Below are 55,006 nucleotides of genomic sequence, written 5' to 3' on the forward strand. Positions count from 1 at the left end.
GCCACACTCTCCCTAAAATGAACAATCATGCAAAAGTGTCTTTACCCATTCATTACTATTCAATTTTTTAAACAATGAATACAAGACAATAATGTCATTCAACTTTAAAAAGCGGTAGTTTGTGATCAAATCAATTTCAACTCTTTTTTTTCCCTTAGGAGAAGTTAAGTCCAACATACTTAAAAAAACAAAATCTAAAAACATTTAACATAAATAACTCATATCTTATTATATCATTAAAAAAGCCAACTGAAATAAATTTAAAGTAGGAAGGGGTATGTCAAACCTTGTCCCTCTCATCATAAATTAATCAATCTAGCATATTCATAAAAAAACTTAGTTTTAAAAAAATTACCTATAACTTCTACTTTATTTATAAAATTCTTAATATGAACTTCATCTGTGAAGTAACAGTTAGGCCAAAAAAAGGATTAGGCCAGCCACAACCTTAGTTTAAGTATAAACTACAAGCTACTTAGTAATAAAAAAGAAAGTCAGATGCAAAACTGGGATTACAATAAATTTCAAGTCTCTTGGCCAAAGAGAGAAATGAAAGAAAAAGTAGATCTTCCAATGTTCTAAGCTTGATCTACATCCAAATCAGGTTCCTCATCCGTGTCTTGCTTCTTAATTTCGTATGAAAAGTCTTCATCAAGATTCTCCATAGTTCTTCCAAAAATAAATGACTTCGTTCCCATTGTTGTAAAGGGCATCAAGCCAAATGCTCGAGCAGTTTTTATCTCCCTGGCAACCTTTCTTTGAGCCTTTGCACTAATGCCGGTCTATTCAATGATCAAAAAGAAACAGTGTTAAGATCTCATAGTATATATTTTATGAATTCTTCATAAATACTTACAGAAGAAAAGATGAGAACTTTTTTCTTCCCGAAAATTAAAGTCAACTTATACACAAGTTAAAAAATTAGGTTTCGGGAAAACTAACATGAAATAACTTGTATAAATTGACTTACACATTAACTAATTGGAAAAAAAATATTTTTCCTTCATAATAATCCTCCATCATTCTTACAACATTACTGTCAATTTCAGAACTTACCTTGCTTCGCTTGATAATAATTCCTGCCTCTGTTATGAAATTTGCCAGGAATCTTACATTCTGCAACAAAACATAAATACTACTAAGCCATTTAAAAAATAGCATTAATATCTAATAGGAAGATAATTTGTCATAAAGGGAAATATGTTATCATAGTTTCACTAACAAGAATGAAGGAAAAGTACGGTGGCCAAACAGTGTCGCAACATATATTTACCTCGCCTTCACCTGCCTTCACTCAATCTAAAACTGACTAACCATAAATCGATTAAAACTTTAGCATAACAATAAGCTAGCGAAAATTTTAGGCTTGGATTGTAAGTGAAAACTTTACAAGAAATTTTCATACAACTTTATCAAAGTGGTTCTAAGAATGCAGACAATTTAGAGCCATGGATCAAAGCAAACTGGAAGGATAACTTTCTGCTTGTTCAAATGAATCTGTAATATATATTAGTCATCTTTTATGTTCATAGTTAACATAAAGACATCTAATTTAATATTAAGACACATGGGAGAGGTCATGACGGTATGGGTTAAGGTTCACTTATACACCATTCCGATAAATTCGGAAATGAATATATGGTGAGTAATGTCCACAAACAACCTGACAATCTACATAAGATAGTTTTAACAACAAAAATGTTTTTATTCTTTTCCAGTTTTTCTTTCACCAAGACAATGCAACAAGCACACACGGATTAACAAAACATGTAATGAGATGTGAAAGTGTCTCTTGCCATGAGAACATGCAAGTCGTGAAGTTAGTTTTACTTTATCACAATAGTAATATACAAAAACAGAATATTCATGGAAGTGATAGTTTTCACTGCAGCATAGCAATCAGAAGTATAAAGGAACTACTCTGACACAAGTGCTAACCCTGAAATCTGCTTGACTAAGAACTTCTTTGGTGGTTACACTGAATTCATCCCTTATGGGAGGCTTGCGTACACCAGGCTTGGTAAGATCCAGCGCCTGTATGAAGAAAGACACTATGCAAATTAAAAAACTAATATGTACACATAATACAAAATAAACATTAACAGAGTAAAGATTGGGATATCATGCAGTGAATGGGATATTGTAGCCATGGTTGTTTATAGCAGACAAAATAAGATTGGTGATAGGATCAAAAGCCTTTAACATTATTGGTTAATCATACATACCATTGAATATGAACAATCAGATGTGTACATCTTAATTCATCTAATTTAAAACCCTTAAATGCAATTGACTGAAATTATATGTCAAATTAAAAAGGATAAATAAACAAGAGACGGACAAACAGACAGAGTATCAGTAATTCTGTCAACGACCTTCTAAAAGCAACACATTTTGTTTCATGAGGAGCAATAAAAAGGGTTGGATTTGAGGGTTATAATATTTGTTGATCACGCAAGATGAGAACACCCATTCAAAATTTCCCAAATGCGTATTCTTGCAAAAAAGATGTATTCCCTCCACTTTTGATTGATACAATCAATAAAGATACCTGCAACACACAAGACATCAAGAAATTCAAAACATCTTTCATTACAATCCAACCATACTCACATGTCTTTATCTCACCCACCCAAACGAGCTCAGCTAATGGATTGCTAATCCCAACCATTCCCAACATTTTCTGACACCTACACAATGATTACTGATGACACACTGCCTAGACTGTCCCACATCGACTAGAGATAAGGCCAAATTAAAGTATATAAGTGGGTGCAGACCTCACCTTACAAGCCGGTTTTGTGGGGATGAGTTAGGCCTCAAGTCCACTTCTAACATGGTATCAGAGCCCATGGTTCGGGTCTGGTGACCGGGCTCAGACGAGTACGCCCCCCCCATGATCAGGTGAGCCTGGCAGGAGGCCAGTGACGGATCACCGGATGAATCTTGAGAGGCGGGGAGAGCAAGAGAAATGCTCATGTTGTGACCATGGATCGTGAAAGAGGGCAAAAGAGAAATGCTCCGTGTTGACCATGGTGTACTCAAGGAGGAAAAAAAAAAGACTTCCGCAGCGGGGGAGGAAAGACCACAGTCCTTTGTTTGAGGGAGGATGTTGGAGTGCAAACAAAGTCCCACATTGAGTGAAATAAGGACTGGTCAAGGGTTTATATACACATAGATATCTCCAATGATGAGAGGCCTTTTGGAGTGGTACCAAAAGCAAACCCGTGAGGGCTTGGCCCAAAGCGGACAATATCTTATCATGTGTGGAGTTCTATGTGTGTGTCGAACCTCCCCCCAACAGTGGTATCAGAGCACTTTGAATTTTTAGGGTTTCTCCCTCTCCATGGCTGCCCAACTTGATGATCGGAGTCAGTCTCGCCAATCAGGTAAAGGACGTCCAAAATGTGACCACTGTGGCAAGCTAGGCCACAAAATTGATAGATGTTATGCGCTTCATGGACATCCTCCTCGACCTATAGCAATGGCTAATTCTGATCCACCTCTCCCATCACCGTCTGCAGACCATCCTACATCAAATCCCATAAATAACCCTTTACTCTTTCAGGAATTTCTCAGATGGTATGAGGACCGTCAGCACTCTAGTTCCACTACATCTGCTTCTATTACACGCACAGGTACTCCTTTTGTTGGTCTGACTCACTCTCTCGGATCTTGGGTCCTTGACTCAGGCGCCACCGATCATATCACTGGTAACAAGTCCTTGTTTTCTTCCTTGTCATGTCCGGTTAATTTACCCTCGGTAACGATGGCTGATGGGTCTAGAGTCTCATCTCGTGGTATTGGTACTGTTCATATTTTTCCATCCATATCCATTGATAATGTACTTTATGTCCCTGGGTCTCCGTTTAACTTATTGTCCGTAAGTCGTCTAACTCGTTCCCTTAATTGTGTTATTTCTTTTACCAAAGATTCTGTTTGGTTGCAGGACCGGAGTTCGAAACACATGATTGGCACAGGATGTGAGTCTCATGGCCTATATCATCTCAGCCCTTCTCCACATGCTGGCGTAATCATGGAGTCACCATCCCTTCTTCATGCTCAGTTAGGTCATCCCAGTCTTGCCAAACTGCAGCAACTTGTTCCGAGTCTGTCCAAATTATCAAGTTTGTCGTGTGAGTCTTGTCAGTTAGGTAAACATACTCGTAGTTCCTTTCCTCGTAGTGTTTCACAACGAGCGTCATCCCCCTTTTCATTGGTTCATTCTGATATTTGGGGACCTAGTCGTGCTAAGTCAACTTTAGACTCTCATTCACCTGTTACTGTTGATATTCCTCTTATCTGTGATCCTCCTGGTGATACTCCACCCATTTTGTCTTCTCCTTCTTTAGACTCTCATTCACCACAGGATCATCCTTCACCTCCACCCCTTCAGGTTTATAGTCGCCGTAATTGTCTCCCTCATGACTCACTTCCGGTGCCACCTCATGTGTCTCCTCCGGCTCCAGCAACTGAGTCTGACTTGCCTATTGCCCTCCGTAAAGGTATACGCTCTACCCGTAACCCTTCCCCCCATTATACTGTTCTTAATTACCACAGATTATCTCCATCTTTTTATACTTGTCTCTCATCCATTTCTTCTGTGTCAATTCCCAAATCTGTGGGTGATGCCTTAACTCATCCTGGTTGGCGTCAAGCTATGATGGATGAATTAAGTGCTTTACAGGAAAGTGGAACTTGGGAGCTTGTCCAATTACCATCTGGAAAGTCTGTTGTTGGTTGCAGGTGGGTGTATGCTATCAAGGTTGGTCCTGATGGCACCATTGATCGTCTGAAAGCTCGACTGGTTGCCAAAGGCTACACACAGATTTTTGGTTTGGATTATGGTGATACTTTTTCTCCAGTGGCAAAAATGACCTCTGTTCGCCTGTTCATTGCCATGGCCGCTCTTCGACAATGGCCTCTTTACCAACTTGATGTCAAAAATGCTTTTCTCAATGGTGATTTGCAGGAAGAAATTTATATGGAGCAACCGCCTGGCTTTGTTGCTCAGGGGGAGTCATCTGGATTGGTATGTCGTCTTCGCAAATCCTTATATGGCCTAAAACAGTCTCCTCGGGCCTGGTTTGGTAAATTCAGTTGTGTTGTTCAACAATTTGGTATGTCTCGCAGTGAAGCGGATCATTCAGTGTTCTATCGCCACTCGAGTGTTGGATGTATCTATTTAATAGTGTATGTCGATGATATTGTTCTCACAGGAAGCGACTATCTTGGCATCTCTCAGATGAAACAACACCTTTGTCATCATTTTCAAACCAAAGATCTTGGCAAACTCCGGTACTTTTTGGGTATTGAAGTAGCACAATCCAATGATGGTATTGTCATATCTCAGAGGAAGTATGCGTTAGACATCTTGGAGGAAACAGGGTTAATGAATTGTAAATCTGTTGAGACACCTATGGACCCTAACATCAAACTCCTACCAAATCAGGGGGAGCCTTTCTCAAATCCTGAACGGTACAGAAGACTAGTTGGTAAATTAAACTATCTAACTGTTACGCGTCCTGACATTTCCTTCGCAGTTAGTGTGGTGAGTCAATTTCTAAACTCCCCATGTGAAGACCATTGGGATGCAGTTGTTCGTATACTGAAGTATATTAAAAGATCACCTGGAAAAGGTTTGCTATATGGCCCTAACAACGATACAAAGATCGTTTGCTATTCAGATGCTGATTGGGCTGGTTCCCCTTCTGATAGGAGGTCTACTTCTGGATATTGTGTCTCTATTGGTAGCAACTTGATATCTTGGAAAAGTAAAAAGCAAAGTGTTGTGGCAAGGTCGAGTGCAGAAGCAGAATATAGAGCTATGGCATCAGCTACTTGCGAGCTTGTGTGGCTTAAACAATTGCTTAGTGAATTGAAATTTGGAGATGTCACTCACATGATACTTATATGTGATAATCAAGCTGCTCTCCATATTAGCTCTAACCCTGTCTTTCATGAGAGAACCAAACACATTGAAGTTGATTGTCATTTCATTCGAGAAAAAATCATATCCGGAGATATCAAGACTGAGTTTGTTAACTCAAGCAACCAGTTGGCAGACATATTCACTAAGTCCTTACGAGGACCTAGAATTGATTATCTTTGTAACAAGCTTGGAACATATGATTTATATGCTCCAGCTTGAGGGGGAGTGTTAGATGTTAAGATGTGTGTCTTTGTTATTTGGGCTTAGTCTATTCTGTATTAAGGGCATTGGCCCATATCTTACAATATAAATAAACTACCCTATGTGTAGTCTATACACACAAGGGATATTTTCTCCCAATCTTCTTTATTTCTCACATGGTATCAGAGCTATGGTTAGAGCCTATCCTAACATTATTGGTTGTTTGTTGGGCATATTGTTCCACCCATTATCGGGCCGCTATTGGACCACCCATTAATGTCTAATCTCACGCTCGAGATGTATATACCTCGGCGTGAGGGGGTGTGTTGGAAGTCCCACATCGACTAGAGATAAGGCCAAATTAAAGTATATAAGTGGGTGCAGACCTCACCTTACAAGCCGGTTTTGTGGGGATGAGTTAGGCCTCAAGTCCACTTCTAACATAGACCATTACAACTCTTTTCCCACCCAGTCATAGTTTGCAAATGTTCTTTTTGTACACCCTTTATTCTGCGACTCAACCAACCAACACCCATTGTTCTTATCATATTTATAGTAGTAAGGAGCATATCCAACATAATCAAGATTATACATCTATTATTAGGAACGTTTTGTTTATTCTTGTACTATACCTTTATTATTTGAGGATATCAGATCTCCTCCATTTATTTATAGATTCATTTTTCTCAATACAAATAAAGCATCCACACTGTCTCAGAAGAATACAGTTTCAGCATAATACCTCCCTTTTTACTAGACCTCAACAGTTCTTTTTCTTCTAGAATAACCTGTGAATATCTCTTTAATGTTGTTTTTCTAGACGTATATAATATACATAGTGATTATTTTCATTAAAGATCTATAATCTGAACTTAATGCCCATCCCGCTATTCCATTATATAGCATTATCGGAGCCTGTCACTTTGTGCTGCTACGAGTATAGAAAAAATACCCTGCGAGACACTCTTCACCATATTTCATTCAGTACCTCTGACCAAACATGTGTATAATTTATCACTACATCAATCATCAATTTGGACAAAAAAACATGTAATGCCCACATGCATGACAGAACCAAGCACAAACATCTAAAACTAAAGATAAATATAAAACAATGATAGCCAAGGAAAATAGACATTGTTATTCAACTTACCTTTGTATCATATGTTGAACCAATTGGGAAATCGGCATCATATCGAAAAGCATAATCTTCTTTGTCAACTTCATCCTCATCAACTTCAAAGTATGTGGCAGCATTCTTCAGGTTTTCATCCATTCCATCAGATAATGAGTCATCCTTTTCTAGATAATCCGGCATATCATAACCAACACCATTTCCAAAACCAGATCCACGTCGAGCCATTCCCTTTTGGCTAATCTTTTCAAGAATGGAATCAAATTGGGAAAATCTACCACGATTTTCTCCAAACTTCCCAAACTCCTCAGGAGGTTCTGACTTGTTAGCCTGCTGATCACTGGTTTGATTATCTGCTCAAACATTGGGCAGGAAGATCATAAGGAATAATTTTAATTTCACAGTACAGTAATGAGAAAAGTTAGGTTCCTAAATTGGGAACCTACTTTCAAGACTCACTTCCTCCCCAAGAAACACAGAAAGAAAGAGAAGTCTGAATGTTATTCACAAGTATAGTATCTGTACAATCAAACGCAGAGGCATAACCCTCTTCCACAAGTATAAACCCGTAAGCAACTAAGCAATCAATAATATCCCCCAATCCCTTCTACTCAGCCTCTATTTATACAATCTTACAATCTCACCAAAACTGTCCTAAACTGTTAGTTTGTTATATTCATTTCCTCCTATTTCTCCTCTCATAAACTACCCATCCTTTCTTATTCTTATCCCTATCAATACCCTCCCCTTGATCATCAACCTTGTCCCCAAGGTTGAAATCGGGGTACTGTTCTCGGATGGTTATTTCATCTTCCCAGGTGGCCCCTTCTGGTCCTTCTTGTTGCCACTCCACTAGCAGTTGCGGCACGCTTCCTCCTTCTTCTGTCCGCTGCCTCCTTCCCAAAACATTCACGGGCCAAAACGAAGGCCCTTCTGCCTGCAGATCAGGCGGTAGGTCCTTCTCCACCCGGTGCTCTCCTACTGCCTTCTTCACCTGTGAAACATGAAACACTGGATGGATTCGAGCTGTCTCTAGCAACTGCAATTTGCAAGTTGTCTCCCCCACCTTCTGAATCACCCGAAAAGGTCCAAAATACCTTGCTGACAGCTTTGGGTGGAGTCTGGTTGGCATTGAGGTTTGTTTATGGGGTCGTATCTTCAAATACACCCAGTCCCCCACATTCACATTCGCGACCCGTCTCTTTTTATTAGCTTGTTGCACCATAAGATCCTGCGCGCGTTCCAAATGGAACCTCAACTGTTTCAGAGCTTCGTCTCTGGTTTGAAGTTCTTGATTCACGGCCTCCACCAGAGATTCACCAGGAATGAATCTATGCAAAGAAGGAGGCGCTCTCCCGTAGACAACCTCAAAAGGTGTGCACCTTATTGCTCATTGGTAACTCGTGTTATACCAAAACTCCGCCCATGATAGCACTGTCATCGAACCTCGAGGCTGCTCTGAACAGAAACACCTGAGATAACCTTCCAGAATACGGTTCACCACCTCCGTCTGCCCGTCCGTTTCTGGGTGATATGCGGTGCTCATTTTCAGCTACGTCCCCTGGCTTTTGAACAATTCATTCCAGAACATGCTCAAGAATAATGGGTCTCTGTCGGTCACGATGGATTTTGGGATCCCATGCAATCTTACTACTTCTCTCATGAAAATATCAGCCACCGTCCTTGCCGAATAAGGGTGTTTGAGCGGTATGAAATGGGCATACTTGCTCAAACGGTCCACCACCACCAAGATAGCGTCGTACCCCTAGGACTTAGGCAGCCGTACCACGAAGTCCATGCTAAGCTCTTCCCAAACTGCATTTGGAATTGGCAAGGGCTGTAGTAATCCTTGCGATGATGACGCTAAATACTTGTGTTGTTGACACACAAGACATTCAGCCACAAACTCTGTAATATCCTTCTTCATCCCGACCCAGAATAAGGACTGGGCTATCCTCCGGTATGTCCTGTAGACTCCCGAGTGGCCCCCCGTTTGAGTTTGGTGGAATTCTGCCATTAGCCTAGGTAACCACGAAGACTTTGCAGACAATACTAATAAAGCAACAAAGGTTCCTCTCGTTCCTCCCCCGAATCGGATACCCAGCGCCCTCTTCAACCCCTCCCAAGAAAGGTTCTTGGTTTTCTCTCGCCAGAATCAGAACCAACTTCCGGCGTAGCCATCCATGCTAATAAAGGCCAATTCCAACTTCTCCTCCTCCGCCACCTTCTGGACTTCGAAAAACTTCTCCGCTCGGGCCGATCCATACCCACGGTTCGCCCCCCCCAAACACGGGTAATTCGACTCGCTTCCTCCACTGGCTCATCCCTCCTTGGTTACCTTCTCCCCCATTTCCTCCTCCGCCATTCAGACCACCGCCATTATCGTTCACCGACGACTGACTCTCCCCCTGTCGCTGTCCTTGGTTAATGGGTATACGTTCTCCCATCGCTTTCAAGATCGCTTGGACGTCCTAGCGTATGGCTGCCGTATCAACCTTTGTCTCAGTGATTGCCACTTCCACCGCCTCTAAGTGCCCTTCGACCACCACCATTCTTCCCTCCATCTCCACGTGCGAAAACTCTCCGATATTGATCCGGCAGGTCGGACCAAAAGTTAGGTTCCTAAATTGGGAACCTACTTTCAAGACTCACTTCCTCCCCAAGAAACACAGAAAGAAAGAGAAGTCTGAATGTTATTCACAAGTGTATAGTATCTGTACAATCAAACGCAGAGGCATAACCCTCTTCCACAGGTATAAACCCGTAAGAAACTAAGCAATCAATAATATCCCCCAATCCCTTCTACTCAGCCTCTATTTATACAATCTTACAATCTCACCAAAACTGTCCTAAACTTTTAGTTTGTTATATTCATTTCCTCCTATTTCTCCTCTCATAAACTACCCATCCTTTCTTATTCTTATCCCTATCAGACAGATATAAATATAATTTTAAACAACCTTCAATTTTGGAAATTGTGATTCTAGCACAGACCACCATACTGTTGAAATTATATTTACATGAGTTGGATATAGTAATAAATGCTAAAAAAGTCCCAATTATGTTACATGCAATGTGCAGAAATCCATTACGCCTGTGACACAGAACACCTGAAACTCTCATCTGATTAAATCTTAAATCCATACAGGTTTACTATATAACAAAGATTATGCTAACCTTTCCTGTTTGAATATTCAACAGGAATATTTACTTCCTTTTGTCCTACTACATACATTGAAAAATAAAAATTCAGAAGTGTAGTTAACTCATCTCAGTACTGGAAAAAAATATACAAATACCTAAGAACATGAAGACAAACAATTACAGGACCCTACTTAACACGGAAACAAACAGAAGATGACAGATGATGGTGACTAATCAACTTTAAGAAACAGAAAAAAAATGCTACACAGTCAATGAGATTAAAAACCAACTCAAGTCAGGCCCGATCCTCCTTCTAAGCATTTCTCTTACACTCTAGGAGCCCACCTATTCCCCTCCCCTACCAGGTACTTGCATTTTCCTTGACAATTACAAACAAATCTCGATCCCAAGTGTAGGATTTTGGAAAAACGATGAATACTATCCAAAGTGATATGATCATAGATAGGGCAAGAATGAAGAGTTTAAAGAGTGACAGGAAGCATAAAAAAAATAGCATAGGTTTTTCTTACGCTTGTATTTTTCCTATTCCAGTTTCTAGTTTCTTTCTTAGTTTGGTTGTAAAGAAGCTTATATATTCTTCTTTTCTTTAAGGTGAAAGAAGAATATATAAGCTTCTTTACAACCAAACTAAGAGAAAGAAACTAGAAACTAGAATAGACAAAATAAGCCTAAGAAAAACCTATGCTATTCTTTTTATGCTTCTTGTCACTCTTTAAACTCTTCATTCTTGTCCTATCTATGATCATATCGCAAAGAATACATTTTTTCACATCATACTTGGAGAATCTTCAACTATAGGCAGTTCATTCTATATTTACCACAGCCTTGGTGACTCAGACTGGTAATTCCCTATTTTGCTTTTCTCAATATTTGGTTATTCAATCCTGGGGTTGGAATTTCATGCTTTTGATCATATTGTTGGTAAGTTGGTAACTTCTTTTATCATCCCAAATTCATCTCTCACAAAAATTACTTAACACCCTTGCAAACAGCCTAGAGATTAAAGCTACAGGCATTGGTCAAGAACCCTCTTCCATAGATACCTTTGGATTTAGTTCTTCTCTTCCTGATTGTCCATTAAATCTAGCTTCAGTGAACCAACTGACCCTTTTCCTTAACTGTTCACTAACCTTTTTCTCTAATTCCTTCAACATACGCAACCAGAGTATGGAAAGATTATTGGTGCATGTTTTTAATCATTCATGCCGACTAATCTCCTTCTGTTGTTAGTACTGACACTGAATACAAATCTCCAAATTATCTGACCCTAAATAAGTACTAAAGAAGGATTCTCAATCTCTCCCATTTATAGTCTTTTGAAATGTGGATCATGTCAGCTAAATAATCACAATAGTAAGTTTAAATTTCAACTCAGAAATGTTTATTCAGATGTTAGGGACCATCACAAGTTAGCTCTATCATGTGTCATATTATAACGAGTTAGTTTAGCCCAGTCAGCTTGCATGTGACAACTGGCTGTAACAGTTCGCAACTGTTTCTGTTCTTTGTAGAGCAAGCTATTTGTAGCTGTATAATCTTTGTTGTGACAGAATTCTAAATGTGATGAGAAATAAAATTTCAATTTTAACAATGGTAAGAGGCAGGCTGGCAAGTCTAGACCTTTTGGTTCACAAGAAAACTTTCAATCATAGAGGAGTGAGTAAAGCATAAAACATTCAAAAACTCAAACTTCACGGAAACCAAACACATACAACGAAATCATCAAAATCAATTACCAAAATATCAGCAACAAGGCTGACCATTGCTTACAAAGGAGACAATGCACAGACCAAGTACCTGTAAATCCCCAAGTGGAAAGGCTTCTGAACATATGAGTCTGATAAAACTGACGGGACAAATTGACACTTAGTGACCTAACTGCAACTGAAACAATCTTCATTTTGTTCCTGCTTCAATAAAACAATTGTTTAAACCCGTAAATTTATGAGCTCTGCACTAGACTTAACAGTAGCTAAAAATATAACACCACAAAATCAAAGAGATAAATTATCTCACTTCTGTTAACCTGAAATCTAAATTTCTAATTAAACCATAAGAGATGTCTCAAATATTTCCCTATCCAAAGAAATTATATCACAAAATTTCAAAAGAAAACAATAGCTTTCCGTTATATACCTTCATAATACACATACACAACATATATATGGATACGTTTAAGATAACACCTCTCACACTTCAAAATTTAGCAAGAGTATAGGGATACTGGCAATTTATTTTGAAAGTCAGAATTCAGAAGATGACAGTGCAATAAACTTAAATAAATGATATTATCCACACGAACATTAAGTTCTTATAAGCATGGTTATCAAACTAATCGTTAACTCAAACGATCCGATTTAAATCGGAAGCAAGCTCGATTTTAATGCAAATTCAGTAGAATCAGGTAGCATCGGTGAACTCGGCCAAACTCGCGATTTTGCAACCGATGGCGAGTTCCAAGAGAAGATTTTTTAAAACTCAAAACGACAGTGGTTTGGTGTGCAAGAGTGAAGAAAACTCACTGATTAGAAGAAAACTCAAAAAGCAATGAAGGGCTTACCTTGCCAGAAAAATGAGAAGTTGTGGGTCTCCAAATTTAAGGGTTCCGAGTAAGGGAAAGTGAGTGTTTATTGTTTGAAGAAGATGGTGGCGCGGCGGCAAGACACCCCTACGACGTCGCCTTACAGTGGTGGCTAGAGCAAGGGCTTCTCTGTGTCTGTCCGTCTGTCATAGGTAGAGCGTCGTCGTTTTGCTTTGGTCTTCTGAATAAACAAATGTTTATTAGTCCGGGTCACTGAAACTCGCCGGGTCAAGTCTGACTGGTTCGGGTCATAATGTTGCAAACACTTCCCAGCCCGTTTTCGTCATTAACATCAAGTTTCACTACGTTTCGCGTTTCAAGTCTGGGGATTGTGCCACCTCCAAGCTTTCATTCTATATATCCAATTTTTTTGTTAAAGTCTAAAATATCCTTTAGATAAGAATAAATATTTTTTTTCTTCTATAATTACTCAACTCACTTATATCCATTTTTTTTGTTAACATGCATCTCTCTTCATTCAAAATTTAATTTAAAAATTTAACGAATTTTGAAATTGAAGTTAAGAAATTGAATTTTGAATTAAGATTTATAAATTCAACAAACTTCAAAATTAAACAAATTTTAAAATTTGATTAAGAAACTCAACCATTACAAAATGGTATATTATATGATTAATTAATAATAATATTACAATAAAAATATAAAAAAATATATTTATAGCATCATATAATATTTAATTGTTATGTTATTTATGCATGTTTTGATATACGTAAATTATTGGCTTTTGACAACCTTAATGTAAAGTAAATGTCAGAATGTGAGTAAATTCAGAAGTGTATTTTATTTGAATGGAAAAATAAATCAATGTGAAGTTGTGGTTCTTTCTTTTCTCTTCATATTTTTCATTTGACGGTGAAACTTAAAAAGAATGATTTTTTTTTTAATCTAATATGTATTTATCTGTCTTCTAGGTTTCATTATTATTGAACATGATGTTTTTAAAGAATTATTAGATGAAATTTTTAAATGGAGGAAAATGACAATGTTTACTTTATAGTGCTTGATTTTTTGCGTTAGTTTTTACTCAATCACTAACAAGACGTCTCATTACCTGAATGAACCACATAAAAAAAACATTGAATATTAGAAATAAGAAGAAAAAAAATAGACCAGAAGAACAAAATAAACATTTATCAGAAAATAAAATTAAAAAAAATTATACTTCTTATTCTAATTTGTATGTGTCAGTCAACGAATAACTTATCATTTAACACAAACAAATGCATTACAAAAATTAAAACCGAAATATAATTTTTACAAAATACTAAAACAGAAGGAAAAAAAATCATAGGAAAAATTGCAAATTTATATTAAAATAAATTATTTAAGTCAACTTATTTTTTATACACATACACCATATATTTATAATTTACCTATGGCACACGCAATTATCAACTTGTCACTGTCGAAAAATGTCCATTTTGAGTTAGGAGAGTCCTATGTTGATATTTAACTGTATAGTTTGTCAATATTTTTGCCAAACACAATTCTTTAACACAAATTTAATCAATGTATGAAAGCTGCATACTTTTTCTTTATTTTTTTATGAAAATAAAACATTTGGTGTATTTTTGTAATTTTTGCAAAATAAAAAAAATGATAAAAAAAAATCCACTCATATGCTTTGGATTTAATTGCATGGGAAGAGTCATTTAATTGGAAGATCAAAAGGGAGCTAAAAAAATAAACTATGCAATATTGAGATCTGATATTTAATGGAGATTTTGACATACCTACATAGTTTAGACATGGACATATAATTGCAAAATTAACATGCTAAGAGTCAAACACATGATCTTAGAAAAGAGTAAGATGAACAACATAATCAATACACAACTTTACACATCTCTGACCGACAAAAAAGTAGTATTACATATATTACTAAGTATTTTAATGAACACATAAAAACAACTTTAATTAATTTCTTGATGGAAAATTGAGCTAAAGCACTTGTACACAAACTCAAAAGACGACAATAATATTCAATTAACTAATAGTAAGCAAAAATGAGTCATCAAATTTACAACATTTAACCAAGATGCAGACAAAAAGAGGCAGAGATGAACTTCACTATACAATGCATACGTATAACATAGGAAAAGAAACAGAAATATTGAATTCCATGTATAGACAAGCAAAAGCACAAGAAACATATCACTCAATGCTCTGATTTAACCCTCACTTCTCCATTTGGCAGTGTATTTTGAGCTTGTGTCTGAAGTTTCAACTCCTGTATGATGTAATAAGGCCAATATTTATGTAACGAACAAAAATACTTAATTCTTGAATTCACTAAACCTGTTCAGCTCTTTCAAAAAATTTAGCTATATAAATAGTCTCTTCATGCTTCTATTTACCATAGTCCTATTAAATTAACCATATAATATACAGCGCAAAATGTGCAGAAAAGCCAACCCCAATGTTCTTAGAATTTAGTGGGATTAGATAATTTTAAGAAACATAATTGAACAGAAAAGGATTAGATGAGAACAGTAAAAAAACATAATAGTTGGTTTCTTGGAGTAGAAAGCATTCAGAAATAATGTGTATTATTTTCTTCCTAAACTTAATAAATCTCTCCCAGCTTTATTATTTGTTACTGTTTGCAATACTTGACTTGAAGAAGGTGAGCATCAAGATTCAAAAGTAAACCTGTCCATCATGTAGAACAACAGCCACAAAAAGAAATAAAAGTTAAAATACAAAAAGCAATTCAAGGAAAGAAGATTAGTAAAGCTAAGGAAAAGACAAAACACATAACCTCATGTTAATATTACCTCTTCCCACAATATCAAGAGATTTTCATCTTCAAGATAAACCTTTCCAAACTTTCTAGAAACTAGTTAGATAATAGTTCTAAGAAAGGTGTAGTATGAAATGACTTATCTGAGTCCATAATCCATGAGTCAATGGAACTATCTAAATTACATAATAATGCATTTGCAATTTTCATCTGTTGTTGTTGCTGCATTTGCTGATTGATTATCATTTTGCTTCTTTTAGTTGTTGTTCTTCCTTGAAGCACGACATTGATTTTTAAAGTGACCATTTTTCTGACAATTCCAACAGGTGATATCATTTCGTACTTTTGTTTGTGATCTCCTTCTAGACTTTGATCTGCCTCGGCCTTGATTACAACCTTTCTGGCTATTTCTTCCTCTATTCTCAACACTCAATGCTGAACCAGAATTAGAACGGGAAGATTCCATTAAACTTCTCCTGTGAACATCTTCGCTTAAGATCAAGTCAAGGATGTTATCAAACTTCAACTTGCTATTGCTTGCAAAATTACTACCTATAGTAACAGTAGCACCCCAACTTTCCGGAAGAGACGATAATAAAAGTAATGCTTTTATTTCATCATCAAAAGTTATTTGCATTGATGCCAACTGTGCAATAATTGTATTAAATTTACTAATATGATGAGTAACAGAGTTACCTTCATCCATTTTAAGGTTGACAAGTCTGCGAATCAAATACACTTTATTGGCTAGAGAGGGCTTCTCATACATATTTGATAACGCTTGCATCAAATCTGCAGTTGTTTTCTTGTTCATGATGTTTAACGCAACATTCTTGGCTAATGTCAGCCGAATCACACCAAGGGCCTGCCGATCTAATAACTCCCAATCTGACTGTTCCATGTCATTTGGCTTCTCTCCTCTTAAGGGTAGATACAACTTCTTCTGATAAAGGTAGTCTTCTATCTGCATCTTCCAAAACCCAAAGTCACTCCCATCAAATTTCTCAATCTTCACCTTACCTTCTTCCAATGCCATTGCTCCCGCTACTTTTGAAGAAAACTCCCACAACTTCTCTAAACCAAGATTCCCAAGAAAAAAGAAAACCAAACCTTTTATGATGTGGAAGATCAGACAAAGCTGCAAACACAGAGCATACTAAGAAACTGACTCCTGATACATATGAAGACAAAAAAAAGGAAAGAGAGAAATAAATGACACAAGAATTTAACATGGTTCAACATACAAATACCTACGTTCATGATTACACTAATAAGTATATTTATATTTTTGGTCTATCTTTCAAGCTTTATAGAAAATTGCTTATATAGAGAACACTATCTATCATTATTGAGCAATGTGAGACTAAATTAAGCTCTACAATACTAATAATATAAGCTTTGCACAAGATGTTAGCTAAAAATATAACACCACACAAATCAAAGAGAGAAATTATCTCACTTCTGCTAACCTGAAATCTAAATTTCTAACTAAACCATAAGAGATGTCTCAAATATTTCCCTATCCAAGGAAATTATATCACAAAATTTCAAAATAAAACTTTAGTTTTCAGTTATATACCTTCATAATACGCATACACAACATATCTATGGATACATTTAAATAATACGTTTTGAAATATGAAAGTTTGTCCTTCAACACTACATGTTTTAACTTGGCTTGTACCCTTAAAAGAAATCTCCAGTTATTGGATCCAATTTAAAAGTCATTCTGATTCTGTTATTTTTAAATTTGCTTAAATTCTGCTTTAACGGCACGGAATTATTACGTTCCTAAACTTCTATCCTCATGGGGGGTTTTGGTGATCGCAAACACTGAAAATTTGAATTAAAAAACGAAAAATTATTACAATTTATTCATACTGTTCAATTTAAACACGAGAATTAACATTAATCGCCACTTAAACAGGGATATAGTTTGTTTGTTTGCTCGTGAAATCTAAAATATGACAAGAATGAGGTATGCAGAATATGAAAAAGCAACGGAGGGCTTACCTTACCTGAAAAATGAGAAGTTTTAGGTCTCCAAATTTAAGGGTTCCAAGTAAGGGAAAGTGAGTGTTTATAGTTTGAAGAAGATGGTGGCGCGGCGGCAAGACACCCCTACGACGTCGCCTTACAGTGGTGGCTAGAGCAAGGGCTTCCTTCTGTGTCTCTCTCTCACAGGTAGAGCGTCGTCGTTTTGCTTTGGTTTTCTGAGAAAACAAATCTATACTGGCCCGGGTCATTGAAACTCGCCGGGTCAAGTCTGACCGGTTCGGGTCATAAGGTTGCAAACATTTCCCAGCCCATTTTCATCACTGCAAGTTTCACTACGTTTTGCATTTCAAATTTTCCGTACTATTCCATTTTCTTTCTCTTGTCCGTTTCATACAAATTAGGTTGGATCATATTACGGTTTTAGTGTTTTTTACTCATATTTTCTTATCTTGTGTAAGGATCGAAAAATTTAGAGAGAGTGGAAACTAGGTGTATGCAGTTGATTGGACCGCACGGTTTTGGTGGTAGTATATAAGTAAAAGGTTCAAAATTTCGTTCATTCTCTAACTTCTTTTCAAATTTCTGAATTCTCTTTTCTCCTCCTTCTCTCTACAAATTCTTCTAGAAATTCTCACTTTTTCTTCATTTGATCATCAATTAGGTCGTGCCTGAGCTTTCTTGGTGTTAAGAGCTTCTCTTTTCACCGATTAAGTTGTTGTTTTGGAGTTGGTAAGTTCAATTCCTTCGTCCTTTGAGATTCCTGCATTTTCTGTTACTTGCAAGCACTGTTCAGCTTGTATGTGTTCATCAACTATTCCTCTGAATATGTTTTCTGTCTTTAATCCTCTGATTGGTTCCTTTTCACCGATTAGAATTTTGCAGGCTACTTTAGAAGTTACTTGCGGGTTAGGCAAGACTGTGGAAGTGTAGAATTTGTCTAGTTTATTCGAGATAAGGGAAGCTAGTAATTTAATTATATTTTTCTGTGTTAGGAAGTTCTGTTTGGACGTTTGCATGTATGAATAAGTGGATGTTTGATTGAATTGTGTTTGAAATTCTGTGTATGACTGAAACCTGTGAACTGATTGGGTTTTCTACCGAAAAGTGTTCGGTCTGTTCTATTTTTTTTAAAGAAGTGAATAGAGGAAAATGAGAGTTTGAGGTTAGGAGTGAAATTGGGTGGTAAGGTACGTCTGGGCAAGTTTATTTAGACTTGTTAGAATCTTTAAGATGTTTTAAAAATGTGTAAAAAGTAAGAAAATGGATTTTTGGTCAAAATTGGGCGTTACTCATAATTCTGCAAAACAGAACACCGAGCGGTTATTGTTGACTGTTCGACCTTGTTCTGTGCTCGGTCATTAACTAGGTTCGGTCTCCTTGGAGTCCTACTAATTCATGATCGTTCGGTCTTAGAAGGGTGGGTTTCTTAGTGTTAGCGTTCGGTCTTGTACTAGCAGTTATACTAGTGTTAGCGTTCGGTCTTATACTAGCAATTATGCTAGTGTTAGCGCTCGGTCTTATACTAGCAGTTATGCTAGTGTTAATGCTCGGTCTTATACTAGTAGTAATGCTAGTGTTAGCGTTCGGTTTTATACTAACAGATATATTAGTGTTAACGCTCGGTCTTATACTAGCATTTATGCTAGTGTTAGCATTTGGTCTCTTCTAGTGGTCGGTTTTTAATAGTGTTCAGTTACTTCTTTTGTTCTATCTATTATGGACCGTTCGGTCATATCATTTGGGTAGTGAGAAATCGTTCGGTCTCCAACGTTCACAGGGTTCTCGGTTTTATGAGTGAGGATATGATTGTTGAATGACATTATATGTTAAATGATGAGGATTATGTTTCAAGTACTGTGGAAGAGAATTCCAAGGCGGAATGTCTCGTGAATGGTTATTGAATTGTAAAGTATGAATGTGGATATCGTGCTAAGCTGGTGTTTATCCTGATATTCTGTGATTACTCATTCTCAAGTAGAGAGGAGTAACTCATGTGTGAGAATGGGAGGAGGTCCTTTAACCTCAGGGTATCGAGGTAATCTTCACTGGACTTACCTTGTGGGGTAGCTTGATAGGTGTCTTGTTGTTTCACCACCACAAGTGCAAAAACACCTGTAGGTACACATTCATACAATCCGGATGGTCAAGTCAGGTGTTTGGTCTATGCATGAATATAGTGTTCGGTCATAACTATTTGAGTGTTCAGTTTGTATATGCTTGCTTGTATTCAGTTTTGGTATGTAGTAGTGTTCGGTTTGACATTGTTTGAGCTTGAGTAAATTGTATGTATGTGTATGCAATTAAATTACATTAGCTTACCCTTATTTCCTGTTTTTGTCCATGTTCTGTTAGGTTATTCTCTTGCAATGATCACCTTTGGGTGTTAGCAGAGGTAGAGGAGTGCTCGGTGGAGCAAGCTTTGGAGGAAGAAGAAAGACCAGTCGTTTAATAGTAATTTACTATTTAATCTTGTTAATAGTGGTGTATAAACTGGTCAGTAGGTATATAGTTTTGGAATAGTGTAGGACTTTTGTAAAGTTTTAAATTTTATGGTTATTTTGTAATAATTGTAAGGTTAACTTTATTTCCAGTTACTGTTTTATTATGTTATTAAATGATGACTCCTGTATATAATTTTATGCTATATTTTTGGGATGTTACATCTTGGACTATTGAATCTCAAATAATATATAATATAATTAATAAAGAGGTAATAATATTCGAGAAATATAAAATATTTAAAAGAATAATATATTATATGATCAATTAATAATAATATTACAATAAAGATTATAAAAAAAAATATTTATGGCATCATACAATATTTAGGTGTTATGTTATTTATGTATGTTTTAATTATTGGTTTTGACAATGAAGTGTGAGTAAAATTCAGAAGTGTATTTTATATGAATGGAAAAATGAATTAATGTGAAGCGATGTTTCTTTCTTTTCTTTTCATATTTTTCATTCTTTTAAAAAAATGAATATTAGAAAATCTAATATGTATTCATCTATGTCGTTTTAGGTTCCATTATTGAACATGAAGTTTTTAAAGAATTATACGATGAAAAATTGTAATGGGGAAAATGACAATATTTACTTTATAGTGTTTGATTTTTTAAGTTAGTTTACTCAATCATTAACTTGATAACTTAAAAGACATCTCGTTACCTGAATGAACGACAATAAAAAAACATTGAATCTTAAAAATAAGAAGAAAAAAAATTAGACCAAAAGAAAAATATAAACATTTATCAGAAAATAAAATTAAAAAAAATCTATACTTCTTATTCTATTTTGTATGTGTTAATTAACTAATGACTTATCATTTAACACAAACAAATGCATTACAAAAATTAAAACCGAAATATAATTTTTACCAAAAGCTAAAACAGAAAGGAAAAAAAATCCATAGGAAAAATGTAAATTTATTTTAAAAAAAAAGTTATTTAAGTCAACTTATTTTTTGCACATAGAGACTATATATTTATAATTTTACGTATGGCACACGCAATTGTCAACTTGTCACTGTCGTAAAATGTCCATTTTGAGTTAGGACAGCCCTATGTTGATATTTAGCTGTATAGTTTGTCAATATTTGTGCCAAACGCAATTCTTTAACACAAAAGTAATCAATGAAAGTTATGAATAAGCATACCTTTTTCTTTATTTTTTATGAAAAATAAACATTTGGTGTATTTTTTTAATTTTTACAAAATAAAAGAGAAAAGGATAAAAAAAAGAAAAAGTAAAATATGGAATGAACATAATATAATATATTATGTTGTAGATATGTGTGTTTTACATGCATAACATTGTGATATTTGACAAAAGAAAGCAAACAAACGAAATACTATTTTTCTTTTAATATGAAAGTATTGAATGCTTGATCCAAATGGTAAGGTGAAACTCTTATGTCCATGAATTACAAATATGAAATGTTGTTTTTTCGTTTAAAAAAGTATGTATTAACAAATCAAAGTAGGTATAGAAAATAAGATGATTTTAAGGAATAATAGATCGCATTTATATCAAAATTATAATCATAAACCTTTAAGCAATTAAAAATAAACTTTATTAAAATACTTTATTATATATTTTATGATTTTAGTATAATTAATCATTTTAAAATTATCTAACAAATGTTCAAATGAATATAAATTTTAACATCTCATTTAATAATATAAAACTGCTAGATAAAACATTAAAAGTTTATAATACACAAACTAATAAAAATTAGAAAAAATATATAATATTAATAGAGTTATTTATCTTGATAATTATAAAAAACATAATATATGTGCACACCAAACCAAAACTACAACTTTTTTTAAAGAAAAAAAAAACTCTGATACAATTAGTTAGATAAAACTACATACCAATTCTTTTACATCATCATCTTCCATGCATATCATCTCTTAATTCACTATATGCTCACACCGAAAAGTAATTATCGTAAAAGAAAACATAAACACAAAAGAAAAGACACAATAAGTTAGTGTGCAAAGGAAACATCACAAGACAATTAAATCATATTAAATATCAACACACATAAACAACTAACATTAGACTTAATTATTCATATACATGTTTTTAACATATGGTTTCGATGTAGGTGTACACTTGTAGTAGTATACTATGAAGAATCATATACATAGAGATTATCACCATGTTACTCACAAGATTAGTCTTCTTCATGCCTGGGACCAAAAAGTCAATGGATTAGAACGACCTCCTACCAAAACACACACTAAACATCACCACCACACATGATTTCTCCTCAACAATCATACCACACATATCCATAAAAAAAATCCTAACTCACACCCACAGTTACCATACTCATGAGCATTCTTAAAGATTATATAAATCAATATTAAACAACCAAAAAGGAAAAAAAAAACAAAACATACAGACCGATGCTTAAGGGTGATGTCCAACGCTAAACTTTTCACAAAAGGTGCGCTTAAAGTCATTCTTATCGCAAAAAAATATGCTCAAAGATCTTTACCAACCGTTCAACGACCTGAAATTAAATTGCTTCAGACCTGTAGTGAAAGATGGCGCTTCAAGCCCAACCCGTATTGCTCAACGTTTTACCAATTGACAATAAACTTAAATTTGTGATTTTAGTGAACTTGAACCCAATCAATTGCTCAAATTGATATTCCTTTTTCATATAGTTGGTTCAACATGATTTTTATACATTAAAACTCATACCAATATGCTCAATTGCTCAGCTCTTCAATTCTTTCAGACTCCAAACAACAAACAAACTCAATTTAATCCTGAAACCACACAATTTAATTCAAGCATAAACACCAATAAGATTAAATCAACATACCAACAACATAAGATTTATCAAGTCACGCATAATAAAGCAACTAGCTCTACTACCCGAAGGACAAAACAAATAGTTTGATGACCCTTATAACACCCTCAAATGCACATGAAGCTCAAATTGTCCACATGAACAACACAAATATGATTAGGACACATCGTTAGGACCACTAATTAATAAAGACTAGCAAAGAGAACATAATACAAACACTGCATCCAAGCCAAAAAAGGTCGCATACAAAGGAAGAACAAACCGACCAAGAAAGGGACAAACAACCAATTTATCTTATTAAAGAAACTAATGGGTTGATCTTGATGAACTCAAAAATCTTACAACCTCCGATCTTCAAAAAGATAAATGAATCATAAGAAATTTTAGAAATAAGAGATAAATTTAAGAAAAAGTTATAGAAAAAATGTATATTTTTAAATAATGAAACTCATTTATAAAACTTTTACTTATCCTTTAAACTTTTATCATTAAATTAATCGAGTCTCTAAATTATAAAACACTATCAATTTTAAAATAATATTTTCTAAATTTTTACATAAACAAATATTTAATCAAAAATAATTTGAATTTAATATAAATAGGCTGAAAATGTAAGAATATCTATAAGTCACAATATTACCATGTGATTATGAAAATTTTGTTGACTTTCATATGAAATTTTTACTAATAAATAAAGGGTTAAATATGTTTTTGATCCCTTAACTTTTAGTGAAATTTGGAATTAGTCTCTCTTCAAAACTTTGACCTAATTTAGTTCCCAAACTTTAAAAATGTGTGAATTTATTCCTTTTAACTAAATTTTGTTGTTTCATGATAGCATTTGAGTTGTTTATACCATTTGACACATTTTTGCTTCAATGTTAACTTAGAAATGCGTTTGAAACATCAAATAAAGTTAACAAAATTTGGTTAAAAAGACTAAATTCACACATTTCTAAAGTTTGGGGACTAAATTAGTCCAATGTTTTGAAGATGGACTAATTCCAATTTTCACTAAAAGTTAATTAACCCATAAAAACATATTTAACCCATAAATAAATGACTTTGAATTTAATTAACATAAGTTGATGGGAAATAAAGTATTTATTGTCATCTAACTACAGTTTATTAAATGGCTTTTTTTTTCATAACAAAGATAGTAAAAATATACCAAACATAATTTTTAACTAGTTGAATTAGAAATATAAAAAAAAAAAACTTTGCATTAATAGCTTTGAAAATTAAACTCAATTAATTGTATTCTTCTTACCTCTAACGAGGCAAAACGACTAGGGAAGTTACAAAAGTAGATGTACAAGTACAATCATCTTTAATTCAAGAAAGTAAGCAAATTCTTTCAATATTAAATTACTTCATATATATATATCATAGGTATTTTTTAATCAAATATTGCACAAAATCTTATTATGTAAAAGAAAATACGTAAAAAATAGTTACAAAAATTTATGTGTTTTTATATCAGGGTAGAAAGATTGCGTAAACAATTTGACTAAATTTTGATGAGAGCCTGAAAGTAAAATTCTCTAGAAATGCCCTAAATGCTTTATTAAAGCTCTGTTCTATGAAAACCCTGTTCCCGTTTTGTCACGAAGGAAAAGAACAAGGGAAGCTACAAATCAGAGGGCTGATACAGTGAAGTTTGATGCAAAACGGTAAATACACGTTAATGTGGGTACAAAAAGGGGCAAGGAAAAATGAGACCAGCTTGAAGATTCTGCATCCTTATTATTATTCCTCACACCCTCATGACGAGGTTGCAACTCTGAATACGATAAATCGTAGGAAAAGGCAACACTTAACAACATATCCAGATTCACTCTTTCATTCATACATTTATTTCATCAATTATCTCCAAAATCCACACCTACTAGTCAATAATACTATCTTTGAGTACACTTTTTCTTCTTCTCACTCACCATTCACTCTCTTTCATTCACTCCATTGACTCTGCACCACCCCTTTCATCTTTGGTTGGTAAGATCACCAAAATGGAGAAAATAAAAATCCTGCCTTTAACTTATGTTCTTTAGAAAATCTCTGTTTTGTTTGTTAATACCCATGTGGTGTATTCTTGTTGTTCCCAACATCACATGTTCGAATGTTGATTTGGCACCCCTGTTAGATCTCGGGGTGGTTTTTATGTTGTGCCACAGAATTTTGTGAAATTTTGATGACCATGTGATGAATTTCACTCCTTTTTATTCAGTGGTGACTTCCTTCACATTCAAAATTGGATCTTACACAGAACCAAGAGGGTGGTTGCCGTAAAAGATTTTGTTTTTATTTTTTTTGGTTTGATTTGTAATTGTGAGCAAGATGCAATCTAGGGGTGTGGCACTTGAAGAGGGAAAGGAAAGAAGCAGCCAATCGAAGCCTTTGAGACCACTGAGGCTACTTGTGTTGTTTTTTGCTCTATGTGTTGTGTTTTCGGTCATTAGCATATACACGGTTAAGCATTTTGGAATTGAGAGTATGGTGACTACAATGAGTTCTAATTTTCAGCCATGTTATTATGAGGAGCCTGGTGGTTTGGATAAGTGGATTAGACCACCTTTGAGCCTGATCCACAATATGAGTGACAAAGAACTGCTGTGGAGGGCTTCTTTTGTTCCAAGGATCAAGGATTATCCATATCCTAGAATTCCCAAGATTGCATTCATGTTCCTGACCAAGGGACCATTGCCTCTGGCACCCCTTTGGGAGAGGTTTTTCAAGGGTCATGAGAAGTTGTTTTCCATATATATTCATTCACTGCCCTCATATCAACCTCAGTTTCCTCCTTCTTCTGTCTTTTACGGCAGGCAAATCCCTAGCCAGGTAAGGCCATATCCATCTTATGCTGCTATTTGTTGATGAAACTGCACTTGCTCTCTTTACCCCTGTAACACCCCTGATCTGAAGTTGCCAATGCTTAATTGCTGGGAGTTTAGTAGTTTAAACTTTATATGTTCATCTCTGTTCACAATGTTATGTCTTCTTTTAAGTCCTGTTTATGCTTGTGTTAAATTTTTTTATGAGAATTTAGCTACTGCTGATGGTGGCATCAATGCATTTGATCATAGTTGCATTTTACTTTCTGAATTCTGCCTTGTGTGGTGATGGTAATGTTGATTTTTTTATCAGTGTTAAATGCTTAGTGTGTCAAGTTGCTAGACTTTTAGGTAAGGAATTCAGCAAGTCATATCAGTGGATGCAAAACATTCAGGTTTACCATGTTGTGAACTTAGGTTCATAATGGGCTTGAGTCAAGGTTGTAATCTTTCAATAGCAGTGTGAGTAAAAGAATCATACATTTTACTTAGAAGATAAAGATAGTTTTACAAGGTCATTTTCTTTTTTTGATCGGCAAAAAATGTATAAATAATAGAACAATTGGGGTGCTCTCTAACCCTTTTACATAAAAAATTACATAATTACAAGGTGATGAACCATGGAATGTATTAACATTGGATTAGTAAGAACATATAAAACAGTAAGTATAATACTACCTAGTTATCTATAACTTGTTACCTGTTTAGAATTGTCCGTTCACGAAATATCATTGCATCTACAAATCTTATGTAGCGTTGCATGTGAAAGACATAGGTTTGAGAGAAAGATAAGAAGATTATCCTGGGAAAAAGCTTGAGCCTTGCTTCCTAGGAGAGTTATGGCAGTCACTGAAAGTTATGTGTTCATGTTTCCTTTTGTAATACTTAGGTAAGTCTGTAGCCTGGGTTAAGATACTGTTCTATTGGATTAATTTGCACATACTTAGGATTTTAAAGGAAGAAAGAAAAGTTATCATCGTGGACCATTTTAATGATTGCTAAGCTCAATGGCCTACTTTTTTAAAATCTTAAGCTATTAGGTAAAAACCACAAGATCCGTTCTAGAGCCATTATTGTCCTTAATGAGTAAACAATACACATAAGCACTCTATTTTGTGCTAAAATTCAAATTAATTGTGCATTATAAGGGTGGAAAGGATCTAATTCCAAATCACTTGGTCACAGAGGCTTGAATATTATACAAAGGACTAATGCTCCTAAAAGTTTACATTGTTAGAAGAAGGCACAATAATAGTTTTATGTCTATTCATGTTCAAGGACTGTGGTTTTCAAACGTATGAAATGGGTAGAGGGAGATCAAGAATGACTCTACGGGAAGTTCTCAAGAGAGACCTTATGATGAATATCTCTAAGGATTTGGTCTTTATATGAGACCAGTAATATTGTAGGATCCATGTAACCAACTTCATCTAGTGGCATAATACTTTTGTTGCTTTTCATAGCTATATAGATTTGCAGCCTTGCATATATGACGTTCTTGGTTAAATTAACTCCCTCAATGTTAGCTTCCTAATTGGCAGGTTAACTACCGTAACCCTATTACCATCAACATAAGATTCAGTAAACTCTCTGACTTGGGTAAAAACTTAAAGCACAATGAGTGATTATAAAAAATCGATTTCATAAAAGCCTTCAAAAACATCAACCATGAATTGATTTAACTGGCTGGTAAACTGTAAACCATTAAGATGATCCTTTTACTTTGAGAATTAGATAAGATACAAGTTGTCAACAAGTAGGATAACATAGCCAGTAATTGTTTCTGTGTTTTTTAATGCTGAGTGTCTTTGTTATCTCTGTAATGGATTTGTCAATTTGCACTGGATGGCTTAGTTTCACATAAGTATGTTGCATTTACACCATGAATGTATTATGAGCTTTTTCATTTACACCATGAATTTGCTGCATTTTAGAATTCATAACTGAAGATTAGTCTTGTGCCACTTATTTTGACTTAAGCTATCTTACATTCTTTTTCTCAGCAGTGAGTTTTTCATCCAAGCATTTAACAACATGGACGCTATACTTGTGATTTCTGCAAGAGCTTATGATTTCTTTTGAGTGTATTGTGACCGTTCAACCAATTTACTCTTCAAGCCTCTGATGATGATCTTTTAGTTTTTCTTGTGTAGGTTTCTGAGTGGGGAAGGATGAGCATGTGTGATGCTGAAAGAAGACTCCTTGCTAATGCATTGCTTGACATCTCCAACGAGTGGTTCATACTTCTCTCTGAGTCATGCATTCCCCTCTACAAATTCAGTTTTGTCTACCATTACATAATGAAGTCCAAACACAGCTTCATGGGTGCATTTGATGATCGTGGTCCATTTGGAAGAGGGCGCTACAACGAGAACATGGCCCCTCTGGTGAACATCACCAAGTGGCGCAAGGGCTCGCAATGGTTTGAAGTAAACCGAAAGCTCGCCATCACCATAATTGAAGACACGAAGTTCCATGCGATATTCGAGCGATATTGCCGGCCGGCTTGCTATGTCGATGAGCACTACTTCCCGACGATGCTCACCATTCAAGCAGCAAATGTTTTGGCCAACAGAAGCATAACTTGGGTGGACTGGTCTAGGGGTGGAGCTCACCCAGCTACATTTGGAAGAAATGACATCACTGAGGAGTTTTTCAACAGAGTACGAGGAGGTCATACATGTTTGTACAACAATAGAAACTCTTCTGTTTGTGTGCTTTTCGCCAGAAAATTTGCTCCTAGTGCTTTGGAACCTTTGTTACAAATGGTGGATTCAAAGGTATTGGAGTATTGACATATACTGTGTTGTTACTTTCCATTGAAACTTGAGGGAAAATAGAGATGTAGAATAAAGTGCTTAGATATATATACTAGTGAGATTCATCATATGGCTTATGACATCTGTCAACATCCAATGTCAACATTTCGTCCAGATTTATTATATATGACTTATGATATGTGCATTGTTGGAGAGTGCTAGGTGGTAGAGTGACCCCATTTCATACACAAGTTGAGTCATTTTTGAATGTACAAAAGAGACCTGTTTGATCATACTTTTGTCTAATATTAACTTCATGGATCTTTGTTTTTTTTCTCTTTTTTACATTTTAAGGTTTTTACAGATTGGAGATTATGACACTATTGTTCACCAATCTTCTCCTTAATTTGACAAAAATGAGAGAGATATGAGAAATAAAGGAGGCACAAAAAAGTATTATCATGAAACAGTAAAGACTGAAACTTTTGAACTCAGTGTAAGGAAATTGATTAAAACTATTGTTTTATGAAACTTAGAAAAAACACCAAGTTTTTAGACTACCTCTTTAATTTGAAATCTAAACAGGTGATGTTTTTTTTTTGTTTTTTTCTTTTATACATTTCTGGGTTATTTTTTAAAAGACAATTATGAAATGAGATATGTGTAAGGTGAAATCATGTTTTAAAATACAATTTCGATTATTATTAAGACTTAGGAGTTATTTTTTTTTTTGAAAATTAAAATTAAAGTCCTGCTTTAAAATATGTTTTTTTTAGAAGTTGAGTTTTAAAGTTTTGCTTCTTTATTAGAAGTGTATTTTAAAATTCTAGTTCTGTTTGTTGAATTTTAAAATAGGATCTATTATTGAGTTTTAAAGTCATTTTTTTTTGGGTAGGTTTTTAAAAAACTACACCAAAAACATAAAGTGTTTATTTGACAGAAATGAAAGAAACAAAGGGATGGTAGAGAAGAGAACAAGTAACACATGTCACATGAATGAAAATAGAGATTGTTTAATTTGAAAAACAATATCTATATATTATTGATTATTTCTATTGTATTTATTTTGTTTAAATTTCTTAATTTTTTTGTCTTGTTTTACCTTCTTTATCTAGCTTTTTTCGTTTGTAGATAGTTATTTTACTTCTTAAAAGTTTAGGCACACACTAATATCATAAAGAAAAGTGTCAAATTTGTTTTGTTCAGACTTGTTATCATAGGAAAAAACTGAAAATAAAATAAAATAAAGATATTAATAATCAAATTTAAAATTTAATATTTAGCGTGGTGTCGTGGTGTCATGTCCAGTGATACCAATGAAAAAGTAAACTTCATCAATCACACGGAACTTGAAGCTGTTTTTTTTTTTCTCTTGAAGAAATACAAGGTTAACATGTAATGTTAGAAGATTCCACAATTTCTTGCCTGATTAAGATGCAACCCAGAGCTCAAAAGCTCATCTAGAAGAGAACAGTCAATTTATACATCAAGAAAGTGTTTACACAGCAAACCAGTTTTCTACTTTGTCACTTCAAAAGTAGCTCGAAGAGCAGATATCATGACTGGGCATTCTCCCTTCTCGTCATAGTCAGCATATTCTCCACTTGACAAGTCAACATTCTCAAATTTGGTTCCCTCAAGCTTCAAAATTCAAGTTGCATCAGTCAGAAATATGACCAACATGCAGAAAAATATGATATTACCAAAATTATAGGGCGTGTTAGAAATATGGCTATAGGGTTAAATTACAGGTTTCTGCACCAGGAAAATATAGTACTGTACAATTTCGAATGAAATTTTATTCAAGAGGGTAGAAAAGGGCTGTATCTTGCAAATTGTGATGATCGAAACTATTTAGAACCTGATCACTTTCCCATATGTAATTATAGGTTTAATTTTTTAAGACTGGAATAGAAGATTTTGAGATTAATTAATCACATCAAATTCATCCCAGTTTTAAATTCTTAGAAAAACATTACAGACATCGTTTCCAGTCTTGATAACAGTGAACAAAATAAATTGAATCATTAACAGTAAGCATCAAACCAAAACAAAGGAAGCACATGTTTCAATGCAGAAGAGTGAGTATAATGAGATATTTACAATGCCCAGCATATATATCAGCAACACTGAATAATCAGAAGAGATCGGACACATGATGCCATTAAGCTAACGTATTTGTTTTCAATAGAGGAAAGTGAGTATATGAACTATATATACAATACAAACTCATATGCTTACATGTCAGAAGCAACAATGAACAATCAAAAGAGACCAGATAATGTGACAGCAAAAAAATGGAAACATAGAATGAAATTAAAAAGGATACTCACCGATTCAACTTTCCATCCATCACCGAATACAAAATCTACTGGTTCATAGCCCCTGCAGTCAAATAACATCAATGGGGCGTACTTCCCTGATTCACTGATTTCCTGGGTGAGTGGTTTACCTTTGCCTTCGATCATGGTTACAGTGCCATCCCTGCCACAAAATTTGCACTACATACCAAATAAAGGATACTAAGAAACCACCAGCTGCAGGAGCAAACAGTTTAAAGAAGCACAAATGAAAGAAAACACTGCATTGAGTGCTTATCATTTTAAAGTTATGCAGCAGAATCACATAAAATTTTCAGAACCTTTCCTACTACGTCAGAGACAGAAAAATAACCACATAAGTAAAAGCCCAATCACGCTAAACGAATAGAATTCTGCTCAGTTGGTGTTTCTTTAATGCACTTGGGTCATATTTGGATAAAATTATCCATAAGTATTTATAAGAGAAACATAATCAGGTAAAAGAATTAAGCTTCTCACATAAACTTCCACAAAAAGCTCTTTTCATTTAACTTTTCAAAAGCCTAAGGCACATAAGTTCGATCATTTTAGATTATAGAGAAGTTCAAGTCATTTTACCTCTTTTTTCAACTACAAATATTTATAGAGAAGTTTATCCAAATATAGTTTCATTTCACCTAATTGAAAAAAAAAAAAAAGTCGATGAGCCTAACAGTGAAGATTGCAAATACTAGTGCAGTGGACAGTTTCACTTGTCTTTTCTACCGTTCATAAATACATCATAAAAGGGACACACTGAAAAATTACATATCTCTAAAAGTAAACAGATAGCATTATGAATTGAGAAAAACTGTTTTTTTGACAGCCAATGAGAAAAATATTTTATGCACTAACAGTATCAGATCACCTCAATGGTGTGTTTACATTGTGGACTATCTTTCAATCATTAACGAAACTAAGTTTGTCACTTTCCACCATAGTCATCTTAAAACTCAAACCAACAACAGTTTATGATTGGATAACGATGTAAAATTATTTTAAAGGTGTGCATGATTACTAAATTCTTGCCAACGTATACAAAGATGAAAATCACAAGAAGTTCCTAAGGTCATTAATTCCGATGAGGAATGCTGAGATAAATTTTATCAGAAATCATCAGAAGAGACTAATTCAAAAAGTAGTAGGACCCACCACATTTTGTGATTACCAATAAACTATGAGAGAGTAATAAGAACTTGAACTGAGAAATGTGTAAGAGACTCATGCGAGAATCAATCACAATCTTTCAGGGACTATTAAATGCACGGATTTATTGAATTGGGAAATGAAAGAATTTTTTTTTATGAAACGCAAGCAAAGGGAGAATTAGGTTACTTTTTGAATGAGATGAGTGGTGCCCTTTCCAACCGGAAGAGGAACAGTGTCGTTTAAGAGGACGCATGTTTCTTTCTGGCTGATTTCACCGCATCTCCCACATTTCAACTATTGATTGCAACAACAGAACAAAAATGAAAAACTGAAAGAGAATGAAAAACTGAAAGAAACTAAAAAAAGTTGAATTTGATAAATTGGAAGAGATGAAGGAGAAAGAAAGAAACCTTGAAAAGGTAAGAGAAATCGGGATCGTCGCAGCCACCTTGGGGTTGAAGATTGGTGAGATTCTCAAGCTCCGCAGTGATCATCAACGTGAAGTTCACCATTTCTCTCTCTCTCTGATACACAATAACACTTCTGCTTCCGGTATTTTGATGTTTTGGATGATTCTAGACAGTGTAATATCAGAGTAATAGGTTTATGTAAGTAAATTATTAGTACATTTTTATTAATATAACATTATACTACAGTTAAATTGTAATAAAAATGTTTTGAATTTAAAATGAAAAAATGATTTATTGTAATTTTATTTTTCTGAGTGTCTCGATTATCTATTATGGTTGCATATATACTTTATTCTTTTAATTAAGTTATATTAAGTTTTTCTTCATTCATGATTATTAATGAAATTAATCAACATGACAAACTAGATATGATATTATAACGAGTAAATAAATACTGAGTATCAATTGCAAAAGAGAGAATAATTAAACTAAATATCTTAAAATAACTATTGCGTTTGTTTGATTGTTATGTTAATGATGTTGGTTGGTTAATAAATTATTGCTTTTGGACAACATTGAACATCAAAAGGAATTTATTTTCATTATGGAAAAAAAATAATCAATTAATCGTTCGATAAAATCATTTTGAAACAAAAATAAATTTAAATAGAGAAAACTCAAGAAATGTATTCCTCGGAAATAGAACTTGGGGAATCGGTAGTAATTATTTCAAGATTAAAAATCAAATTTATACAATGATGTATATAAGATATTTTTAATTATTGCACTTAATAAGGGTTAAAACTATTTCAAACACAAAAAATAACTCCAATTAAATACAATAATTTTTGTAGTATAAAAAGATTAGTATGAAATAGTTGAAAAAGAGAAATATTGACTGGGATAAAGTGTAAAATATATATTTAAAAGAGAGGGTGAAGAGGATATTAAAAATAAAGTAAATGATGATGAATTTGATTTATTGTTAAATTTGTTCTTAAAAGTACAATTTAACAATAAAGATTGAGTCATATTTTAAATTGGCAGAATTTTTTTAAAGATAAATTAGTTAGATGTTAGATAAAATGAAGTAATTTGCATATTGGTTCTCATTCGTAAAAGAAGTTGGAATTTTTAATTTAACGTATCTCATTTTAATTATCGGTAGATCACTAACCTCAAAATAGTTTTAGAAGGGAAAAATTAAAACAATCCAAACATGCACTCACTTAAACATTATTTATCATAATATATATATATATATATATATATATATATATATTAATACTATTTATATAATAACATTTTATTAATGTTTTGAAAAAAAATAATGGGTTGATGACATGCTTCGACCCATTTCTCACATAAACAGATTTATAGATTAAATATCCACCCCATACCAAAAAAATTAAATAGGTCAATTCAAGATATTTTTATGAAAATTATATTATATTTCCTCAAAGGGAAAAAAAGGGTGATTGTTGAACCTCTTCATTCAAATTAATAAATTCTACGTAACAAAATAGTGGAGTATTTCAGAAAGATGTTTGAAAAATTAAATTCATCTTGAGTCATTACAAACAGACTATATAAAAGAAAAGGTCAAAATATTAAACAAAATTATATAACAAAATTTTGTAACTATATATGATTTTAATAGAAGTGACAGTTTCTCTTGTTTCACCTTTTATAGGCAGAAGGTAGTTGCATATGCCTAGACAAAAGAAAATTCAATTTATAATATTTTCTCTTAATTTTGATTTTGATTTTTATAGCTTTAGAATTTTGCAATTCTCGTCCCTTTATCATACATTTATGGATTTAAGCCCAATATAATATTAAAACTATTTTCTTATATTTTATTTGCCAATTATATGTTTAAAAGTATTTTTGATATACATGCTTAAGTAATATTATTTTCCAAAATCACTCCACTTTAAACCAATTATTAACCAAAATCAAATTTACAGCTCATCTAAACATACAAACAAATGGTTGAATTGAAATTGGAGTCATATTTCAAATCTCTCACTCTTAGACTAAAATAATTCATTTAATATTTTAACATTTATAATTGTTATGAAATCAAGAAGAAGAAAAAAAGTTAGTCAACCTCTTAGTATAAATTAATAATGTGTAGCATAATAATATTTTTATTTTGATATAATTTATAAGAAATAAGTTTTACTTTTACATATTTTTATTTTGATGTAATTTTTAGGAAATATATAATATTTTTTTTGCTTTAAAAGGTTTACTTCTTAAAATGTGCATGTTGATTAACTTTATACATTTTGCATTAATGACAAGTCAACTATGTTAATTGGGTTCATGATAGCAAGTCTAAAGAAAAAAAAAACCTCAAACTCATGAGTGGGCCAGACCAAACTTGAGTCCACTTGATCCACGAGCACCTGAACTAATTGTGGGTTTTTGTTTTCTGCACCCGTGATTACTAAATGAACCTATGCATTATCTATTTTTTGCATAGGTATATAAATGATGAATTCATGGTGTAAACATAAGTTGAATGACTCAGACGGTAACTCATGCAGACACCACTACCTAACTTATAGTTAAACCATTAATGTCTGTAATTCATGATCTCACTTCACCAATAAATTGCATATATCTTCAATTTCAGTGTTGCAACTCAATTTGCAAGATACAAAAATTATCATTGCTAATTGAATTTTGAATGAGAAAAGTGTTCCACTTTTCTGCCATGAGATCCACAATGTTCATTCTCTTATGGCTGCTAATCACAGTCCATGGTGGCTCTCTATCAAGACACAAGATTTTGGAAGTTGAGAGAAAATTAAAGTATCTTAGAAGACATTCCTTAAAAACTATCGAGGTAATTAAATCTATCTTAATCATCCTTCTATTGGGCTTTTCTTAATGTTTGTTAAACACCTAATTAGTTCTGTAATTGACGATCAAATCAGATATATAACAGAGAATATCATATACTTTATAGTGAGATATATAATGTTTTACTATGTTAATGATTATTATCATTATACAAAGTTAAAGTTTACTTATGTTTATAACTTTGCAGACTAAAAAAATGCTTTTGGTTTTTTTTAAAGACTAAACACATAATTAAATTTTGATTTATTATAACACTATTTTTTCATGTGTAGAGTGAAGATGGGGATATAATTGATTGTATTGATATTAATAAACAACCAGCATTTGATCATCCTGCATTGAAGGATCACAAAATTCAGGTAAGAGTTGTTTATCTTATTATTTTTATTTAATAGTCCAATATCATCTGAGAAAAATGAATTTAAGAATAATTTTAAATATTTTTTTTTTCTTTTATTCCTCGTAATTATATCAGATGACTCCTACTCATAATTCAGCCAAAGAGGACGTAACATCGGGATCAAGAACTTCAAGAAATGGAAAGAATTCAAAGAGTGGAAAAATGATGAATGAATCTTTGAGTGTGACTTCACAAGTGTGGCAGAAAAGTGGAAAATGTCCAAAGGGAACAATAGCAGTTAGAAGAATAAGAAAAAGAGAGCTACTGAAGGCTCATTCAATTGAAGAATATGGAAGGAAGAAGCCAAGCTTCTCTCACCATCAACATGGTCAAGTGAATAAGAATCTTGATTCCTTTGTTCAACTTAAAAACCACTCTGTAAGTTTGGTTATACTGGTTTCACTTTTGAATACTGCAATCACAAGTTTTATGTCATTTCTAAAATAGTATCATATTTTCTCTATTATGTTAAACAACTTTTTCAAGTGTAGATAAAAAATTTTCTACCAATTAGCAATAATGAATGTGCAAATAATAGTTGTTATATCCAGTTTTTGGAAGGTTTGAAGCATGGTATTGTTGTAGTTGAAAGAAAGAAGTAACTGTTTTGGTGTGGTGATTTGACATGTGAAACAGAAGGCAATATTGTTTACAGTTGGTTACCGTTATCTGGGAGGAAAAGCAGACCTGAGAGTGTGCAACCCTTTTGTTGAAAAAGATGATGAATACAGCACTACTCAAGTCGCTCTCTTAACAGGCCCACACAATGACTTTGAATGTGTTCAATCTGGTTGGGCAGTAAGAATTTCTCTCTTTATACATCTTTCTTACTTTGAATATTGTACCACTTTTGCATCATTAAAAGACTTATTATATTCTTTGTAGCTTTTCATGTTTGAACACCTCAAGTTATATGCTTTCAAATTTTTAAGTCAGCTTAATTTATTCTCTCTTTATACAATAAACTTGCAACAGGTGAATCCCAGTGTATATGGAGATAGACAAACTCGATTATTTGTATACTGGACGGTGAGTTTTGCAATTCCATCAACCCTAAAATTCAACTTAACTATCTACCAAATCAAAATAAGACTGATGCTCTTGATTTAGTTAATGAATGTGTTACATTATATTTCAATTCTTTTAATCTCTGTAAAATAAGATTCAATTTTAGTTATCATATAAATATATCTAGTAAATTTTGTAAAACGTTGTTTTCTTTTTTCTAAGTTTAAAATCATTAATTTTTCACATTAAACATCAATATTAATATAAATAAAAAGTATATATTTTTATAAATCTTAAGTTTTTTTCTTTAAGATATTATGTATTCATATTATACTACATGGACATTAGGCGAATTTTTCACTTAAATAGCACATTATCTCGTTTTTTCTCCCGAACAATATAATGTAGATTTTATTTCGATACACACATTTTTATTGTCCTAGTTCTGAAGGTGTTTTTGGTATATCGTATAAAAGGGTGTTGCTCCCTCCACTACCCCAAGTGCTTTTGCACCTCTTCACTATTTTCTTTTATTCCAAAAATACTTTACACTTTCTTACTATTTTCTTTTATTCCAAAAATATCCTACACATCTCCACTATCTTCAACAATATTTCTCTTTCTCTCTCTGCATTAATGGAGTATTCATATAACTTAGATTTAAACTTGTGATATATTGAAAAATATAAAATTCAAAGAAAACTTCAATATTAATATTTCTACCACTTCCATTTTATAAACTTAAAAGTTAGATGTAAATACAAAATAATAAACATAATAATATTAATAGTAAATAATATATTATTATTATTATTATTATATACTAACTTTATAATGACGAAAGAACTAAATAAATTCCAAATCTTTAACAAATAACTTTTCTTTTATATTTTAAGTATTTAATACTATTTTTATATTATTTATCTAATCAATTAAATACTTTATTCAAGTTATTTGAGTCAAACATGTCGGTAAGTTAAAACATAATATAATGTTAAAAATTATAGATATTAAATGTAAAAAATAAACACATATATATAAACATTTTTCTAGAAATTTAGAACAAAATTTTACCATTTATTAAGTAATTTGAAGAAAAAAAATATATTGAACAATGAAAATAAGATTGAATCAAACTTATTTAAGGGAAAGTGTAAATAAAATTTTGCAATATATCACAAGTTTAAATCTAAGCCATGTGAATGCTGCAAGAGAAAGAGAAAAGATTGTTGAATATAGTGGGAAGATGTAGGGTATTTTTAGAATAAAAGAAAATAGTGGGGTGGTGTAGAGTATTTTTGGAATAAAAGAAAATAGTGAAAAGGTGCAGGAGCACTTCGGGTGGTGGAAGGAATAACACCCGAGATAAAATAAATAAATCGAAACATACTAATTGATAAACGTATTCAGAAGAGAACTTAATTCTAACCTAATATATTAAAATGTACTATTTATGTATAGTGGATTGTGTTAAAAAGAAGTTATTTTCAATTTTAGATGCACAAGAAACAGAAAAATTACAAAATGTAAAAAATATTTGGATTAAACTTTAGATTTATTGATTTTTTTTATTAATTTGTTCTAGTGTTTTGGGCCTGATAATTTTAAACGCCATCTTTTGCAGGCTGATGGTTCAAAGAAAAGTGGTTGCTTTGATCTAACTTGTCCTGGGTTTATTCAGACTAGCAATGAGATTGCCTTGGGTGCTGCTATATATCCAATCTCAATTCCTGGTGACCTTCCATACGTAATAACAATTTACATCTTTAAGGTTAGTCATATGTTTCGTTCTAAGGGAAATATTATAATATTTTCCAAACACTCCACAAAACTTAAAAAAAAATGAGATCTAAAAGAATCAGGACATTATTATTTTTCTTAGATAAATTTAGTATTGGTGAGTAATTTGGTTTTTATATTTAAACTTTCGATTTATTTTGGTTTATAGTTGTTATTGACTCAATTAAGTTCTTTATTTCTGTAGAAAGACTCAATGTCTCTCTTTAGTTATATTGATATTAACACTGTTTTGAAATATATAGTGTTAAAATCTAAGTTTATTATGTGTCAAAAATCTAGGTTATTTTTTTTATTTTAGAATCCTTTTAACGTGGCATTTTTTTAAGACGAAGATGACTCCAATTTTAACACTTCACAAACTCAAATTTTAATGAAAATGATCACATTGAGTATTTTTTTTATAAATATATGGACTTAATTGAGTTTTTTTTTTTAAGTTAAGGATTTAATTGATTAAAAAACAATAAAAACTAAAAATAAATCAAAAACTTAAATATAGAAATCAAATAACTAATTAAGCTATAAAAGATTCATGTTACTTTCTAGAAAACTAAAAAAAAGTAAGATAACTAAAAAACAAAAGATTGTTACTTTTCTTAATTAAGTTTAAGTTTATTGAATTTTCTAAGTGAAAATTCATAATGGAAACACCGTACCAATTAAATATAAATCTAATATAAATCTAATTCACATGAACGATTGACATCAACCTCAACTCAAAATCTTAAATAAATAAGTTTATAATTTTTTTTTCTTTTATACTGTTGAACTCTATCATTTCTATTTCATATTTAAACTCACATTTAAATCATTTCTCTTTTATGTGTGAATCCTTTCACATTAATACATCTCATGGAATTATTCACACTTACATTCCCAATAAAGTGAACATCATAAAACACTTCAAATTATTTACAAATTTAAAGAATTTGAATTTAATAAGTCACAAATTGAGTCAACCTATATGAAGAGAAGTAAAACATTAAGAATTTAGGTTTGTATATTTTTTTCTTTATATATTATTCATTTCACTCATCTCCACTCAACGCTTAAATTCGTGAGAGTGGTTAAAGTATAAAAGATAAACTTTTTCTAATTTATTTTTCTTTATGGTTTTGATTTGCATTAGGATCCCTATACCAACAATTGGTGGGTGCAATATGGTGAGAAGACCAACATAGGTTACTGGCCACCGGAGTTGTTTGAAACAATACTTTACAATGCACAATCTGTGGAGTGGGGTGGTGAAGTTTACAGTACAACTATTGGACAAACTCCTCACACAGCAACACAAATGGGCAATGGCCAATTTGCTTCAGTTTTGTCTTTTTCATCTGCAATAACAAGAATGAGAATTCATGACAACTCTGACGTCTTGAAAATCCCAGAATTGGTCTATGATTATTCTGATGAATATAATTGCTATGATGTTTGGTTAATGTCAGATTACATCGATGATCCTCAATTCTATTATGGGGGTCCTGGTAGAAATCCAAAGTGCCCTTAACTTATTCATAATTAATGCTTCAACCAATTACATGTTATATGAGATAATGTATTGAATATTTTGGTAACATTTCTCTGTTAAGTTTTTGCATTAACACAATGCTATTTAACTGTGAAAAACACCAGTATCCACATTCCAATCTGATGCGAACCAGTTTCAACGAGTAAAATGAAAATGTAGTGCACAGGGAGACAACATACACTAATATTGCATTTGATTATTTTTAACATTCCACGTAGTTACAACAATATCTACAAACGAATATGCTGTAACAAGGACAAAAACAACAGAAAAAAGTTTAATAAAGTTGCAAGATACATATAGTAAAACAACAACAAAGTACAGGACTTGACGCACTGTACAAACTCATCTCGAAGCCTGTCTTGTGCCACATTTAGACGACACACACGTCCCATTTTCACTTCCAACAGAGTTTAGTATTTATAGCTTTTGACTTTCACATTTCTGAAGCAGAACAGAACCATAAACATGACTACACTAAATCATGCTGTTTTCTCTCTTCTTGAATGGATTGAAATATTCTAGCAGCTGATTCTGTCGCGGATTTCCCGTTGTGTGGAACGACTTTGATGACTTGTGTTTGCTGTCTGGTTTCAGCAGAGTGAAAAGAAAGAGAATGTGCATCACTTCCTTCAGCAATACTCCCTGCTCTGATTCCCTGTGGTGTTTCAGTAGGAGTGCTTGCTGTGCTCCCTTGTAATCGTCTCTCCTTGGACACGCGAAGTTTCTTGACATGTGACATGGCTCCATTCCTCTGAACTGGCAAGTTGGATGAGCTTTGGTTATGTTGAGTGTTAAAATTGGCTCCCTCTACTGATGAATGGCCATTTTGACCATGAGAACCTTGTCCAGCAAACTGGTTCACATGTTCAACAGCTGACCCTGATGCTGCTTGATTCACTACTGGCATGCCGGAGGGGGAGAAGTAGGTGTGGTTGGGCAGAGAAACAAATGGTGACACCCCGACTACTTGATGAGAAGCTGGAAATTGAGAGGCAGGATGCATGAAAGTAGCCCCTAGAGGAGCTTGTCCGAATGGCCCGCCACATCCTGCAGGATTCGTTCTGGTAAATGCAGGCCCGGGATATGGCTTGTAGACAAGCCCTTCGGAAGGAGACATGACAGGAATTAACCACTGATGTTGAGGTGACTGATTGAAACTCCAGGGACTTGTTCTATTATCGGAAGCCACATCTGCCTGGTGTGGAATTCCTGAAAAAGGGGTGTGATTTGTAATGTGGCTACCATTTTTTGGGGACGAAAATGAGGTTTTCTTCTCAACAGCATTCTCAGCAGAACATTCTGTTTTAAGGTTCTGCTTTTCAGAGTTGTTTTTCTGCTTAGGAGTTTGTTGCTTGGGATCTACGACAACTTGCAATGAAATGGTTTTAGGAGTAGACCCCTCCAGAGGAAATTTCCCCAAGAAAGCACCATCTTCAAGCAAAACATCTGGGGATGAAGCAATCAGCTGTTGAACCTGTTTAAATAAAAAGAATTAATGTGTGAATGTGTATGCACAGACTTGAAGGGTGAATCTCCATGTCTGTGTGGAAGTACATGCAATAAAAGTTAACACGCTTCCCCTTTCGGGCTAGCAGAAGAGATCAATTTTACCTTGATCAGTCTGTGCAATTCAAACACTTGGACAGCAAACACTCTCTGTTGACTGTAGAGAGGAATGGGAGTTCAATCAAGAAAATTACACAATACTCATCCAAAAGGTAAAAACTCCTCTAAAGTAAAAGTGTTTTACACACTTTCTTACTTTGAAGGAGCCACATAAGAATATAGCTCACAGCAATTGCTCAATACTCATCCAAATGGTTAAAGCTCCTCTAAAGTAAAAGTACTTTTACATAGTTTCATACTTTGAAGGAGCCAAGTAAAATATCATACAGATGGCAAATACGAATATAGCTAATGGAAGACAAACAAATTTCATAATTCATATGAAATAGTTGTGTAATTTAGTTGTTTCTGGTTAAAGACTGCACTCAACCATGAAGTTTAAAGCGTGCAATGTAACACAGCCATCTTCTTTTTTAGACATATTGATAACAAATCATATAAAAGATATCTCATGCATAGGAACTATTATATGGCTACTTAAGCTAAATGTCCCAACTTGAACACAGAAATTAAGACACTGACAAATGGGAGAAGAAAAAAAGAGCAATATTCCCCTTGTTATAAGTATAACATCTATTAACAACTCATCCCAGCATCATATACTCTTCGATTGTCCCTATACTCCGTGGGATCATCCTGCATTTCTCAGTCCCCTTCTTAGCCCAAGTCCTTTAGTGCAGCAAGGGCAAGCAGTACAGTAAGGAAACTCGCCCCAGTGGTCACATGGAGAACCAAGTAAGAGGAAACCAAGAGATGAATATTTCCAAAGAGTGAAATGATCCGTTATCGGCCTGTCATAAGGGTAACCCTTCGACACAGTACAATATTTTAAGACTGCTCACCACCCTGTTTTAAGACGATCCAGTATCCACCATTAAAAATTTATTGAACATACAAAAAAACCAATTTAGAAGGGACCCCAAGATGATCAGATTTTCTTTCTTCAGAGCCACATTCGCTACTCCTTGAATGAAATGTAAATATACAGGTTATTTACCTAGTGTAGGATGTAAAGCATAAACCAAACCGATGCAGTTCTACAGTTTTAGATACAAGAGAAAGGAAACATACCTTCATTGAGTGGCAATAGGGAAAAGGTTTAACATAGCTTAGAAACCAAGCCTTATTATATCCATATCAAATATGCATGAAACAATATGAAAGGAATAAAAATATGAATAATCAAATTAGAAGACAAACTTGGGGTTTTATTCTATACTCCCGAACCTAGAAACAAGTTGACTTTTTTCTATGATAACTTTATAATATACATAAATCACAAATACCATCCAGATGAAGCATGTAGAAAAACAGTGTCATAAATCAGTGAGAAGTTTAACGAGGAAATAATTGAAATTTGAAATAACCACACCACAGAAAAACCTGCTGCTAACCATCAACATGACTTACTTGGCAATTTTTCGCCTTGCTTTCCAGAAATGTTTTTGACCTAATACCCCTACAACATCATCAGGAGAAACTATCAGACTTGATAAATTTGTTACCATGGAGATCTTCGAGACATCACCACTTTCATCAAAATTTCCCTTCTGTAATGGACCTTCAGTACCAACATCATGATATTCAACATCAACATCATCGGTAACCTCAACTGGACAGGTTTGGTTTACTGCAGAATGAAAACAGCTTTTTGGTACAAGGGCATTTCCATTATCCATATCCCTTGTAGACTTAAGGAGATCAACGTCACCGGATTGAGGCCCAGCCCCACACTCCTGCTGTAGACAAGCACCATCCTGATGTAACCTGCCTATACTTGGGACAGAACAATCTTGATCCTCTAGATTTGGAATCACCTTGGCTTGCATCACTAGACTGTCAATAACTTCTCCACTTGATTTGTTTTTGACAGACATTTTTGGTTGCTGTCTACTTGAGCTTACATGTGGATGTGTCTCATTCCCTCTCCTCACATGCTTTCTCATGTCAACAGGAAGGGAACCAAACTGTGCTGGATCTCTTTCACCATCATTTTGCACTGAAACTGAGCGAAAATTACTACCACCCAAAGGAGTGAATTTTTTCCTATTGATCGCTTTATCATTAGAGTGACCAATCCTTGAGCAAATGTATGCATGAACATCATCTTCATCTGCTCTCTTTCTCCTTTCTAGCTGCACCGATGAAGTGTTTGATCTTGATCCATCAGATTGGCGAGAAATATAACTTTCAGCTCGATGAGCAGGTGTTTGCGAAGGTAAACGAACTGGGTAACCATAACTTCTTCCATGCTCACTTCCCTGAATATATATTGATACTTATTAGAAATTAACACAAATTCATTTGCAAACCTTCACCAAACAACTCAATTTATAGGTGTATTTGTTTCAAATCTTACACTAAAACAACAAACTCCAAGGCATATCATAAAAAGGTTCATCATTAAGAATCCCCTAAATTGCTAAATTCCTTATTTAAGCCTAACACAATCTGATAAGAGGTGATTCGATAAACCCAACATAATATCTTAGAATTTGAGATTTGACCTAACCCAATCCTGCAAAACTGAGTTATGAGACAAAGGCTACCCCTAATGACATACTATCTTAATTCTTTATCTCTAATTAAAGTTAGACTTGTTTTTTTCCCAAAAATCTCAAGCTTAAGTTAAGCAACTAAACCACAACAACACAAACATTTTCCAAGTTAGATTAAACAAAAATAAAAATTGAATGAAGAACAAATACACAGGAGCTAATCCTCACCTGGGTTGAGGAAGTTGGTGGAGCAGCTAGGTTAGAAGATGAATTTGGTTTGAGTGGCAGAAGGCGTGGATTGAACCTCTGAGAGGGAACACTGAGTTGTTCATAGAGGGCCATCTTGTTCCTTGGTGGTGCTCTTGGCCCTCCTTTCTCTGCATCATTTACATGAAGCCTCGGAAACATTGGCCCCGCCACCTTCTCATCGTCGTTCCCTCTCTTCATCTTAGCGAAAAATCTCTTCTTTTTCTTATCCCAATTTGCACCCACAAAGGGAAAAAAGAGAACGAAAATCTGAATCGAATCTGAAAGCAAAATCTAGCAAGAACCCAGATGGGGCAACGAACAGTGATCAGAAAGCGAAGTACGGAAGAAAAAACGGAACGGATGAGCTAGGGATTCTCCTCAGACATTGCTCCGAGGTAATAGAAAGAGAAATAGAAGAGGAAAAAAGTGCGCTCTTGTGGGCCCCACTACAGCATATCTCTACACTTGTTTAGATTTTCTTGCCTAGATTGTTCTCTTCTTGCTTCTTTTCCCTTTTCTAGTTACTATCATTTACTATATTAATTAATTAACTACCTTTTTTGTGTTTTTTAGAATAAAAAAAAACACTTGTTTTTCTTAGGATTGGATTTACCTTCACTAGGTTTAATTTTTTCATTTAAAATTGGGTTTTTTAATTGAATTTTTGGATTTGTTTAGTTTTTCAGTTGAATTTTCTCATTTGAATTTGGCACATTTTATAAGTTGAGATTATATTGGATACAATCTTAACTTTTCGACCTCTTAATCTAATATATTACATAAATCATGAAATAATTAAGTATTAACAATGCATTGTATTAGTGTGGATATTTATGGCTTATTGGTATTCATGTGAAGAAAAAACTTGGAAAAGACTCATAAACTGAGAATGAAATTCAACATAAAAGATATAAAATATTTACTGCTTGCAGACAAATCCTTCCCAAAATCTGAAGAAGTAATCAATCTTGAAAGATAAAATAAACAAAAAATATAAAAATTAAAATAAAGTTAATTAATACAGTTTTTAAAAACGGTATAACTTTATTTTTATTATAATAATAATATTGAAATACTAATAATAAATAAATTGATCTTTTTATTTATTTATTTGTTTTTCTCTTAATTCTAATAATTCACTTCCTACGGTTTTTTCCTATTCTCTCAAATTATTTCTTCAATTTAAACAAGAACTTTAACTTATTAAAATTTAAGATACAAATTTATCAACAATTCTAAATAATATAAATTTAAAATATGTATTATTCATCACGTTTTTTTTTTAAATCTTTATCATCTTAATGTTAAAATATTTTTACAGGCACGTGCTATTTAGATAAAGGTTCAAAAAAATATATAGGAAGTAGAAAGAATAATAACACACTAAAGTAAGAACACTTTATACAAATATGAAAAGGTGACAGTTCTGAATTGAAGGATAATAGTTAAAAAAAATTGGTTAATTTTATATAACGATAATTACAGGAAAAATTCAATTCAAAATACAAAAATTCAAAATTTAGCTGAATAATAGTTTAGATGTCTATTAGCTTCTTAGGTAGCTCGTGAATATATAAAGTAAAACAATTTTTTTCTTAAAATAGTATTTAAAAATTTTCTACCTTTATTGTAAATAAGAAAATTAATTTTAAATCAATACAAAATGCATGGAATATATATTTAAATTAATTTTAGAATATAGTAGTACGAAACTAAAGAAAAAGTTCTGGTAGTCATAAACTATAGTTATATAATATTGTTTATCTTTATAAAAAATATTTTGAAAACTACATTTTAAATAATTTTAGTTATTAATAATACAAAAACATATTGTGAAAACAAGACATCAAATAAGACTCTTATTTTAATATTAAATTTATATTAAGAAGTGCATTATTAAAAATAAAAAAGTTATAGATTTTGATAATGTTGGATTGAACCAAGTTTTCAAAGACTACCTACCACCCAGCTGTAGTTTCCGTACCTTCCTATTCTTTGATTTGAAGATACCTAAACGCATAAATAAACCTACTAAAAATTTATTTTCCTTTTTACATTTAAATAGTAACATATTTTTGTTTAACTTCAAACAGTAGTTTTTTCTCTTCATTAATCTTAGGAAAGTTAATGAGTAAACAATTAGTTTTCTAATAACAAATGTTTTTAAACATTCACTTAATGGTATAATAAGAATGATTTGTTTGGTTTGTGATTATTAATGTTTTTTTTTAATTAGTGAGGCTAAATGACCTTTTAAATTCACATACAAAATCCTTTTTATTTAAAAAATAAAAAATTGTTAAAATAAATATCCTATATAAGATAGAGTACACTTTATAGTTATATGTTATAGAGATGATTCATTTACTATTACTGTTGAAAACATTGAGTATAAGTTTATATTTTTATAATAATAAAAAATAATAAAATTATTATTATTATTATTATTATGAAATTAAATATAAATAATTTTTATAATTTTAATGTGAATAAGTTTTATTTATTTTATAGGTAGTTTGATAATTAAAAATAATAATAAAGTTTAAAAAACATTTCAACTTAAAAAAAAAAGATAAAATTAATAAAATAATTACTTTAATTAAAAAAAATCATTTAAAAGGTCAGTTTGAAAATAATATGAACACAAAAAAAAAATCATCTAGGTATAGATTTAGTTAAATAAAAAAATTACTTATAATTAACACATTACTTCAATATAAAATTGCAATACAATAAATTTTAGGTTTTTTTTTTCCTTAATACAATATTCTTCTTATTTACTCGTGGTTCTGTTGAGAGCGAAGTTTAAACATGAAATCTTAATCATGGAAATAATTGAGACAAGGATCCATAATTACAAGATTCATCTCCATGAACAGTTGATGTCATGAAAGGGAGAAATTTTTGTTAGGTTGAATCATTGGAAATTTTTCGGGGGAGTTGTCTTTTAAAGGATAGAATTTGATCTCGCTTACAAATTTGACTTTACATATTCTAATTAGAATAAAAAATAAAGCTTGTGTTGTGGATATTGTGCAAACTTATGTGTATTTTTAATATTAGCAAATATATATTATATTAAAATATGTTTAAAGGTTGAGAAAAAAATATTTTTTTAAGTTTATAATTAAATTTCAAATAGATTCAAAGTGAAAAATTAATCATTAGAAAGTTAATGTTTGTGTAAATATATATTATATTAAAAGATGTTTAGAGGTGAGAAAAAAAATATTTTTAAGTTTATAATTATATTTTGAGGTGTGTGTGACAAAATATTGGTTATTGATAGACTCGTTTAGTGTATGAATAAATTTATTTAATGAGTATTTTTAGACTCATATAATCAATATGGAATGAATCATTTCATGATATGTACTAGACTCATTTAATTAGGGTATCGACAAAGTTGTTTAATCGGTGTTTGTTGAAACTTGTCTAAAATGTACTGTCTAGAGAAACTTGTATTATATTTATAAACTTGTCTAATCTGTATATAGATAGATTTATATTATGTATATTGATAAGGTAATCTTATAAATGTATGTTATTGGTAGACTTGTCCAACGAGTGTTTGAATATATTCCTCCAATGAGTATTCTTTAAATTCGTTTAATGGTTTTTTGTTATACTTGTTTATTATTGTGTGGAGAAGCTCGTTTGATTTGTATTGTTAGACTTCTTTAATAAGTACATCGATAGATCCATTTGTTTTTTTTTGTTATATTTGTTTAATCAACGGATGAAATGACTTATATAACTTTTTTGATATACTCGTTTAATTAGTATATGGATAAATTCGCTTAATGTATATTGTTAGACTGTTCTAATGTTTTTTTACTATAGTAATTTAATCAATATATAAATATTGATATAGTGTGTATTATAAGACTCATTTAATATTCTTTTGTTATATTCGTTTAATTAATAAATGGAACTACTCATCTAATATTTTTTGCTATATTCATCTAATCAATATATAAATAGATTAGTCTAATGTATATTATTAAACTTGTGTAATGTTTTGTTATACTCATTTATAATAAATGTATAGACAAAATTATCCAATTTGTATTGTTAAATTTGTCTATTATTTAATATTCATCTAGCATGTGTTTATACATTAATATAATGAATGTTGTTCTAATGTATGTTTTTACAAGCTTCTAATGTCAATATAAATACATTGGTGATATATTTAAATAATTAGTTTATTAGATTTTACCTTTTTATTTTGGTCTTACGAAAATTATAAACAATTACATTTTGAAGTTAAAGAAAACGAATTAAAAAAATGTAAAATAATTTTTTTAATATTAAGAAGTATGCTTTTTTATTACGAATATATTTTTCAAACACTTGAAATGGATTATTAAGTAGAAAAAAATCATAATATTAAGTAGTGTAACTTTTTTATTAAAAACATTTGAAATAAATATGGATAAAATGGTATTATATTTTATTATATTATAATAAATAATAAATATTAGTGTAATTTTTATAGAATAAATAATAAATAATAAATATTTGATTAATAAAATAATTATATACATATGTGACAGCAAAAAATAAACATAATTATACAATTAGTTTAAAAATAAAATAAATGATAAAAAGATAAAAATAAGTTACATGCATTGACAGCAAAATAAATATAAATAAAAAATAAAATAAATGTATAAAAAAGTAAAATAATTTCATGTAACGGAAAAATAAATATAAATAAAAAATTTAAAATATCAAATGACTAAATAAATGAAATATTTGAACACTTGTCAACAAATAAAATGAATATTAAAATAAATATTCTGATATTTTTTTTATATTACTGTAAAAAGTTAGAATAATTGTTTTTGTCCTTGTATTTATCCTAATTTTATTAGGTGATTTAAAAATTTTATATTAAATTGTATATAATATTTAGTTTTGTAATTATATATTTAATATTTTTATTTCTTCTAATTCACTATCTTTATTTGATTATAATGTTTTATCTTGATATTCTATTAGAAAAAAAAAATATATATATAATTTTAATATTAAATATATATATATAATAATTTTTTATTATAATTTTTATTTTAAAACTTACTTAATTAATATTTACAACAATAAAAGAAAGATAGAGATCAGAGTATAAGTATATTTATTCTACCATGTAAATAAAAATTAAACAAAATTTTCATAACTATTAAATTTAAAAATTATAATAAAATTTCACTTCAAAAATAAATAAACAAATATTATCAAACTTCCACCGACCGTGCCCTGTTATGATCTGTGACATCCCAAATATATAATAACCACAATTATATAATATAGGCGTCAACATCCAAATAAAGAGAACAGTTAGAGTATGACTTGCAATTAAGTACGAAATTACAGTCATCCAAAATATAATATAGAGTTTTAAACTCAGACAGTTTTGAGTATTTAACATCCAAGAGTTTAGATATCTAAATCCTACGCAGACTGTGCAGCAACATCATTCTCCTCCAGCTCTTGCTCCAGAGGTATTTCCTCAACCCCATCTGTTCCCATCCAAGTGGATGATCATCGCAAAGAAAAACATACACAAACAGCACACAACACAGAAGCAAGGGTGAGCTAGATAAACAGGCAGTAATCATATTGTTCAATCAATTAATAATCATCATGCTTGGTATATATAAAACGGTTAATACATAACACATTAAACCATGACTCTAACACTCAACACGACTCATCCGGATTAGTATAACTGTCGAACTATTGGTCGTCTTTGCACTTGCGTAGTTCAGCTGGCACTCCCCAACACTATGCAAGGTAAATCCCCCAATCTGTCTATGTCTAAACTCTAAAACTATAGACGAGGACCTCCCTCTACTCTCACCACTTACACTGCTCTCCTCTATCTGAGTATGAACAGTGCTTCGAGTGTAGGGATAGACATACCAGTTCAAAGCTCCATACAGTTATACAGAACAACATCAACACCCCACACATCACTTTCAATCATCTCACCCTGAGATGTCCACTTCATACTCAATTACATCATTGTAGTTCACATTCATATGTTTTACAACCACTCAACAACACCATACATACATCCTGGCAGTCAAACAACATCAATCAATCTAAACAGAAGAAGAAAAATGAGTGAGATCCCCTCCATGCACCAGTTTACGTTCATATATATATATATATATATATATATATATATATTATGATAACAATTTATATCATACGTTTCATATGTTAATATAATATATATCATGCTTTCCTAACTTATATTTCCATAACATTTAATAATATACATACATATATATATATATATTATGATAACAATTTATATCATACGTTTATATGTTAATATAATATATATATATATATATATATATATATATATATATATATATATATATATATATATATATCATGCTTCATGGTTCTTATTTGGTAAACTACTTGTCTAATTTTCATCATAGTAGAGATCTTATTTTCCCCCAATTGGTCACCGGAGAGGGTTCAGATGTCTGAACGCATCAGACTCACCTTGGCGCTAGCACATATGACTAGTCACAACGTACTGGACCAGGCCAGGGCTGCTCTATGATCAGGGATGTGCCAACTCAGGTTTTTAAGTCCCCTCTATCCTACCAACAAAGAAAGGCTTTTAACAAGTTATGATTTAATTATCTAAGTTATTAAAACTGTCCTACACTGTTCTAGACATCAAATACCTAATTATATATATCTCCCTTCCCCTCACAGTAACCTTAAACATTACCTGCCCATATACATGCTATCACAGAGCCCTTACTCCAAACCCTCTAACCAGAACAATTTCAACCAAAACAGATTAATTTCAACAGAGACACTTACAAACATAATTGCCACATGTACCAGTTCAACACCAAAGCATAAATTATTTAAGCACAATTTCACAGTCTCAGTTATAATTATCCAATAAAAATTAACATCGTAGAACAACTTCACAAGAACACACAAGTTCAACATTCAACCTGCATATATTTGTATAAAATAAATTCATACAAAAATAATTAGCTCCCCTTACCTCAGAGTCGAATTACCAAGCTCACAGGAACTCTCCTTTACGGTGTCTCACCAAATGAGAACTCAACCAAACCCTATAAACCGCCAAGGGGTGACAGTAACAACTCTTAGAGCTTGATTTAACAAACAAAAAAAAAATATAAAAACAAAACCCCCTAGTAACATACAACCAGTAGCATTGCATGTTCTAGGTTTGAGATTGGAGACAGAGAAGGGAAAAGTTGACTCACCGGTCCAATCGAAAATGCGATCGGTTCAAAAGGAAGCCTTCGGTGATATGAACGTCTGAGCACCCTCCAACTCAAGATTGAAAGGTTCAAAGAGCTGGAAATTTTTAGAGAGAGAAGCTCAGAAAATTAGAATCTATTGAGCTCTTTCCTAAGGTTAGATTGACTTAGAGAGATGGGCCAGCTGCCCCACATAGGGCCCAATAACCCTTTTTACCTTAATTAAATTTTTATCTCCATTTACTTTTTAATGTAAAAAAAAATATAATACTATTTTATTTGGGTCTTCACATGATCACTATTTATAAATATTTGAAAAAGGCTAATTTACATCCTGCACCTCCAATTTTTTTAAAATTTCATTTTTAACTTTCTTCTCTTTCTAATTAAAGACATTTTATTTTCTTCTCTTTTTTTATTAAATGTGAGGGCCTGGGAAAATTATAAGGCCATTGGGCCCTATGTGGGGCAGCCAGGCCCATCAGACAAAGGCCAACCTAACTGTAGGAAGGGCTTCTCAGAATTTTCATTTTCTCCTGAGCTCTTTTCTCTCTCTCTAAGACTCCTTGCCCTAACTTTCTCTGCCTTCTCTCTCTATCAAATCTTGAAATTTGACCGGTGCATTGTCATTTAGGTGGTGATTCTACGTTCCCGGAGTCGAGAGCTTCAACTTAAACCGATCGGTTTTGCGTTCTATAGCGGGTCCTGTTTGGTTCTTCGCTGTGTGGGGTCCTGTTTAAAGTATTCTAGCAAGCTGTACTGCTCAACTTCCAGGTAAGGGGAGCTAGATCCTTTTCTATGGGTTGAAATTGTATTTTGATATTTGCTGTATGAACTGGAAATTTGTGATTGTGGATGTGGTTGGGTTGAGATGATATTGAGATCGGTATGTTGATGTATGTATTCTGTTGGAGGGGTGATCAAGTGGAAGGTAAAGAAAGTATACACTGTTTTGAATAAGCTGATAGATTCTTGGGTCACTTTGAGAGGAAGTGAGGTAGTGATTTTGGGAAGTGGGAGTTTTGAGCATATTTGGGCTGTTGGGATATCTTAGGTAAGTCATTTGTGACTTGTTAGAGTCATCAAACTGATCAAAACAGGTGTGAAATGGTTGCTGTCAACTGGTATGGGGCTGGACGACCTCTGGTTCGCGCCTGGCGCCCCCGATGGCGCCCAGGCGCGAGAGTCTCGCAGAAAGTCGCGCTCAGCGCCCCTCCTGTGGCGCCCGGGCGCGAGGTGTTCGCAGAAAGTGGCTTTGTCTTTGTTTTTGATAGTTTTTGGGGTTCCGGATGTCTGTTTTGGATGTTTCTTAAGTCGATTTGGAGGTTTTGAACCCTTCCGGAACTGTTGGTGATGGTTTCAAAGCCATTTTTTTTGTCTAAGTATGAGTTACGGGGTGTTGTGTTGTTTAGTGGTTCTCTTGGGACTGTTATTGTCTGGTAATGTGTATTGGATCAATTAATGTTGTTTGCTTAACAGATTGTCATGTATGAGGAATGTTTGGAATGCATAATATGATATGATTTATGTGGGAAGTATGTGAATGTATGATTAATGTTGTTTACTTAACAGATTGTCATGTACATTATGTATGAGGTATGGGTGGTTGGAAAGAACATGGTTGTGAACTATAATGATGTATGTGAGTATGAATTGGACATCTCAGGGAGAGATGACTGAAAGTGATTGTGTAGGGTGTTGTTGTTCTGTATAACTGTATGGAGCTTTGAACTGATATGTCTATCCTTACACTCAAAGCATTGTTCATGCTCAAATAGAGAAGAACAGTGTAAGTGGTGAGAGTAGAGGGATGTCCTCGTCTATAGTCTTAGAGTTTAGACATAGACAGGTTGGGGGATTTACCTTGCTAGTGTTGGGGAGGGCCAGCTGAACTATGCAAGTGCAAAGACGACCAATAGTTCGATAGTTATACAAATCCGGATGAGTCGTGTGAGTGTGTGAGTCGTGGTTTAATGGGTATGCTTTAATTGCCCTTTTATATGTAACTAAGTATGAGGACATGGATTAACTGTACTATATGTATAACATGCTTTTTATATATAGCTCACCCGTGCTTCTGTGTTTGTGTTGCTTGGGTATGTTTCTTTGGCGATGATCATCCACTTGGATGGGAGCAGATGTTGTCAAGGAGGTTCCCTTGGAGCAGGAGTTGGAGGACGCTGATGCTGCAGTATAGTCTTTTAGGATTTCTAATTTAAGTTAGTGTTATCTTGAAATACTCTAAACTGTTTAAGTTTTAAATTTTGTCCTTTATGTGGATGACTGTAATGTCAACTACGAAACTACTATTCTACTCTGACTGTTCTCTTTATTTGGATGTTGACGTCTATATTATATGATTATTGTTATTATATATTTGGAATGTCACATTAAAGACACTCTACACTACCTTAATAATAATTTTAATTTAATTTAAAATTTAAATATTATTTAATATAATTTTATATTTTAATAATTATTAAAATATGATTTCTATTATAATAATAACTATATTAAAAAAATAAAAATGAAATAATTAAAATAAAAATAAAAAAATAATAATAATAATAATATAAGATTTGACTTAATATATTTAAATATATTAAAATATTAAAATAAATTAAACAATTATTAAATTGTAAATAAAAACAAAACTTTTTAAAAACTTGTTAGCGAAAATCAGTTTTGTTTTTTATTTAAAATTTAATCAATATTTATTTTAACTAAAAATTATAGCATTATTTATTATATTTTTATATTTTAATAATTATTAAAATATAATTTATATTTTTATAATAGTTTTATTAAAAAATAAAAATAATAATAATTAAAATAAGAATAAAAATAATATTAAAAATCACATTTAATATATTTAAATATATTAAATTATATTAAAATATTAAACTAAATTAAGTAATTATTAAAATTTAAATAAAAATCAAAATTTTAGAAAAATTTATTTATCGGATATCCATATCCGATTATAAATTTATCGGACGTGAATATCCGACTAACGTTTCTAAATTTTTTTTTTTATTTAAATTTTAATAATTATTTAATTTAATTTAATATTTTGATATAATTTAATATATTTAAATATATTAAATGTGATTTTTGATATAATTTTTTTTTTATTTTTACTTT

General features: G+C 32.5%; 5 protein-coding genes across 7 annotated transcripts; 2 read left to right on the plus strand and 3 right to left on the minus strand.

The window, feature by feature from the left end:
* Positions 1-340: 340 nt before the first annotated feature.
* LOC108336167 (uncharacterized) lies at positions 341-13,341 on the minus strand. 2 transcript variants are annotated; one of them, XM_017572500.2, is made up of 6 exons: positions 12,994-13,341; positions 12,231-12,343; positions 7,287-7,621; positions 1,939-2,034; positions 1,057-1,116; positions 341-782 (listed from the first exon to the last, which is right to left on the minus strand). In XM_017572500.2, exons 2-6 carry the CDS (start codon positions 12,331-12,333, stop codon positions 579-581), a joined length of 798 nt encoding a protein of 265 aa, XP_017427989.1. In that variant the 5' UTR covers positions 12,334-12,343; positions 12,994-13,341; the 3' UTR covers positions 341-578. The 2 variants fall into 2 exon arrangements, with proteins under 2 accessions (XP_017427989.1, XP_017427988.1); XM_017572499.2 differs by having other exon boundaries at positions 12,231-12,340; positions 12,994-13,340.
* Positions 13,342-24,731: 11,390 nt separating this feature from the next.
* LOC108338649 (glycosyltransferase BC10) lies at positions 24,732-29,030 on the plus strand. Its single transcript, XM_017575662.2, has 2 exons — positions 24,732-25,946; positions 28,093-29,030. The coding sequence occupies exons 1-2, from the start codon at positions 25,446-25,448 to the stop codon at positions 28,732-28,734; spliced, it is 1,143 nt and encodes a 380-aa protein (XP_017431151.1). The 5' UTR covers positions 24,732-25,445; the 3' UTR covers positions 28,735-29,030.
* A 1,013-nt stretch (positions 29,031-30,043) lies between these two features.
* LOC108337144 (uncharacterized) lies at positions 30,044-32,776 on the minus strand. 2 transcript variants are annotated; one of them, XM_017573604.2, is made up of 4 exons: positions 32,597-32,776; positions 32,373-32,480; positions 31,032-31,199; positions 30,044-30,339 (listed from the first exon to the last, which is right to left on the minus strand). In XM_017573604.2, exons 1-4 carry the CDS (start codon positions 32,696-32,698, stop codon positions 30,217-30,219), a joined length of 501 nt encoding a protein of 166 aa, XP_017429093.1. In that variant the 5' UTR covers positions 32,699-32,776; the 3' UTR covers positions 30,044-30,216. The 2 variants fall into 2 exon arrangements, with proteins under 2 accessions (XP_017429093.1, XP_017429094.1); XM_017573605.2 differs by lacking the exon at positions 32,373-32,480.
* Positions 32,777-35,333: 2,557 nt separating this feature from the next.
* Positions 35,334-40,220, plus strand: LOC108337005 (uncharacterized). The gene is made up of 7 exons (XM_017573443.2): positions 35,334-35,453; positions 35,743-35,829; positions 35,946-36,248; positions 36,507-36,668; positions 36,846-36,899; positions 38,503-38,649; positions 39,808-40,220. The coding sequence occupies exons 1-7, from the start codon at positions 35,334-35,336 to the stop codon at positions 40,183-40,185; spliced, it is 1,251 nt and encodes a 416-aa protein (XP_017428932.1). The 3' UTR covers positions 40,186-40,220.
* A 162-nt stretch (positions 40,221-40,382) lies between these two features.
* On the minus strand, positions 40,383-45,067 carry LOC108338327 (protein EARLY FLOWERING 3). The gene is made up of 4 exons (XM_017575130.2): positions 44,562-45,067; positions 43,246-44,096; positions 41,821-41,872; positions 40,383-41,683 (listed from the first exon to the last, which is right to left on the minus strand). The coding sequence occupies exons 1-4, from the start codon at positions 44,778-44,780 to the stop codon at positions 40,679-40,681; spliced, it is 2,127 nt and encodes a 708-aa protein (XP_017430619.1). The 5' UTR covers positions 44,781-45,067; the 3' UTR covers positions 40,383-40,678.
* Positions 45,068-55,006: the final 9,939 nt, after the last annotated feature.

This window comes from Vigna angularis, chromosome 7 (assembly GCF_016808095.1).
Source record: "Vigna angularis cultivar LongXiaoDou No.4 chromosome 7, ASM1680809v1, whole genome shotgun sequence".
NCBI classification, from domain to species: Eukaryota; Viridiplantae; Streptophyta; class Magnoliopsida; order Fabales; family Fabaceae; genus Vigna; species Vigna angularis.

Excerpts from the sequence above, each read along its gene's own strand:
- LOC108338649 (XM_017575662.2), top strand. The coding sequence starts at position 25,446 with ATGCAATCTAGGGGTGTGGCACTTGAAGAGGGAAAGGAAAGAAGCAGC. Across the intron at positions 25,947-28,092 it reads GCAGGCAAATCCCTAGCCAG|GTTTCTGAGTGGGGAAGGAT; the intron begins GTAAGGCCATAT and ends TTTCTTGTGTAG.
- LOC108337144 (XM_017573604.2), bottom strand. The coding sequence starts at position 32,698 with ATGGTGAACTTCACGTTGATGATCACTGCGGAGCTTGAGAATCTCACC. Across the intron at positions 31,200-32,372 it reads CCACTCATCTCATTCAAAAA|TGCAAATTTTGTGGCAGGGA; the intron begins GTAACCTAATTC and ends TTTGGTATGTAG. Across the intron at positions 30,340-31,031 it reads ATGGATGGAAAGTTGAATCG|CTTGAGGGAACCAAATTTGA; the intron begins GTGAGTATCCTT and ends TGAATTTTGAAG.
- LOC108338327 (XM_017575130.2), bottom strand. The coding sequence starts at position 44,780 with ATGAAGAGAGGGAACGACGATGAGAAGGTGGCGGGGCCAATGTTTCCG. Across the intron at positions 44,097-44,561 it reads CACCAACTTCCTCAACCCAG|GGAAGTGAGCATGGAAGAAG; the intron begins GTGAGGATTAGC and ends ATATATATTCAG. Across the intron at positions 41,873-43,245 it reads GCAAGGCGAAAAATTGCCAA|TCAACAGAGAGTGTTTGCTG; the intron begins GTAAGTCATGTT and ends TCCTCTCTACAG.
- LOC108337005 (XM_017573443.2), top strand. The coding sequence starts at position 35,334 with ATGTTCATTCTCTTATGGCTGCTAATCACAGTCCATGGTGGCTCTCTA. Across the intron at positions 36,249-36,506 it reads TTCAACTTAAAAACCACTCT|AAGGCAATATTGTTTACAGT; the intron begins GTAAGTTTGGTT and ends CATGTGAAACAG. Across the intron at positions 36,669-36,845 it reads GTGTTCAATCTGGTTGGGCA|GTGAATCCCAGTGTATATGG; the intron begins GTAAGAATTTCT and ends AACTTGCAACAG.
- LOC108336167 (XM_017572500.2), bottom strand. The coding sequence starts at position 12,333 with ATGAAGATTGTTTCAGTTGCAGTTAGGTCACTAAGTGTCAATTTGTCC. Across the intron at positions 7,622-12,230 it reads TTCCACTTGGGGATTTACAG|ATAATCAAACCAGTGATCAG; the intron begins GTACTTGGTCTG and ends ATGTTTGAGCAG. Across the intron at positions 1,117-1,938 it reads TTAGTCAAGCAGATTTCAGG|AATGTAAGATTCCTGGCAAA; the intron begins GTTAGCACTTGT and ends GTTTTGTTGCAG.